We start from the raw sequence: 72,089 nt of genomic DNA on the forward strand, positions 1-72,089 counted from the left end.
TTTTGTGCGTTTTTATTTTTCTACACTTTATTTTTTGTTGGTTTTTCTATTCTGCAGTTACAGAGTCATGTTCTGTAGCTACACTTGTTTCACTATCAAATTTATTATTTTGTATGTATAAATTAATGAAATAATTAATTAGTAAGTATAAAATTTCATATTTTTATTTTCTTATAAATTTTTTCACCTTTCAATTTTGAAGACATTTGTAACTAATTTTTTCTTCTTAAGGTACATCTCAATTACTCATTTAGAAAAATCGTACATTTCAATTAAAAATGATTAGAAAAATAATAGTAGGCCCAAAGAAAGAATTGCTCGAACCCAACTACACTTACCAAAAACACCAAACCTTTTTTATATGCACGCGCCCGCGCGTGGTACTCACTCAATTGAAGAAATTTCCATTTTCAATTTTTTTTAAATAAAAATAAAAAAAGTTTATCTCTTTCTACCACAATTTCAGTAAAAATCACAAATTATAATTATTTAATTTAATTAAAATAAAAAAAGAATGGGCCAAAGGCATTGTAGACCACAATAGTAGATCTAAGAAAGTAGAGAGAGAAAAGAGAGGCAAGTGATGTTTTTCGGGCTATAAATAAGCATTACACCACCATTTCTCAACTCGTGCCGTTCTCTTCTTACTAAGAACACAATCCACCGTAAGAGAAGAGAACCTTAAACCAAACCCAAATTTCATTTCTTTCTTTCTACCTCATCTAAGGTACGAAGGAACAACACTCCACTCTTCTTCTTCTTCTTTCTCATTATCTTCATTCTTTTTGTTGTTATTGTATTCAATTCAGATTTTGAACTGAGATCTGCTTGTTTAGTGAGTGTTTTGTGATACCCTTTTGGTTGAATCGAACTGGGAATTGCCCATTTTCTTGTTTTGTGTTATATAGATCTGTAGATCTGTAGCTAAGATGTCAGATCTGTAATTTAAAGAATAAAGATCCAAACTTTATGGTTTTTAGTTAGTGGTGTTCATTTGAATCTGAATAATGTGTTAAAAGAGTGTTAAGATCCAAACTTTTTATTTATTCTTTTCTCAAAAACCAATTACCAATGAGTTATAGTAATTAAGATCCAAACTTTATGGTTTTAGTTAGTAGTGTTCATTTGGTTTCTTTAGAATCTGAAAGTAATGTGTTTTAAAGACTGTTAAAGATCCAAACTTTATTGTTTCTTATCTCAAAAACCAATTACCAATGAGTTAATAGCAATTAAGATCCAATACCAACTAATGTTATGATTCTTTGTTTTGAATAGGTTTTTGTTTAGATTTGAAATTTAGATCTTGTGTGTTGATGGAAATTGACTGTGTTGTTTTTATGTTCAAACTGAAACAGAAAGATGGCTTCCCATATTGTTGGATACCCTCGTATGGGTCCCAAGAGAGAGCTCAAGTTTGCTTTGGAATCATTCTGGGATGGTAAGAGCAGTGCTGAGGATTTGAAAAAGGTTGCTGCTGATCTCAGAGCATCAATCTGGAAGCAAATGTCTGCTGAGGGTATCAAGTACATTCCCAGCAACACTTTCAGTTGTTACGATCAAGTTCTTGACACCACCGCTCTCCTTGGTGCTGTTCCATCTAGATATGGCTGGAATGGTGGAGAGATTGAGTTTGATACTTATTTCTCCATGGCCAGAGGAAATGCCTCTGTCCCAGCTATGGAAATGACCAAGTGGTTTGACACCAACTAGTAAGTAGTACTACTCACTTTCATCTCACTGTGTTGCTAATGGTTTTGTTTTGTTTGTGTATTGATATGATTTTGGTTAATTGATTTGTTCCCACAGCCATTTCATTGTCCCTGAATTGGGCCCTGATGTCAAATTCTCTTACTCTTCTCACAAGGCTGTGAACGAGTACAAGGAAGCTAAGGCGGTATGTTATTTTGTTCATTTGTTTGTTTTATGAAACATTCTATGACATGTTTGAACTTTTTCATATGTATAGTTATTCATGATACAAATACTTTAGATTCATATGAACATGTTGTTTAATTGGTTGAACATAGTTTAGATTGGAAAGGAGTATGTAACTTGTAGTTTAATATTATCTTCGAACCTATTGCAGCTCGGTGTTGACACCGTTCCCGTCCTTGTTGGCCCCGTGTCATACTTGTTGTTGTCCAAGCCTGCAAAGGGTGTTGAGAAGAACTTCTCAACTCTCTCCCTTCTCAGCAAAATCCTTCCAATCTACAAGTAATAATTCGTGACCTGAGATAAAATCATGTGCTTACTCTCTGTTATTATATCGATCCATTGTCTCTAATTTGCTCTTTTGTTAATGCTTTTTTCAGGGAAGTTATTTCTGAGCTTAAGGCAGCTGGTGCTACCACTATTCAGTTTGATGAGCCCACACTTGTGAAGGATCTTGAAGCTCACAAGTTGAATGCATTCACTGAAGCCTATGCTGAACTTGAATCAGCTGTTTCTGGTTTGAATGTTATTGTTGTGAGTTACTTTGCTGATCTTCCAGCTGAGGCATACAAGACCCTTACCTCATTGAAGGGAGTTACCGGATTTGGATTTGATTTGGTTCGTGGAGCTAAGACCATTGACTTGATTAAGGCTGATTTCCCCAAGGGCAAATACCTTTTTGCTGGAGTTGTTGATGGAAGGAACATCTGGGCTAATGATTTGGCCTCTTCTCTTGCCACATTGGAATCTCTTGAGAGCATTGTTGGCAAAGGTGTTTAATTTATGGCTCTTTTGTCATGTTATGGTGTTGCATAGTTTAAATTTGTTATGATGTGGTGCTAATGATTCTTTTGTTTGATACAGATAAACTTGTTGTCTCCACCTCTTGCTCGCTTCTTCACACCGCTGTTGACCTAGTCAACGAGACCAAGCTAGATGCTGAAATTAAGTCTTGGTTGGCTTTTGCTGCTCAAAAGGTTGTTGAGGTTAATGCCTTGGCCAAGGCTTTGGCTGGTCAGAAGGATGAGGCGTTTTTCTCCGCCAATGCTGCTGCTCAGGCTTCACGAAAATCCTCCCCAAGAGTCAACAATGAGGCTGTCCAAAAGGCTGTGAGTGCTTCATTGTCTAGTCTTTACTTGTATCAAAGTTGTCATAGTGTGTGGGGGTTCGTTTTGTTCACTTCGGTGAAATTTTGTTGTTTCTCAGGCTGCTGCTTTGAAGACCTCTGACCACCGCCGTGCAACTAATGTGAGTGCCAGACTTGATGCTCAACAGAAGAAGCTCAACCTTCCAATCCTCCCAACCACCACCATTGGATCATTCCCCCAAACCGTTGAACTTAGAAGGGTGCGTCGTGAGTACAAGGCCAAGAAGTGAGTGAAGCTCTATATCTCTTTTATTTTCTTATAAAAAGTGAGTTGGTTGTGAAACACTTGTTAACATTGCTGTGTTGTTTATAGGATTTCCGAGGAAGAATATGTTACCGCCATCAAGGCTGAAATCAAGAAGGTTGTCGACCTCCAAGAGGATCTTGACATCGATGTCTTGGTTCACGGTGAACCAGAGGTGAGTTTGATATATTTTCATTTGCATTAGTAGTATTTTTGTTTTGGAAATCCCGCTAACCTGTTGAATATTAATCAGAGGAACGATATGGTTGAGTACTTCGGAGAACAATTGTCAGGATTTGCCTTCACCGTCAATGGATGGGTGCAATCCTATGGATCTCGTTGTGTGAAGCCCCCAATCATCTACGGTGATGTCAGCCGCCCCAACCCAATGACCGTCTTCTGGTCTTCCACCGCACAGAGCATGACTAAGCGCCCAATGAAGGGTATGCTTACCGGTCCAGTCACCATTCTTAACTGGTCCTTTGTCCGTAATGACCAACCACGGTATAACCTTTTCTCAAAATCAAATCTTGATAATCAAATTGTTCTATATGAACATGTATCTAACACAATTTATTACCTTTTCCAGATTTGAAACTTGCTACCAGATTGCTTTGGCTATCAAGGATGAAGTCGAGGATCTCGAGAAGGCTGGAGTCACTGTCATCCAAATTGATGAGGCTGCTTTGAGAGAAGGTTTGCCACTAAGGAAATCAGAGGAAGCTTTCTACTTGGACTGGGCTGTCCACTCCTTCAGAATCACCAACAGCGGTGTCCAGGACACTACACAGGTAAAAATCAAACCGAAAACTTTATGTCTTATAACTCAACATTTTCATTTGGATCAAGCATTTGACATGACATTATTTTATCAACACTCAGATCCACACTCACATGTGTTACTCCAACTTCAACGACATCATCCACTCCATCATCGACATGGATGCTGATGTGATCACCATTGAGAACTCGCGTTCTGATGAGAAGCTTCTGTCTGTCTTCCGTGAGGGAGTTAAGTACGGTGCTGGCATTGGCCCCGGTGTGTATGACATCCACTCTCCAAGAATTCCATCAACCGAGGAGATTGCTGACAGGATCAACAAGATGCTTGCTGTCCTCGAAACCAACATCTTGTGGGTTAACCCCGACTGTGGTCTTAAGACTCGTAAGTACACCGAGGTTAAGCCCGCTCTCAAGAACATGGTTGACGCCGCCAAGCTCCTCCGTACCCAGCTTGCCAGCACCAAGTGAGTGGTTTGAAAATGGTTGGTTGTTGAATTGGAAGAAGAAGAAGAAAAAAGAAAAAGTTTTTTTTTTTATTTGTTCCAAAATAATTGTGTGACTCAAAATACTTAGTAGGGTTAAAATGCTCTGTGAGCAAATTTCTTTTCATTATTTTTTTTGTGTTTTTTTTTTTAATATTTTGGCATTTTTGAGGCCCTGTCTTCTATCCTTTTTTCTAAGGCATCAAACTGCTTAATGTATTTGAGAAGAAATATCATTGTGAGTTTGTGCAAATTTTTATTATTGTCTAATATTTGGTTTTAATCATTTTATGCAAAAAGATATTGATAAATAAAGACATATTATCTTAAAAAGAAAAAGAGCAAATTGAACAATACATATACCATTTACTAACGATAATAATAAAAAAAAATATATATTACTAATAATAATAAAAATATTATACTATATTAACTAAATTATATACTACAATTAAAATATATATAACATATAACAGCAACAAAATTATATAATAAAATAGAAATCTATTAAATATTATTTAAAATAAAAAATATATCATACAATTAAAATATATAAAAATAATAATTAAATATATATAGCATGTTAATTAAATTAGAGTAAATACCATTTTGGACCCTGTATTTTGCAAAAGTTACAGATTGGACCTTATGTTTTGTTAAATGACAAAATAGACCCTATATTTTCTAAAATGGTAAAAATAGGACCCTGAGCTTAATTTTAGACAACTTTTTTTTTTAATACAACCAACTTGAAGATAATTCCTAATACGAACAGATACAAAAGATATAAAAAGTTTTATCATAGCACTTTTAGATCGAATTATAATTAAACTTTAAAAATCAATTCAGTGTCCTATTTGTACTCTTTTAGAAAATACAGGGTCTATTTTGTCATTTAACAAAACACAGGGTCCAATTGTTAACTTTTACAAAACACAGGGTCTAAAATGGTATTTACCCATTAAATTATATACATATATTAAAATATTTGTATTATGTTAAAAAATTATATACTATTATTATACATGGCAAAATAAAAAATAAATATCATCAAAAAACAATAATATAACCTACAACAAAATAAAAATATACTATACAACAAAATCTATATACTAATAAGTAATAACTCACAACAACTCATAAAAAATGAAAAAATCGACATAACTGTCAAATAAAAAAGATTTTAACAAAACTAATATAGATATAATTTTTTATAAAAAAAAAAAATATAAATATACCATAATTTTTTAGTAATTCATTTTTAATTCTTAAAAAAAATATAAAAATTAATTTTTTTTAGATGGTAAAAGATAATATAAATAATAAATAGTATAAAAAAAAACCATTTCTCTATAAATTTTAAAATAAAAATATTTACTAACATAGTTATGTTAAATTATAAATTTGAGGCATTTGCTAGCATTTGCTATAACATAGTTATATAAGTTAGTGATGTTTTGACGATGAGAAAGAAACCGGATGGAAATTTACGAGAAGCCCAAGCCCAAGCCCAAGCCCAATATTAGAAGCCCAACCCAACCAAAGTCAGCACAATAAATTCTACTCACTTTCCTTTTTCTTTTCTTCTTCTTCTTCTTCTTCTTCAGGCGGGTACTCTGACCGAGGAATTCCGTTTGGCTTCATTACCACCAATTATTCCCCTCACAGGTACGCCCTTTCATTTATTTTTACAGAGCTTTTTCTTTCTTTGATTTCTCTGTGTTTATGTTTGCTTCTATGGTTTGTGTACAGTGTTAAAAGCAATTAAATCAACCTGTGTTTTGTTCTGTAAAATAGTTTATAAGTTAGTGGTTTCGAAATATGCTAATATTCTGATTTGATTCTGTTATGCTGTAATCCAAATTGAGTTCTCAACTTTATATGGTTGTTTGATTTTTCTCAGGTGATTCCCTCTGTTCTACATTTGCATTTTAGGTCTTTTTGTGAAAAATAGCTCAGAAGAAGAGCGTTTGTTTGTGGTTATGTCATTTTGAAACTAATATAACTGATTTGATCGTTTTTTGCTGTATGTAGTCATATTTTAAATGCCTTTTTGGGCATTGTGAAATTTGAAGTGATGAACACTGTTTGCTTGGTTTATAAGTATGATAATTTTGTACTAATTTTAACGGTGAAAGTGAGAATTACTTAAAGGATTTGTGATTTTGGGGAAGGAAAGGTCCGAGTGCTATACCATGAAAAATGCTTATAGGTTAATTCAAGGTGCTAAGACGGATCAAACTGTGCTAAATAATTCTGGATGTGGTGTGGAGAGCAATCTCAGAGTGTTTGCTAACAAAATTTCAGCTTCATATAAAGCATGTGCTAGTTGGTACGATGTGTTCATGACCATATTACATTCTTTGTGACAATGTATTTTTGCTTATTTGAAAGCTAGAATGGAGTCTTTTTTAGTGGTTAGTTGGAGAATAGTTAGGGTTGCTATGTTTTGTTGGGCTCCTAATTCATTAATTTGTTAGTAAAAACAATTATCACCTCAACATGTTATCATGACAACAACGATTACTCTTGAATAATAGATATGTGCTCAAAATTGCTATGTTAATAAACCAATTTTGGTAGCTTCTTCAAGAAAAACTTTAGGAAAAATAACAATATTTGATACATGAAAATAACAAAAGCAGAATCTCACTCAAACAAGATCATATTAAATTTAACCACGTCTTCCTCAACAGAAAAAAATCAGAGAGAAGAGAGAGAGACAATGTACAAGTCGAAACTACAGGAATTATGCCAGAAGAACCATTGGACTCTTCCAACGTACACATCCACCAAGCAAGGCCTTGATCACAACCCAAGCTTCTCCGCTACTGTCGTTGTCAATGGCCAATCATTCCACACCTCCGCTTCTTCCAAATCCTCCAAAGAAGCCCAAAACGACGCTGCTAGGGTTGCCTTCAACCATTTCTCTCCCACCGATGATCCTCTGCTTCCTCCTATTCCCAACGCTTCCTCTTTCCCTCAACCCTACTTCCTCTCCTCCTCCATCGGTAAGTAACCTCTTTTTTTCTTTTCCCGAATTTCGCCGATTAACTCATTATGATTATATGTTTTGAATGGATTTTTGAGTTTGATGGCTGATTACATATGGAATTGGGAAATCATGGGTGTATAAGCACATTTACCTATCTATAATAGGGTTTTGATGTACGTAAAGTTGTGTTTTTTACATGATTTTTGTTTAAACTAATTATCATGTTGTTCAGGTGCAATTACTGATGTAGAAACTATACATGGAGTTGGGCTAGGGCAGACCTTTCAGCAAACACCTCAGGAAGATGACAAAACATCATCGAGTGTCAATCCTCAAACCATTGGAAGTACAACATTTCTTGTCAGTCAAAATAAATTTAGAGGTCAGAAATTCTCTCTAGTATTCTCCTTTTTCTACTTGAGCTGGGGTGTTGTTAAAAGAAAATTTATATTCATACTGTCATCAGTGGGTTGTTGTTGTTGATGATTTTAATTTTTACTTACTAAATGATGATCAAATTAGTTATGGCTTTCCTAAATTCTAGAAATCTTTTATGTTACACTTATGATTAATCATGGTAGGTTGGAGTTCTTTTTGGTAGATCCATGTCCAGGATGATATCTCATCATCTTTTGGTTCTTCTTGTATTGATTAAATATTTCTCGATTATTATAAAATGTTATAATTTTTGCAAGGAATCATTAATTTCTTATGTTTTGATTCATAGATGTGCAACATGTGTACAAGAGTCATCTGCAAATGTACACTCAGAAAAATAAGCTTATTGCTCCTTCATACACTTCTGAGCGGGAAGGTCCGCCACATGCTAGTCGATTTAAGTGTAGAGTAACAGTTGATGGAAAAATATTCGAGTCACCGGAATTTCACTCTACCTTAAAAGAGGCTGAACATGCAGCTGCAAAAGTTGCTTTGATGTCATTGTCTCCTGATGTGGTTCAAAAGGTTAGTTTTTTCATAACAAGTGAGCATATACATGCTTACATATGTACTGTTATACATCATTAGGACACAACTTATGTGAATTCCATGTCAATAGGATGATGCTACCTTCCACAAGAATCTCTTGCAAGAACTGGTTCAGAGAAAAGGTCTCCATCTACCAACATATAGCACGGAAAGATTTGGTGAACCTCATTGCCCGGTTTTTGTTTCAACCGTTGAGATAGAAGGAAAGCGTTTCAGTGGAGAAAAAGAGAAAACGAAAAAGTTAGCTGAAACAAGTGCAGCGAAGGCTGCATACATTGCTTTGAAAGAGGGTAAGTTATGTAGTACCAATCACTTGAATTTACTTTATTAAAAGTTATGCAAAACTTTCTATAGTTATTCTTGTTTGGCAGAGTAACATATTTTATTAGAGATGGAAATTGGGCAGTTAATGTGCGGGGAATGCAACCCCCACCCATGACCATTACTTGTTTATGCCCTCATTCCTGTCTTGTAGGGCAGATTCGGGGTAGGGGAATACCCATCGATTATGGGGAATCCATCGAGTATCCATTACTAGATATTATAAAATGTTTAACACTAGTATATATTTTAACACAAATGCTAGGCAACATTCTATAAAGAAAAAAGATAAATTAACAATAATATTACATCTTGTTTTGGCAGATCAATAGTCAACAATAGGCATAATACTTGGTAATCAATAATTTTAATTCTGGATATATACGTTAAAGATAAAAAAGGAAACTCTATACATCTATATTGGGGTCGGATATGGTGCAGATAGTATCACCCTAACCCCACTTTGGGTATTGAAATTGTCCCCGACCACTGCCCCATTAACTGCCAACTCGGGGAATCTCCACCCCATTAGGGGCGGGTCCTTACGAATACCCATTCCCGTAGTTTAAATTTCCATCTCTACATTTAATATTTCTTAAAGTTTGAGTAGATGTTTTCTCGGTTGTTCTTGGTATAGATAGATTTGTGGAAGAAAACTTGGCATAAAAAATGAAAGAAGCCATTACTATAGTAATTGTGAGAAGAAAAAAGGCAATATGAGAGTTTTCCAGCAAGAACAATAACAATACGTCTTCAATGGAGTCCTTTATTGGAACCAAAAGAACTTAGTACATCAAGGAGGGAAATTGAAATGACCGAAATGACTACAAACAATAAATGAATAACAAGAATGGAAATTTGAGGATCCCTCAGGCTCTTCATCCTCTAACAACCTATCTTGTCCCCATCTCACCATGCTGCCTTTTTGCCACAAACTTCAATCCTATGAGCAGCCTTGTGTTGGATGACTATTATGTTATTGTAAAACAATGGAGTATGTTTTGAAAAACTGAATAATTGATAAAAGAAGTACATAGGCTTTTGAAGGAGTAAGGGTTACATGCATAATTTTCATGCACCTTTCCTAACATGTATTTCATCTTGATTTTATGTTATTGTTAAATAATTTAAATCTGATAATCTGTGTCCTTTTGTTGCTCAATTATACATATTTTTTCCTTTTCTGGGCTTCATATTCATACAAATAAAATATTAATATTATTACACTCTCATGGACAGGTAAATCGAGTGTGGGTCTTCCCATTCTGTCTTCTTCCCAACAAGTACATGAAGCTCAAAATCTATTATCTCCCTGCTCAAAATCTAATGTTTCAGTTAATGTCACGACTGATATGCGGACGAACTTAAGTTCCACTACAATCCCTGTGCAAGCTGAAGATCAGACAGGTGAGATTTTGAAGTTCTATATTTCTTCATGTTTTTTTTTTGCTTTGATAAATTACTTCATTTTTTTCAAGATCTTTGCATTGCCTACTTAACTACTCTAACTGAGCTAAAATAAGTTTAAGAAGCTGCTAAATTGTTACATTTTCTCGGCTGCGTTGTCTTAATTTAGGTGACGTTTGGTTGGGAGGAATGAAAACATAAAAATAGAATGCAAATGAGAATATGAATAGGAATGGAATAAAATTAAATTTAAAATGTATAAAAGAATTGATAAAAAAAATTATTAACATTTTTCTTATTTTGTATTGGAATAGTCATTCATTTTATTTGAAAATAGAATAATCATTCTACCAAATTGATATTAGAATGACATTCCAATATATTAATGCAACCTAACAAAGGAATGTAATAAAATTTAATTCTATTCAATTTCATTACCTCCAACCAAATGTGATCTCTTCTTGAATTGGAAAGCTGATCTGGATAACTAAAAATTTAATATTAGAAATTAACTTAACAACAACTATTAATAAATTATAAAACAACGAGAAAATCAACTTCATGACAATTATAAATTAAATATAAATAAATTATAAAACAATAAAAAAAAATATCAAACAATTTTTAGAAATCTGTATTTTTGTAAATAAAAAAGTTTAATCCATAAAAATGAAAATTTTCTGTATTAATGTATTTGTGTAATTTATTTTTTTGTCAAATTTTTAGTAAAAGTTTATAAATTTATTATGCTATTAATGAAGTAAATTTATTCTCATACATATTTAAATGTTAACAAAATTGTAATAATACCCCATTATTGTGACAGATACCAAGGAACAAAGAATACAAAAAAGAAGAAACATGGAGGAGAATGAAACTCGAAAGAAAAGGAGTGTGATATCATAGATTGAAATTAATAACAATGTTAAAATTAGTGCATTAGGTGTTATATTTTTTAGTATTTCTTAGAATATCTTGATTTTATTTGGCATGGCTTAGTTTTGTAAATATAGATTGTCATCTCTAGCAGAAGTAAATTAATACTAATACAACTAATTTTATCTTGACAGAAAGTGAAAAAATGTACATTTTTCTTATGCCTTAAAATTAAAAACAACTTCTTTTCTGTACCTGATATCCCCAATGGCAGGTAGAGAAGGAGGTTTGTCTTTGTCCGACATAAATGGTGGCACACAGGATACGATCTCGTCTGATTCTTCTGAATCGAAAACGAAAACTGAATCATCTTCATCTTCATCTTCATCTTCACCTTCTGTTTCTAATAATCATACTAAGTTTGTTGTGGATTTAAGCGTTGAGCCAAATGACACGTGCATTAAGCCCTCGCCCGACCGGATTATCTTATCCTGTAAAAAGGTCACCATTTATCCTGCAACAAAACCAATTCCTGCTGGAAGCACTCTGTTTAATCTTAGTGATGAGAATTGGGTTGCTTTCTCTGCTCCAGAATCAACGAGTTAAGATAAACCAGTTTCCGAAACTCTTTAAGGCTATGTTTGAAGGTTAGATTTTGGTAAGGAAAATATAAAGAAAAGAAAGTGTGGAGAATAAGAAAAAGAAAATCAAAGTTTTATGTTTGGTATGAAAAATTTTATTGAGTCAAATATTTTTTCATTATCTTTTTCTTTTCTCATCGAAATTCAACTTTGGAAGATAGGATAAAGCGGGAAGAATATGCAATTGTAACATTGATATTCTGTGTATTTTGATAGGTTGAATGACACAATGCTCATTGTAACTCAAAATTATGTTCTTTCTGTTTTTCTTCTCAATATTATGCTGGAAGCAGATTTTTGTATATACATACAAAAATACTTCTTTGTATAAAAAACGGTTTAAGCAATATTTTAATGGAAATTTCAACTAAATGTCTGGTAAGGTTTAAGCAATCATTCTTCCAATGAGTGTGAAGTCTCTTTTCACACGAGAAAATCAAAAGAAAGCTGGAACAAACAACTCTATTATTCAAACTAAAAATAAGAGAAATAAAATAACGATCGATTATGTTTATGAACTTTGACATTAGAGATTGAGATACCACGAAACAAAGGGCTATTGGGGCTGCCCCGAAATCTCATAGCTGAGGAGAAGAACATCGACACCCTAACAAAGGTCAACCGAGCCTTTGGTGTACCACCAAACTCTCCATTTTCCCTTTAGAAACTCCATCTCCATAGGAAAAATGGAGAGTTTATCTCATTCCATTAGTTTTGTTATATTAATCTTTATCGGTTATCATCAAAATATTTTTAAAAAGTTATAAGTGAAAATAAGAATATCTTCATTTCATTGGAGATGTAAAACTAAAATAAATTAGTAACTCAATTATCATTTTGAAACCTTTAAAATAATAAAATTAGAATAATTATAATTAACTGTTAAGAGGGAAGTATGTAGGATATTTACTAATATATTTAAAATGTTTTATTGGTGATCATATTTTCAAAATTTCATCCTAATTTTTAAATATTAATTTAATGAAGCTTAAAATGTGTGAATTATAAAGGTTTGCATGTTTATTCCCATTTTGCAGGACAATACAACAAAATTCAAATCTTTTATGTATACATTCCAGGTAAATAATAAATTCCTAAAAAATTTAATATTAAAATTAAAAAAAAATATTACTTTTATTTATTTTTTAATTATTAAATTAATTATATTTTTGATTGTACGTATAGTATGTATACCATTGGAAGCAAGGCATGAAATAGGTGTGTTTTTAAAGAAGATTGGAAGAGAAGTGAGAGGTGAATTTTACATGGTTAATAACAATGGTATGTTTGATCATGTTAATAACAATATTAATCAACAATTAGAAGTAATGGAATTGGGATTAGGAAGAGAATTCCACATAAGCTTGGGAAGAACTGTGTTCTTTAATCATAATGACAGTAACCACTTTCATTCACTTCTTCCTATGCTGCAACACAAGCTTAATCATCAAACGAGGTACCTCACTCTTTATTTTTTTTCATTAATTTGCATACATAATAATGTTTTATAAAAAATTCTATTGACACACTACTTTTGCACCTACAGTAGGAAAATCTCTATTTTTAGCACTTAAGTTTTTTTATAATACTACTCATTTTAGTTATAACATTATATTTTTTTTAAAAAATTTAGAAAAATTTATTATGTTAAAAATAAGGTTTAAACATGTTGCATGATATATATATATATTTTTCTATACACATGTATTTTGAATTCTGTTTTTGGCAAAATAATTTTTTAAAAAGAGGAAAATGTTGTCAACTATAATTATAGTGTAAAACTTTATTAAGAAAATTTATAATTTCTCTAAATATAGTTAAAATAATTACTCTTCTTATCTGACAAGTAACGATAAAAGTGATATTACTACTATAATTTGGTACGTTGTATTAGATCGTATTTTATTGTATTATACTGAATTAGATTATATATCATATTTTTATATAATACTATGTTAAATTTTAATTTATATTAAAATATTATATATTTAGGTACCCATAAAAGTCATTACCACATATAGTTTTACATAAAAATATTACACGAAATGTAATTTAATATAATACTATACAATACAATATGATATAGTACGGCGTACGAAACGAGTATACATATATTTACATTTTTACATTTGTAAATAGTAAAATTTGAATGTTTGTTATGAAACAGGTATTGGATTGATTTTAGTAAGTGGGAGGTTTTTGTTAATGACCAACGTACTCGTACTTTCTTGTCCTTAGAAGTTACTTCTACTGGTTTGGCAGAGGTATACATTAATTAGATAATTGTTGAAAGATACTATTAGTCCCTAACACTTTTCTCGATATCATATTACTATTAGTGTAATTAAGTATCGGACTCCATATAATTTAAGAGAATAACTTTTAAAGAATATTGTTAACCAATCGTGAGATGCCACCTATATCCTCGAATTAAGCATCTGTTTTAAACCTGGTTTTTGATATGTTGTGACCAAATCTTTTAATAATTATGTGAAAAATGATAAGTCTTTTCATATGATCTTATATGTGTTGTTGTTAGTGATTTTGTTATAATAATCCTCAAGAATTGATTGCAGATAAAAAAGCAAATTGAAGCAGTCAATGAAGTTTATAAGTTTCATGGTCTTCCTGAATATTATGAGGTATTGTTGATTTTTAATTAAAAGACAAAAATATGACAAAACTAATGTTTTCTTTTTTTAATGTATAAACAAAAATATGTATTAATGGTTATTTAAATTCATAATTTGCAGGATCCACAGCCTCATATATCCTTAGCTTGGATAATGGGTGACTATAGCAACTTCTTAAAGAAAGTGATTCAAAAGGAATGGAGATTATTTAATGGAGGGTCAAATAAAAATTGCATATTTACAAGTAGATTTAATGGTATTGCTTGCAAAATTGGTAATAAAACCTACCAAATATGTAAATATGAAGACATGTAAAAAATGGGAAGAATCCAAAAAATGGTATGAAAGAATTTTCAAAACAGATCAAATGTGTATTATAACTATAATGTAGATTGTGATATAGAAAAATTGTACCAACAAAAATAGTGTCCCTACTATAGTCTTTGTCCTATATATTGTGTATTGAAGTGTGATATTATCACCAATAATCTCCACAAGAGCAAATGCCATCTTCAAACTTGTGAAACCTATTTGCATCTCTTACCAAAAACACCACCTTCAAAACCTTTGACAACCCCTTAATGAACACATGACAATCCCCACATACTCTCAAGTTCTTGAAAATTCGAATCGTTTTCTTCTTCTTCTTCTCATCCTCATCCTCTTCCAATCCACCACGAACCAATGCTAACCCGATTGCCAGCTTCTCGCTGTGCATTCGCAAGCTCTCTTCCTTAGACTCGTCTTCTACATCATGTAATGCAAATCTCAATCCGGGGATGTATCCCATTTCAGCTCTCATTCTCTTCTCCATTTCCTTCAAAGCTTCATGAATCTGTTCTATAAGTGGGTGAGAATCATCTCCATTGTAGAAAAAGTGAACCTCTTTTTCGATCTCCACCCAACTACGCCCCGCCTCTTTCTTCAATCCCTTTCTCTTCACCACTTGTCTTAATCTCTCACATTCTTTCCAGCAGCCTGCGTCGGCTAAGATGTTCGATAACATAACATAGTTGACTGTGTTATCACCATCCAATCTCATTAGTATCTCACCAACCTCTCTACCTAACTCCACATCTCCATGAACTCTGCAAGTACTAAGCAATGTTTGCCATATCCCTGTGTTTGGTTTTAAAGGCATGTTCTCGATGAGATTCTTCGCTTCTTTCAATTGTCCAGCCCGGCCAAGGAGATCAACTATGCAAGCATAATGCTCTACTCTTGGTTTAACTCTTCTGTCACGACGCATTCTTGAAAATAACTCTTGGCCTTGTTCGATAAGTCCCGAGTGGCTGCAAGCTGAGAGCACAGCCAAGTAAGCTACCCCATCAGGCTCTACATTTTCGAGTTGCATTTTGTTGAACAAACTTACTGCTTCCATTCCAAGACCATGTTTTCCGAAGCCTGTGATCATAACAGTCCACGAAACAACATTCTTCGTAACCATTTCATCGAAAAATCTTTTTGATTCATCTATAGAACCACACTTGAGATACATATCTAGAATCGAATTGGCTACTGATACGTCTAAACCAGATGGGATTTTAGTAGCAAGAGCATGGATTTGCTTGCCTTGTTCCACAAGTGCAAAATCAGCGAAAACTCCCATAAGACTTGAGAGAACAAATCCATCTATTTCATGGTTTATGCTTCCTCTTAACTGCCTAAACAACTCCATTGCCTCTTCTACATTTCCTTCTTGAGCATAACCAAGAATCAATGAACTCCATGATATAATGTTCTTCTCTTCAATTTGCTCAAACACTTTCCGAGCATCGAATAATCGTCCACATTTTACATAGAGATCAACTAAAGCACCAGCAATGGTGGCCTGAATTTGACATGGGAAAGTTAAACCTCTTGTGATTAAGCTACCATGAATTTGATTTCCTTGCTGAATTGCCCCAAGACCACTACAAGCCTTAAGTGTACTAGTATAGGTATGCTCATCAGGAACTTCACTCTCCTGCATTTCCCTAAACAAAACCAAAGCCTTTTCACCATTCCCTTCAAGTGTGTAGCCACTAATCATTGCATTCCATGTTATAAGATTCCGAAAAGGCATTTCATCAAACACCTTCGCTGCATCTTTAACTCTTCCACATTTAGCATACATATCCATTACAGAATTCCCCACCACAATAGCCAAATCAAAACCAGATTTGACACACAACTCATGAATCTGCATACCATACTCAGCAACACCCAAAATCCCCGACGCCTTAAGACTCGTCGAGAAAGTGAACTCGTTCGGTTTAGAATTCGAAACTCCCAACATTTGATTAAAGACAGATAAACATTTCTGGGCATTTCCATTTTGTAAGTAAACACACATTAGAGAAGTCCAAGACACTTCATTTCTTTCAGACATTTTCTCAAACACTTTATAGGCCAAACCAGTTCTACTACATTTTCCGTACATATCTATGAGATCATTGCTCAGCATTAAGTCAGACCCAAATCCCATCTTCATCAACGCCGCGTGAGCCTGAAACCCTTTATCGAGTAACTTTCTCTTCGAACAATTCCTAAGAAAGTTAGCCAAAATCTGCCTTTGATTCATTTCGTAAAAGAAAATTAAAAATCCAAGCTTTATCCAATATCCATCGAATTCGATAATGTCAACGAGAATATTGGAAAATTCATTCGTGCCCGCGTTGACAAACTGTACGAACTTGAAGGAATTGAAGAAAATCCATGCCCATGTAGTCAAATTCTCGCTATCGCAGAGCAATTTCTTGGTTACAAAAATGGTAGATTTTTGTGAAAAAATTTCAGAAGTTGAGTACGCGAGTTTGTTATTCGGAAAAGTGATTCAACGAAACGTTTTTTTGTTTAACGCAATGATCAAAGTCTATACACATAGCTACAAGTACGATCTAGCTTTGGTTCTCTACAAGGAAATGGTCAGAGATATAAACCCTAAAAATCCCATTTTTCCTGACAGGTTCACTTTCCCATTTGTGATCAAATCTTGTGGAGGATTGCTCTGTATCAATTTGGGTAGACAAATTCATTGCCAAGTTTGTAAATTTGGGCCAAATTCCCATTCAATCATTTGCAATGGTTTAATGGATATGTATATAAAGTTTGATACTTTAAGAGATGCACAAAAGGTGTTTGATGAAATGTGTGAAAGAGATTTAATCACTTGGAATAGTTTAATTTCAGGTTATGCTAGAATGGGAAAGATGAAAAGGGCAAGAGAGTTGTTCAATGAAATGGGTCCCAACAAGAGTATTGTCTCTTGGACTGCATTGATTTCTGGGTACACAAAGATTGGATGTTACTCTGATGCATTGGGTGTTTTCATGGAAATGCAGAAATTGGGTATTAATTTTGATGAGATTTGTGTTGTTTCTGTTTTGCCAGTTTGTGCTCAGCTTGGTGCTTTTGAGATTGGGAAATGGATTCATATTTATTCAGAGAAAAAGGGATTTTTGAAGAGTTCAATTTGTGTTTGTAATGCCATAATTGAAATGTATGCAAAATGTGGTTGTATTGATATTGCATTGAAGTTATTTCATCAAATGACTGAAAAAGATGTCATTTCATGGAGTACTATGATAGGTGGTTTGGCACATAATGGTGAGGCTTGTAAAGCAATTGAACTCTTTAGAGACATGGAAAGGTCAAAAGTTAAGCCTAATGGTATCACACTTCTAGGACTTCTTTCGGCTTGTGTTCATGGTGGGTTTTGGAGTGAAGGATTGAGCTTTTTCGAATCAATGACTAGAGATTATCATTTAGACATCGAAATCGAGCATTATGGTTGTGTTGTTGATCTTTTAGGTCGCTCGGGGCGCCTCGATCAAGCACTTGAAACGATAAGGAAAATGCCAATGAAGCCGAATTCTAAGATTTGGGGTTCTTTGTTAAGTTGTTGCAAGGTTCATGGTAATCTTGAGGTTGCTTATGTTGCCATGGAACATCTTTTGGAGCTTGAACCAAGTGATGTAGGGAATTATGTGTTGATTTCGAATGTTTTTGCAGATAATGGAAGGTGGGAAAGTGTTTCAAATGTTAGGAAGCTAATAACAAATAGTAATATGAAGAAAATTCCAGGTTGTAGTTTGGTTGAAGAGTCTTCTTGAGTCTCTTTGTAGTGATGTCAATTTCTCGTGTAATTTTTATTTGTTTCTTACAATTTTCAATTTATTTCAATCCATTGTCTGGAATCCATTGGTATTTTTGCAAAACCAAAATCAAAAGGTCATTTTGCAATGTGTTTTAGTTTTTTGCTGACATTACACAAATATTGTTTTAAATAATTTATAAAAATATCATTTTTTGTTGTGTGTAGCGTAATGGTGATTATAATCACTTAATAACTTAAAGGTCTTGGGTAGGAACCCATGATTTTTCTATTTTTCTCATCTCTTCCTCACCAATAAGCTAACTTTAGTGACTTATAAAGGGAAATTTCACTATTTGACCCTAATAAAATACCCCATATCAAAATTTATACCCTCCATTAATTTGTACAAAACAATTCTACTATTACTCATTTCTACCCAAAATACCCCTCAAATTTAATTTTCCTATTCTCTCTCTCTCTCTTTCCGTCTTTCCCTCTCTTTCCCTCTCTCTTTCTCTCTCTGTCGTTTGCTATTCGAACGCTGCCCCACGACGACGACCCAACGACCCAACAACACAGTCCACGACCACGACCCCACTCCGGCCACCCACCCACGACCCTGACCCAACCCTCTCTCTATCTACTGTTCTCTTTCTCTCTTTCTCTCTTTCTCTCTGTCTATTGCTCTCGACATTGGAACCCAACCCACCCACACCCACGGCTGACATTGGAACCCAACAAATTTTCAGATAAACCACCACGAACTGTCGCCACCACCAAGGTCCGTGTTCGTCGAAACAGAACAGAGGTCGTAGCCACCAAAACCACGAACAGTCAAAGGTAAGTTTTTTTCTTATTAAAAAATAGAATTTTCATAGATTTGGATGGGAATTTGTGTATGTTATTCTGATTAGATTGTTTTAGGTTGTGTATACGAACTTGTGCTTGTTTTTCTGCATGTTAATCAGTAGTGTTTTATTGTTCAAACAAGTTATCGATGACATATCGATAGGTTATCGATATAATGTCGACAAGATTGAAAGTTGTTTGACCATTAGAATTGTCTGTGTTGTTAGTGTATGTCGATAGGATATCGTTGGTGTATCGATAGGATGTCGACCTTTTTTGGAATAAAAGTGCAGGTCTATAATGTCGATAGCATATCGACCTTATGTCGATATCTTGTCGACCAGTTGATTGAATTGTTATGTAGTTGATATATGTTTGATAATGTCGATCGCATGTCGACATGATGTCGACCTTATGTCGACGATTTTTGTTTACTGCAAATATAGTCCAGGTTTCTTTGTATGTCGACAGTTTGTCGATATGCTGTCGACAAAGTTATTTTGTTACTGCTTTTGTGATAATGTCGACAACATGTCGACATTATATCGACAGTTTGTCGACCAAATTATTTGTTTACTAACTGTTTGATAATGTCGACTGAATATCGACATGATGTCGATGTTATGTCGACCATTTTTTAATTTTTTTGGCAGTTATATTGATTTGTTTTTTGTTTTTTCAGATGGCTTCCAGACTCATAATTCCAGCACCCGAGCATTTTACTGGCCGCATGACATATAGAGGCACCGGAATTTTTGCAAAAATCAAAGCTCGGTTTGAGGAGTTCAATCTGAATAACACGGCGAAGGAAAGCCGTTTCGGCAGCTTTTGGAATGCCGTACCCTTGACATTCTCCTCGGTGTTATTTCACCAGCTGATGCTCCACAAAATGAAAGTGGATGCTCAGGAGGAGTTGAGGATGCGGTTTTACGTTGGTCGGAAGGAGGTCAGATTCGGAGTGCTGGAGTTTGCACTCATTACAGGCCTGGACTTCTCCTCGGGGCCAACAGAAGAGGAGAAGGCTGCGCAGGTCGCACGCTCAGGGTCAGACCAATTGATCAACAAATATTTCAATCGGTCTGATAGTGTGAAGACAGAAGCACTCCAAGATAGGTTCACAAACTGTCAGAACCCGGAAGACTTGTACAAGCTCGGCTTGTGCTTGTTTGTGGAGTCAGTGCTTCTGGGCCGCGAGGCAAACGCGCTGATTACGCCTCACATACTTAGATATGTGGAAGACCTCGAGTTCTTCTTCCGGATTCCTTGGGGGAAGCACTCATTCGCCAGACTCATGCACTCGCTTAAAAAAGACATGTTGAAACAGAAGGCCAACTACGAGAAGAAGCTGAGTTCGGATGTTCAGCACGAGTGCAAATACACAGCATATGGCTTCGCACCTGCAGTACAATATTGGGCGTACGAGGCCATTTTGGAGGTTGGGAAGAGGTATGGCACGAATCACGGGATTCGGTTCCCCAGGATGCTTAGCTGGACGAGCAAAGGCGATATTGGGAAGAAAGACGTCAGCGCATTATTTTCTAGACGGGTATGATTTTCACTTATGTTCAGAATAATTATTTAACATAAATGCTTGTAATAAATGCTAAATGGTTTTATTTTGATATTTTTTGAACCATAAACAGAATCTTGAAGTGGTGAAGGGGCTACTTCCACGGACAGAGGAGGAGGCATTTGTGAGGACCATATCTTACGATGGTGTGGAGAACCTGGTTGATGATGGTGTGGATGACACAGAGGCTGAGGCAGGTAGTCAGGTACCAGAGACTCAGGTCCTAGACACTCAGGAAACAGACACTCAGGTACCAATTTTTGGAACTTTTTTTTTATGTCTTTATTTTTTATTGTTTTTGTTTTGTGATATTTGTTACATTGTGGAATTATCGTATGCTTACCGTATTTTTTTTGATATATATTTTTTCAGGCCACTGGTTCAGAACCTCAGCCCAGTGCACCATCTTCATCAGGCGTTCGGGGTGCCGAGTACACTGATTTAGTGGCGAGGTTGGATAGGATCGAGGCTGACACTCAGGGTCTGTATGCTGCTCATGTCGAGCTGAAGAAGGCATACGAGACCAGCCATGTAGAAATCGAAGGGTGGTCAGAACGTAATTATGGAGCAGCTCAGAGACATATTGGCCATGTTGAATCGTCCGCCAACGACAGCTTCAGCACCGGAGGCCCCAGCAGATCCATCTACCCCACCACCAGCTGCTTCACCCCCAGTAGAAGAGGAGGAGGTCTTCCCCGACGATTACGATCCTTATGAGGGAGCTCCAGCGACTCCGATCGAGGCACAACCTGTTATCCATGTACATGACACCGAGTCGTAGGGTGAGTTTCTGTCGATAGAGGCACAACCTGCAGTGGTTAAGAGTCGAAAGAGGAAGAGAAAGCCTCCTGTATGGTTCAGTGACTATACGGAGATGAAGAGGAGACATAGGCCATCTTCGACTTTTGATCCCCTGGAGCCACCGGATGAGAAATTGTTAACCACTTTCCGAAAGTGGTGTGTTGGACTCATTCCGAACCACCGACTTCGGGATTTGAGAAGTGGTGATTACGGTCCAGGATTCTTTTGGATAATGCTCACACCAAAGGAATGGCTTACAGATGACGTAAGTAAAGTATTTTATAATATTACTTCACTTTACAACTTTATGTGCAATTAATATATTTTTTTGTCTAACTGACATTTCCCTTTATATGCAGCATATAGATGCAGCAATGCATATGCTGAGGAGGCGACGCACCGACTATCCACTGACATTTCCTCAGAAGGGTGTCATTCTCTCCACATTCGTGACCAGCATGATCAGCAGTGCATGGACGAGCCACAAGGGTCCGAGGAGAAACTTTGTGTGGGAGGATTATATCCTGGACTACTGCAGAGGGGTTCATAAGGTATTGTTTTAGTAAGATTTTAAATGTTAATTGTTTGGGAGGATTATTATGGTTTGTTAATTGTTTCGTTGTTCTCTGTAATTACAGTCCCAAGTCTTTGAGAGATGGAGGGGTAACGAGTTTATTTACTTCGTTCTGAACCTTCCCGAGGCAAGGCACTGGGTCACACTTGAAGTCGACATAGAGCTGTGGAAAATTAATGTCTACGACTGTGATTCCAGCGTCTGTCATTGGACCGCCATGGAACCCATCCTGAAGACTTGGGGAGAACTGCTGCCCTCACTAATCCTTGCAACCGGGGAATTTCCACATAACAACCAGATTATGGCGTTAATTAACAAGGACATCCCGGTGCTTCCAAAAATGCACTCGACTCGAGCCACTCACGACTTAGTTCTGAAGTCAACAACCAGGTACATAGCGATAAAAAAGTACTATAGTATTAAAATATGTTTTACGTTAGACTGACTTTACATTTTATTTTGCATTTAGTGGTGATTGTGGCGTCTATTGCATTGAGTATGTGGAGCATCTCATGATGCAACGTGGATTGACCGATGTGACGCCAGGCCGGATAGCTATGTTTCGTCAACAGTGGTGTGTTGATTTATTTTACCAAAATGTCGGCTGATTATATGTGTAATTATTGGGACATTGTATATTTTGTGTAATTAACATTACAGTTATGTATATATAGACTTTCTCTTCGTTCAAATTTTGATAATTATTCGTGGTTTCAAATATAAAATATCGATATTATTCAACAAAAATAACTATTAAACCTAAAAATAATTAAAATATTTAAAAAATATTCAACCTCAACAAAAATAACTATGACAAAATATGCATCATTACAATATATCAAATTTCCCAATAGAAAAAATGTTATTACAACGAATAAGTACAGGACGCCTCAAATGCGGGCTTTGCATGTTGCTCTGTTGTGGCCTGAACTGCCACAGCGGCTGCAGTTTCGTGGTACAGAACCTTTTTTATCACCAGACGGGAAACGGTTCTACCGTCTTCTTCAAGCGTTGCTTTTTCTTGGACGACCTACAGACTTCTTTTCCACAGGTACCCCAACTTTCATATTCTTGATGTGTTCTGGGAGAACCCAATCATCCTCGTCACTAGCAAGATTGATGGTATCATCGTAAATCTTCCTCCACGTTTCTTTTGAATAATAAGGTGAGCAAAGCGTGTACACACTTGTGTTCGTTTTCAATGCCGCGGCACATGCATGAATGCAAGGGAGTTTCAATAACGTGAACACGCCGCAGGTGCATGTTCTTTCAACTAGATTCACATCACCACCTCTTTCACCGTTAGGTCCCCTACCAACGTTATACAAATTGGCTCCATTTCGTTGGACGCGCCTGTACCTTGCATTTTCATGAATTTTTGCCAAGTTTTTTTCAAAGAGCGTGGCCAAAGGGGTGGTACATTTGTCAGCATTTTCGAGGCGATCAGCGAACCACGATTGGAGTGTGAACCTGATAAATTCAACCAAAGTAGTTATTGGATATTTCCTGAACTCTTCTGTGACACTATTAAAGCTTTCAGCAGCGTTGCTCGTCATGATGTTGTATCTATCGCCCAAACAATAAGGGTGAGCCCACTTCTCAAACCCTATACTCTCCACATATGCAGCAATGGCCGGATTCATCTTTTTAAGCTTCTCGAACTCTCTATCGCATTCAGTCTTCGACCATGCGTAAGCAACATTATATATTTGGTTGTGAAAAGCATCAGTCTTGAATTTGGCGTTCACGTTCATAACAATGTGGTGATAGCATGCACAGTGGACTGCTTCGGGAAAAACGAGTTCAACAGTATGATCAATGCTTTGATGCCTATCTGACACAAACACTAAGTTCTCAACCACGCCAATTGCTACCCTCAACTTCTGTAAGAAATACGTCCAAGAGTCGTTATTCTCACTGTCAACGATACCATAAGCAACCGGCAACAATTGGTTGTTCGCATCGTATGCCACAGCAGCTAACATTATACCGCCGTACTTCGTCTTCAAGAAGGTGCCATCGATACTCAAAACAGGACGACAAAAAGAAAAGCCCCTTCTACATGCACCGAGTGATATAAAACAGTACTTGAACCGCTCATCCTCTAAGTACAAGTCAGTAATGGTACCTGGATTCTTCTGTTCCAACATGTACATGTACCCAGGAAGCTTCATGTATGAAAACTCAGGCTTACCCCTAGCATACGTAAGTCCCATCTCCCTGCACCTTCACGCCTTCACATAACTCATACTGATACCATAGTTGTCAAACATGTCCCTCTGTATGTCTTTAGCCTTGTACTTAGTTCCATCTTGGGTGTACTTCCCCTTAATAAGGTGGCCAACTACCCATGGTGCTGCTTGACGGTGATCTGAACGTCTCGCATTCAAGTTACATGTGTGTTCATTGTGAAATACAGTGACCTCAAAGTTGTCAGAATGCATCTTCTTCCTCCCCCTCAATCTCCATTTACAATCTGGAGCCTTGCATGTAACGTACAACACATCAGGGGATGACTTCTTCACCATCCACTCGAAATTGTTATTAAGTGCAAACCTACCCACTACTTGTCTCAGTTCTTCCTTGTTTTCATAAAAATTACCAAGCTCTATCACCCCTGCTTCCTTACTTTGTAAACAAGTAGTTAGCTCATGATTTTCCATTATATTTTCCTTTGTCCACATGGGAGCTTTGAACTTGGTACAAACTTCAAAAGAGGAGAACGTTGAGAAGGTTGCATGACGAGCATGTTCTTCAGTTCTGCCTTGTCGACTACTGCTAGTTCCAGGTGTAGTGCGATTTTCACTACGAGGTTGTCGTTCTCGCTGTGTACCTTGGTTACTCGGTACACACTCTAACCTCAACGATGGTCCCGCTACGGCTTCATCGACTGCCAAATCATGTTCATCGTCCATATTCAAATCTACAATAGGATCGTTATTGTAGAAGGGTGTATCAAACTCTTCAAACTGATGAAATCCTGTCGCTTCTTGTTCTTGCCCTACATTGGTCGGAACCTCTAAATTAGTCGGAACCTCTAAATTGGTCGGAACCTCCTCATTCACACCAATCCCAACATCTGTTTCGGGAACGCAAGACCCTACCACACTTCGAGGGAGAGGATTAGTAGGCGGCGTAGGCTCCGAATTCCCAACTTTTCTCACCTTGGTCACGAATAATGGCATAAACTCTGTATTTGACATTGTTGCCCTCATCTCTAAGAACGTTCTCAGTTGGCGTTCTCTCTTAATAACCTCTGGCGCAACCATTTTTCCCTTCATTTACAAGGAACAAATCTCCAACTTTAAATCATACGCTACCGGATCAACTTCCAACTCTTCATATAAAATTTGTCGCAGTTCTTGTAGGGTTGTCTCAGTTGTAACTGTCAACGTCAAGCTGCTATTTGCTTTGTAGATCCAATTATAATTCTCACATAACCAAACACCATCGTACGATACAACAAGGAACACTTTCTCTCCTGCAATTGCAAACCAAAAAAACAAGGTGAGTAAAGAAAAAAACACCAAAAAAAAATAAAAATCAACATCCCATCGATATCAATCGACATAATGTCGATAATCACAACAGCAGAAATTATGGCACTAATTGTCGATATTGTGTCGACATAATATCGACATAACGTCGACAACCACACCAAGCATGCTCGCCATCGATATAACATCGACATACCATCGACAAACACACAGTGCATGCGTTTCGTGTTTTACGGTTACACATTTAATGTTAATAAATTTTACCTACGTTCCCAACAACCCTTCCCAACTGACACGTTGCATGTCAGACACGTGTCCTATCGACAAGCTATCGACATGACGTCGACATGGTATCGACAAATAAGTTAGCAGTGTCACTAAATTGGCATGTTGTCGACATCATATCGACATAATATCGACATTCAGTCGACAAATACACCATTTCATGCGTTTTACCTGTACAGTTACACATTTAATGACCATTAAATTTTCCTACATTCCCAACATGTTTACTGCTCTATAAAAGCAAATCCCTTTCTTATTCATAAGTGCTCTTGTCTTCTACTTCTCTCTTACTCTTAAAAATTTCTCTTATTCTTAAGTTCTAAATATGGCCCCAAGAAAGAACAAAGGCAAATTCCCCATCTTAACTCCTGAAGAGCTGAAGCAGGAGCCTGATGTTGGCATAATTACTCTTGAAATGCAGAAAGTTTTTGACGCCCAAAGAGCTTTCGAAAGAGAACGATGTGGGAACGAGTTCGAAGTTCGAGCAACTTGAAGCACATTTTTGCAAACCGGTGTATGGCCTGGCTCCACCACTGTGGTTCCCCGAAGGATGCCGTCGTTGCAAACTAGGCATCTTTAATGGTAAACTGGTGAAGCCTGGAACATTATGCAAGTATTGCAAGGCTCACCCACAAGCCAAAGAATTTAAAAAAAATAATTTGTTATGTTATGGCTTGTGGTGAGTTTTATTTAATGTTTGTTTTTTTTTTTTTTGTGAACTTTATTTTCTGTTTTTTTTAATGTTTTTTTATGTTATGTTTTTTTTCTTATTTTAATGAAATTTCCCTTTTATTTTATGTTATTTTAATGTTATGTTATGTTATGTTATTTACGGCTTTTTTTCATTTGCATCGATATTTTGTCGACATGGTGTCGACAAAATATCGACAACTTCTAAAAAAGATAAAGGCTTGTTGTCGACATGCTGTCGACAACTATCGACAAAATGTCGACAAATTGTAAATAATATGTTTGTTGCTTAATGTCGACATAACGTCGACATTATGTCGACATAACGTCGACAATGGTCGTCACTGACCTTTCCTTTTGTAATCATCGACAAACCATCGACAAATTATCGATATATCATCGATAACACTGGATGTTGGAAATTATTTTACCAGGATCTTAGATCTACTCACAAGTATGTTTATTAACATCCTAAATAAGAACTTTCTAAAACGATAAATTAAACACATATAAAGTTTAAGAAACCTTACATTGGGTGCAGCGGAATTAAATGACTCATTCCGTTCAGATCTCTAACCCTTGAATCCTTTCTGTAGCAGAGTATTATGAAAATCTGAACCTGGATCTTCTTTCTCTGAATCCTTGATGCTGAATCTCCTTTGCTGATGATCTTTCTTCACGATCTTCCTCACTATGATTGAGGTATTGCTTGATGTGTGTGGGCACTACTCTAATCACTAAGGTAATTTCGAAATTCAAAGGAAGAAGAAAGAGAGAGAGTGGCGGCTAGAGAAGAGAGAGAGGAGGCTCAGGTTTTTCTGATTCAGAAAGTGTGTTTTTCCTGAAGCCTTCACTATCTATTTATAGCATTCCACTAGGGTTAGATTTGAATCATATGGCATTAAAATAATGAAAAAATCAACTTAAAATACCTACAATAGGTGGCCGGCCATGGCTTAGTGGATTGGGCCTTGCTTTTTGCAATTTTGCAATTTTAACACCTTTTGTATATGATTTTCTCAAAAATGCCAATTTCCTAATTCAACCATTTAAATGCCAATTCTTACTATTTAATAACTATAAATAATTATTAAATAATATTGTCATTTATCATATTTATTAATTGAACCATACAAAGTATCATAATTAACAAATATGCCCCTATTAACTCTTTCTTTACAATTTCGCCCTTACTTAGTGAAAATTTCACAAATAGACATAGTCTAATTTGTGAATTATAATTCATTAATCAGAACCAATTACATGAGTCTTACAAATAATATTATCTCAACTAGTGGGGGGACCATGGGTCTATATAACTGAGCTTCCAATAAGTAGATCAAGAATTTAGCACTAAAATTCACTAACTTATTAATTCTTCGTTGAATCCACGCATAGAACTTAGAATTGCACTCTCAGTATATAGAATGCTCTATATGTTCCACCATATAGACACATCATTAGTTATCCATTGTTATAATCATAATGTGATCAATGATCCTCTATATGAATGATCTACACAGTAAAGGGATTAGATTACCGTAACACCCTACTATGTATTTTATCCTTAAAACACTTGACCCCGTATAAATGATATTTCAGCTTATGTGAAATGAGATCTCCACCATTTATTTTCGTTTGGTCAAGCTCGAAGGAGATCATCCTTTGCTTACTATTCGCCAGATAGAAGCTATAGATTCCATGTTTATGCTAGCGCTCCCACTCAATTGCACTACCGTGTTCCCAAAATGTACGTATCACCCTGACCTAAAAGTAGGCTTAACTAACAAATCAAAGAACACGAATAGCCTTTCAAGATTGAGCCTAAACATAACAGGATTAAGATCATTTGATCTAGGATCAACTTGGCGATATTGACTTGAATAGATTCTACGGTAAGTTTAATTAAATCTAAGTCAAAGTTCAATATCGGTCCCTTCCGATGCATACTCCATGCATCTAACCTGAGCTTTACTTTAACCAATGTTCTGGAAAGAACATAGTATTTCTCCAAATACAAGTAAACTCTTGTTGTAGATTATCATATCAGTAAAACCCTGTGTCTGATAAATCTAGGAAACTTTATTCACATAGTCATGTTTACTTTCCAATGTGATGACAACACAATAAACATGATCAAGTATGTGAAAAGGGTTTAAGATGAATTTATAAATCTAATAGACAAGCAATTGATAAAGTGAGCCAAAACATACACAAATGAATGAAAAATACTTCTGTTTCTTTATTGATGTTGAATAAAATAGATTACATTGAAATGGAGTTTTATTTAGGGCATAAAACCTAACAAACTCCCACTTGCACTAATATAAAACTAATTAGTACATATCAATTAATCCTAAATTCTGACGGTGCTTTTCAAAGGCTGTCACGGCCAGGACTTTGGTGAATGGATCAGCTAGGTTGTCCTTTGTGTCAACTTTCTCAACTAGTACATCCCCTCTTGCCATGTATTCTCTGATAATGTGATACTTCCTTTCAATGTGTTTGCTTCTCTTGTGGCTTCGAGGTTCTTTACTGTTTGCTATTGCTCCATTGTTATCACAGAGTAGTACCAGAGGCTTTTCCATTCCAGGAACAACTCCTATGCTGGTGAAAAACTTTCTTAGCCAGACAAGTTCTTTAGCAGCTTCGGCTGCTGCTATGTATTCAGCTTCCATAGTTGAGTCTGATATCGCGGTTTGTTTAGCACTTCTCCAAACCACTGCTCCACCCCTAAAAGTAAACACCATCCCAGATGTAGATTTCCTGTCTTCAAGACTTGCCTGGAAATCTGAATCAGTGTAGCCTATTGGATTTAAAGCACCACCCTCGTAGACTAACACAAGATTCCTTGTACTCTTTAAGTATTTCAGAATATACTTAACTGCATTCCAATGTTCTTGTCCTGGATTAGACTGATACCTGCTCACAATTCCAACAGCATAACAGATGTCAGGTATAGTGCATAACATTGCATACATTAGACTTCCAACTGCAGAGGCATAGGGAATATTCGCCATGTCCTCTATCTCTTGAGGATCAGTCGGAGACTGTTCCTTAGATAGACGAATACCATATCTAGAAGGCATGTTTGCCCCATTGGTGTTGCTCATGGAGAATCTCTCTAAGACTTTGTCTATGTAGGTTGTTTGAGAGAGAGCAAGAGATCTGTTCTTCCGGTAGTGCAATCATTTACAATTAAAAACAAAGAAGAAATCATTTCCTAAAATACTGAAATATAAATTAAAAACAAAACTAGTTCCACAATGAAATAGTTCATAATACATAATACCTTATAAAACCGGTTATAATTTTTTTTTAAAAAAATGTGGGGATCAAATGTCTCGGATATAATAAAAATAGAACCGGTTCTATAACATAATGAATAAAAATAAATAACAAACAATAACTCAAACCGGTTATAATTAAAATATAACCGGTTCTGTAACACGGTGAATAAAAACAAAAAATATAAAATAACTCAAACTAGTTATAATTAAAATAGAACCGGTTCTATAATAGTGTTATAATAATAAAATCAATAACACGAAATAACTCAAAACCGATTATAACTACAATAGAACCGGTTATAAAATATAATGGATACAAACAAGTAACACACAATAATTTAAACCGATTACAATTAAAAAATAAAGGGGAAATTAGTTCCTAGAACACTGAAACATAAATTAAAAACAAAACTAGTTCTACAATAAAAAACCTCTTAACACATAATACCTCATAAAACTGATTATAATTTTTTTTTTAAAAAGGTGAGGATCAATTTGAAAAAATACTGAGGCATAAATATTAAAGAACCAACTCCATAACAAAATAAATAACACAAATAATAACACACAATAACTAAAAATATAACTGGTTATATGAATAAAAACTAATAACTCAAACCTGTTATAATTGAAATATAATCGGTTCTGTATTATAATAAATACATATAAATAACATAAAATAACTTAAACCAGTTATAATTAAAATAGAACTAGTTCTATAACAGTGTTATAATGAATAAAAACAAATAACACGAAATAACTCAAACCGGTTATAACTAAAATAGAACCGGTTCTATAACATAATGAATAAAAATAAATAACACAAAATAACTCAAACTGGTTATAATTAAAATATAACCGGTTTTGTAACATAATTAATAAAAACAAATAACACAAAATAACTCAAACCAGTTATAATTAAAATAGAACCGGTTTTATAACAGTATTATAATGAATAAAAAAAAATTACACGAAATAACTCAAATCGGTTATAACTAAAATAGAACCATTTATATAGAATAATGAATACAAACAAGTAACACGCAATAACTCAAACCGATTACAATTAAAAAAAACAAAGAAGAAATCAGCTCTTAAAACACTTAAACATAAATTAAAAACAAAACTAGTTTAACAATAAAATACCTTATAACACATGATACCTCATAAAACCGGTTATAATTTTTTTTTTTTTAAAAAAAGTGGGGATCAATTGTCTTAGATATAAATAAAAATAGAACCGGTTTTATAATATAATGAATAAAAATAAATAACACACAATAACTCAAACCGGTTATAATTAAAATATAACCGGTTCTATAACATAATGAATAAAAACAAATAAGACAAAATAACTCAAACCAGTTATAATTAAAAAAAAAACCGGTTCTATAACAGTGTTATAATGAATTAAAAAAATAACACGAAATAACTCAAACTGATTATAATTTAAAATAGAACCCAGTTATTTCACATAATGAATACAAACAATAAAGATAAGATTCCAAAGTGAACTAAAGATCTGAAACCAAAAGAGATAAGTCGAAAACATGTAAAATTCTAATCCAAACTAGATGAGCACGGACACTCGTAGTGAAGATGCGATCAATGAAAACTCTAGGATTTGTTAAATTTAAAAATGATAAGACTATTAATATTAATCAATTTCATACAGAAATCTTCATAAATAACCAATAACATAATAGACAAACTTATATGTCATAATTAATTAATTTCCAAACTCAAAAAGAAACAAAACATATTATATATACATTCCATCATTGAACATTCATTCAGCGCATAGTTCTTTCCAATGCCCACTCCAGTGTCTCTAATGTGACCAGTCCCAGGGAAGAAATCCCCAAACTTATGAAAAGACACAGTCATCACTCTGTAAATGTCCACATAAAGTACACGACAACAATGGTGTCACATAAATTATTGTTTATGAACAAATATTAAAAGAAAATGAGTTGAAACGAAATGGCTTTAATAATCCCATAAAAACTAAAGCTAAAATGTAAAGTAAAATATGATCCTTAACTTGTAGCAAAACAATCCCAATTCAATAAGAAAACAAAGACTGCCAAGCAATCTTAATTTATTTTTAACAAAATACCCTATTCAATTCTAAACTAATAATAATCAAAACAACCAACAACATCAGTCAATGAAGCATCAAAATAATCCTAGAAACAAAACCCAGAGAATGAAGAGACATAGTTTAAACAATGCTACTAATTAAATAGAAAAATTAGTCTACTCTACGACCGTAATTGCTCCAAAAAAAAATCTAAAGGTTAATTGTATACAAATGAAAGCAGGGGAACAATATTAAAAATAACATTAAAATTATATTAAAAAGAAAAAGCATTACCCTGTGAACTTTGAGCAACTCAAGAATACCTAACACAATATCAATGACGTAACAGAAACCAGAAGCCTCAGACTTCTTAGCGTGGTGCAAACCACCAGCCCAGTTGAGAGCAATATCAGGATCGCCACGGTCTGGTCTTCCACGAATCTTGTCGTAGATTAGGTGGCTCAGGTGGAACTCGTGGTTGGTTTGGGTCTCAGGGGAGGCAGAGCGAACAATGGTTGAAAACTATAAAATATGGTATTTAGAAACTTAATTACAAAAATATAGCATAAAAAATTTTAAAAAAATCCCATAAAAAATTAAAAAGAACAAAAAATCATAACCTCAATGCATTAAAAAAATATGTCATAAAAAAGTAAATTCTTCAATTTTTCCCGTACTCTATGTAATTTCTACTTTATTTTTTCTAATGCACAACAAAATCAAAATATTATCGTATTTTATTTAAGAAAAGTTGAAAAGTACTTCTTTTTTGTATTCATTAATTAAAAATATTATCGTATTTTATTTCATTAAAATTTACTTATTTTTATGAGTAGATTGTCTATTATATCCTTACCCTCTATTTAAGTGTAGCACATGATTTAAGAAGTATAATAGAGACATCATCTATTTAAGTAGGTATATCTTAAAGAATATGAAAATAAAAATAAATAAAATAAAATAAGTATACAATGCAATTTTCTTTAAACATTTTGTAAAGAAATTATCAAATATATATATTTATATATTGAAAACTAGTATTATAAAACAATTCCTCTATGCAATAAAGTCAAAATTAGTCATTCGACATAATTTACATAATAGAAAATAGTGAATCGAATTATGTGTATATTTCATAGAATAGTACATATTTATATACAAAACTAGGAGACTAAATGAGAAACTACCAATAAAATAGGAAACTATAAAATATCAATTAACTACTAAATATCAGTTACCCTAATTCTTCCCCCTCAAGCTGGAGCATAGATGTTAATCATGCCCAATTTGTTACAAAGATAGTCAACCCGCACCCCATTCAAAGCTTTTGTAAAAATATCTCCTAGTTGTTCTCCGATTTTCACATATCTTGTGGAGATCATACCTTGTTGAATTTTCTCACGAACAAAATGACAATCAATCTCAATGTGCTTAGTTCGCTCGTGGAATACGGGATTTGAGGCAATATGAAGAGCAGCTTGATTATCACACCACAATTTTGCTGGAATAAAAGTCTTAAATCCGAATTCAGTCAAAAGCTGATAAATCCATATTACCTCACACACAGACTGTGCCATAGGTCTATATTCTGATTCAGTACTGGATCTAGATACAACATTTTGTTTCTTACTCTTCCAAAAGACCAAATTGCCCCCAAAAAATACACAATATCCTGAAGTGGATCGTCTATCTACCTTGGAGCTTGCCCAATCTGCATCAGAGAAACACTCAATCTGAGTATGTCCATGATCCTTGTAATTATACCTCATCCTGGTGCTCCTTTCAAGTAACATAAAATTTATTCTAATGCTGCCCAATGATCAATTGTTGGAGAAGACATGAACTGACTAATGACACTAACCGGGAATGCAATATCTGGACGAGTCACAGTTAGATCATTCAACTTTCCAACTAACCTGCGATATTTCTCAAGATCTTCAAATGGTTTCCCATCACGTGTAAGATGCACAGCTGGATTCATTGGAGCATTACAAGGTTTTGCTCCCAATTTTCCTGTCTCAGTTAGCAAATCAAGTACATACTTTCTTTGAGACAGAAAGTACATACATTAAATGATCCGTATTAGTTTGTATTATAAAATTTACAAAGGATTTAGAGTCAATCTAAATCTCTGATTTGGATCTCGCACCCGAATCCCGGACTCGAACTGGACCCTGGACCTAAATCGGACCTGAAATTGGTATTGGGGCCGAGTTTATTAAAAATATATTATCTTTACACAATTTATTAATACAAGTCAATACCAAACATATTATTGTATTAAATAATACTAATACAATACAATACAACACATTATAACATAATACAATACAATATAATACAACATACCAAACAAACTCATATAATATAATACAATCCACATAATATTTCACAAACATACCCAACAAAACACACTAAAGGAAAAGATAATGCACACAACAATATCCAAATCAAAGCCAAATAACAATACTACGAATCATAAAGTGTAGAAACCATACATGTTTTCACTTTTTTGGATTGACAGCTGTTGCTCCTAAAATCGCCCAATATACGTGGACCAGTCAGGAAGGGACACGTGGATCAAATTACTTGAGAAAGAACTGCTAAGTCCTTGTATGACACCAGGAAGCGTTATTCAAATGGGTCCCGGAAGATGCACCCGGAGTACAAGGTACTCCCGGAAGCGAACATAGCTCAAAGGCATTCCGGGATGTGTCAGGTCTCTCCCGAGACATCAAGTCGCATTTAATGCTGCATGGGAGGAAGCGTGTTGGGACTGTACACGCAATAAAGTCTGACGGCACATCCCCCAACAACAAGCCGCTACACAAGAATGATCATTTAAGTCTAGCGACGGCTACTCTGCGAAGAGTCACGTCAATCATAAGACAAAAAGGACATTCTCCATAAAAACCCTACAGCACCTAGGGATTTGACCATGCATCACCCATGGTATATTCATCGGAAATGCCCAACTTTATGGATACTTACAGACACATGTGTAAGTTCAATTCTAGGGATTGCCCCACTAAAACACTATAAATACCCCCTCAAAGCTCATTTAAGGGGGTCGGAGAATCTTGGCTGCTTAAGAGCAAACAGAGAAAAAACTCACCAAGAACATTCTTTGTATTAAAGAGAGAAACATTCTCCCAAGTGTAAGATCTGTATTAAAGACATCCATAAATATCAGTGGCTCGTGGACTAAGGCTCATTAACGCCCCAACCACGTAAAAAGTCTTCATCTCGCTTTCTTATAGCTCATTATTATATTCATATTTTATTAGTTGCCGAAAACCTCGGTCAACATTTTGGTGCTTTCATTGAGAGCTGAGGAAAGCTGCTTCACAACAAGCATTAAACTTCATAACAATGGTGGAGACAAGAGCTACACGTCACCCTCGCCCTCTAGAAGACGCTCAAGATCCCAACGAAGAGGATGTAGCCTCAAGGGCAGCAGAGGAGTCCGAGGAAGAAGTTCCAGATGAAAACCACGAGGAACACCTCGACGAATACGCTTACGATGATGGAAGCTACCAAGAGCTGGTGCTCCTCAGACAAAAAGCCATCGATCACGAAGCTGAGATCGAAGCTCAGAAAGTGCAAAATCAAAAGATGCATGAGGTGATGCTAGCCATGCAAAAAGCCATGGAGGCAGCTGGCATTCACGTGCATCCCAAGGCAATGGCCGCTGGACTCGATGGGGAGCCAGCTACGTCTTCGCCCAATTCCCAGCAGCCAAGGCCTAGGGAACCTAGCCCTATAAGGCACCCTGCTGAGGAAAACCCAACAAAGAACCCTACTTCTGCCCCTGGTCGGAAGAAAAAGGCGCAGGATCCGCGCAAGGTCCGCTCAGATTTCCCTAAAGGGAAAGGTCCGCAGAGGGGCAAGCCCCAAAGAGGGAGTCTTGGCCCTCAGGATCGAGGGGACCGAAAGAGCGTTTCCGTGCACCAGGAACCGGGGGGTAGAGGAAGAGGAGGACAGAGATGTCCACCCGTTGATTTGAGAAATCAAATCAATGGGAATCAAGGTGACCTCCGGGATCACCTTGATCAAAAAAGATACAGACCCGAAGTCTCCTCGGGTACTGTAAACGAAGGGATTATGGCAGAGCTTGCCAGCCTTCGAAAAGATATTGCCCGAGTCTCCGAAGGCAGAAGGGAGATGACTCCGACTCGGACGGTGAGGACGGGAGCCTGCGCCAAGCATATCCCGGAGGCGGAGCTCCCTAAAAACTTCAAAATGCCCGAAATGGCGGCATATGCGGGAACTCCGACCCCGGTGATCTGTCACGATTCAACCGAGTCATGCCCAGCGATCATGCGGGTCAGCAGTGACGCCAAGTGCCTATGCTTCCCCCTCACTCTGAGCGGTTCGGCGGAGGAGTGGTTCAAGAAACTAGAACCAGGATCGGTGGGATGTTGGAACAAACTCCAAACCAACTTCCGGAGGCAATTTGTCGCCGCCAGGAAGGTCAATTTGGAAGTTAGTGCCTTGACTAACATCAAGCAACTACCCACCGAGACTCTGAAAAATTACATCAAGAGGTTCCGAGAGGAAGCCTCGAAGACCAAGAAGGTTGACGACGGACAACAGCTTGCGCTTCTCCAAGCAGGAATCCGTACGGGGACTCCCTTCTGGAACGAATTACAGCAAGAAGGCGCTGCTAGCCTTCAGGACTTCCAGAAGCGAGTCCAAAAATACATTAACCTCGAAGAAGCCCAGATCGTGGCTTACGGAGGCTATTACCCAACCGGGATAGCAGGATACATGCCAGGAGTATCGCCCTCGGGTACTGTCCCGACCGCGACCCCTCCGGTTAGTGTCATACAGTTTTCTGCCACTCCCGGGTACAACCAAGGGCAAGCTCTGCCCCCGGCATCTTCCCACTACGGCAATCCGTCCGGGGTGAATGGACGGGCTCCTTCACAGGCTGCCCCAACCGCTAGCTTAACAGGCCCCACTCAAGGGTCTAGAAGCAAGAGGTCTTCCAAGGGCAGCACCCGAACGGGAGAGAAGCGCCAAAAGAAGGGGTATACACCCCAATACACCCAGTACACAGAGCTCACGGACTCTCAGGAACGTGTCTATTTTGCCACAAGGCAGAATACGCACTACCGGAGACCCCAGCCATTGTACAGGGACAGCTCCCGGAGAGATCCGAGCAAAAGGTGCGAATATCACAATGACATCGGTCACAGCACCAACGAGTGTAAAAATCTCAAGGATGAGATTGAGAATCTGATCCGGTTGGGCCACCTCTATGAGTGGATCAAAAATAGGTTACCCCACCTTAACCCAGGGCAGGTGGCCGGGGGCATGCCTTCGGGGACACCAGGGGGTACAGCAGGAGTATTGCCTCCAGCTGCTCCCGCAGGTGACACCCAGCATATACCCGGACTACCGCCTCGGCCTAATGGACGGGTAGCCATGATCTCCGGAGGTCCCCATATCGGAGGAAACACTCGAAAGGAGCGAAAGAGATATGCCGAGGCCGCAAGACACAGTGAAGTGTGGGAGGTCACTCAACTCCCAGCTCAAAGGCCTCGGCTAATGGACCAACCCATAACGTTCACGGAAGAAGACGCCAAGACGGTGCGCTTTCCTCATCACGACCCGCTGGTCATAGAGACCCCCATTGCAAATAAAGTGGTGGCCAGGGTCCTGATTGATAATGGAAGCTCCGTGAACTTGCTCTTCAAAGAGGCCTTCTCTGCGATAGGATTGACCGACCGGGACCTCTCTCCTAGCGGATCGCAGCTCACAGGGTTTAACGGGACAACTCTGATCCCGATGGGAAAAGTCAGGCTCCCAGTTACCCTGTGCCCGGACACTCCACAGAGCACGTTTAAGTATTGCACCTTCGTGGTGGTAGGTAGATCGTCCAACAAACCCCTACAATGCAATCTTAGGCCGACCAGCCCTCGTCGACTTTGGTGCAATAACTTCTATCCGACACCTATGCCTAAAATTTCCTACTCAGGAAGCCGGGGTCGGAACGGTGAGGGGAAACCAAGGAGAGGCCAGGCAATGTTACAACGTTGCCACCCACTTGCCAGTGCTCATGGTCCGGGGGCCTCCTGAAGTAGAGAAGGCTGAAGAAGACGAGTTGGATCCTCGTATAGGATCCGAAAGGGTCGTAGAACCAATGGAGGACGTCGAAGAGATACCAGTGTGCGACGACGACTCCACCAAAGTACTCCGGATAGGGAGAGGCCTAGATCCGGAGGAAAAGGATAAAATAATAAAAACACTGAAGGGCGCCATTGATGTTTTTGCATGGCGCCAAGAGGACATGACCGGCATCAGCCCTCATGTCATCACCCATGTCCTCAACGTCAACCCGGACATGCCTCCTATACAACAAAAGAGACGCCCGCTCGACTCGGCGAAAGCCGAGGCTTTAGAGAAAGAGGTGGATAAACTTTTGTCCAACAGCATGATCCGCGACGTATACTATCCGGAATGGCTGGCCAATCCGGTCCTGGTGCCCAAGCCGAACGGAACTTGGCGGGTTTGCATAGATTTCACAGATCTAAACAAAGCCTGCCCAAAGGACTGCTTTCCGCTGCCCAGGATTGACCAGATGGTGGACGCCACCTCCGGATTTAAACTGCTATCTTTCATGGATGCCTATGCTGGGTACAATCAAATAAAGATGCATACGGCAGACCAGGAGTGCACTAGCTTCAGGACCGATAAGGGGGTATACTGTTACCTAGTCATGCCTTTCGGACTGAAAAACGCCGGAGCAACCTATCAAAGAATGGTTAACCGGATGTTTAAAAGCCTCCTGGGTAGACGACATGCTCGTCAAATCCAAAGCATGCAATAGCCATGCAGACGACTTAGAAGAATGTTTCGAAGTCGTCCGGAGATACGGCATGAAGCTCAATCCGAAGAAGTGTACCTTCGGAGTCAAGTCGGGAAAATTCCTGGGCTTCATAGTCAGCCAGAGAGGGATTGAGGCGAACCCGGAGAAAATTCAAGCTCTCTTGGACATGCCATCCCCCAGGAAACATAAGGACGTGCAAAGTTTGACCGGAAAGGTGGCCGCGTTGAGCCGTTTTATCTCGCGATCCACGGACAAGTGCATACCCTTCTTCAACATTCTGAAGAAATGCCAAAAGTTCGAATGGACGGACGAATGCGAGGAGGCATTCAAAAGGTTAAAAGACCATATGGCCAAGCCTCCTATCCTATCAAAGCCCGTCCTTGGAGAAGACTTGTTCCTTTACTTGGCGGTCTCCGAACATGCGGTCAGTGCTGCATTGGTCCGGGAGGAAGAAAAGATCCAGCATCCCGTGTACTATGTTAGTAAACGCATGATAGGGGCCGAGACAAGGTACCCGGTCATTGAAAAGCTAGTATTCTGCCTCCTGATGGCATCACGGAAGTTGAGACCATACTTCCAAGCCCATCCAATCAGAGTTCTGACCAATCATCCACTCCGGCAAGTTCTTCAGAAACCTGAAGCCTCCGGAAGACTCCTCAAATGGGCAATGGAACTGAGTCAATTTGACTTGCATTACGTGCCCCGGATTTCTGTAAAAGGCCAAGCCTTGGCAGACTTCATCACCGAATGTAATGAAGCCGAGGCAACAGCCAATACTCCGGAGCCACCCATCCCCACTTGGAGAGTATTCGTGGATGGAGCTTCAAATGAAAACGGTTCGGGAGCCGGAGTGGCTATGATATCACCCACTGGGTTGCGGCTCCAGGCAGCACTCCGATTCGACTTCACAGCTTCGAATAATGAAGCCGAGTATGAGGCCCTGATAGCGGGACTAAAATTGGCTAAAGCTGTAGGAGCCAAGAGGGTGGAAGTCTATAGTGATTCCCAGCTGGTCGTAAACCAAGTATCCGGAGAATACCAAACCCGCGGCGAAAGGATGGCCGCGTATGTGACAATAGTCCGAGAACTACTCCACGAGTTCACGGACTATAAAATAGAAAGAATCCCCCGAGAAAAGAACGCTCATGCGGACTGTCTGGCTAAGTTAGCCTCGGATAGTGAAATCGAAGAGCTGGGGGTAGTACCCGTGGAACGCTTGGCAGAGCCAAGCATCAAAATAAAAGAGACCACACAAACGGTTGGGCAAGAACCCAAATTGGATGGTCCCCATCATAAAATACATAACCACAGGTGAGTTGCCCCAAGAGAGGGCACTGTCTCGAAAGATTCAGTATCAGGCTCATCGTTATGTAATGATGGATCAAATTCTCTACCGAAGGGGACTCAGCATGCCTTATTTAAGGTGTGTATCGGACCATGAAGCTAGACAAATCATGCTGGAGGTCCACGAAGGGTTCTGTGGAGATCATACGGGAGGACCCAGCCTCTCAAAGAAAATATTGAGGCAGGGATACTTCTGGCCAACAATGAAAAAAGATTGTATAGACTATGTCCAAAAGTGTGACTCGTGCCAAAGGTACGCGAACATACCGAGAGCTCCTCCAAATGAGATCACGCTGATGACAAGCCCCTGGCCCTTCGCGGTCTGGGGCATAGATCTCATCGGGTCTCTACCTACGGGGAAAGGAGGAGTAAAGTATGCAATAGTAGCAGTAGACTACTTCACCAAATGGACAGAGGCTGAGCCTATGAAGACAATAACCGCTAAGAAGGCGTTGGACTTTGTTGTCAAAAACATAGTGTGTCGATACGGCTTACCTCACAAAATAGTCTCAGACAATGGGAAGCAATTTGATTGCGAGGAATTTACTGACTTCTGCAACCGACACGGAGTAGTGAAAAGCTTCTCCGCGGTAGCCCGGCCTCAAACAAACGGCCAGGCGGAGGCAGTCAATAAAATCCTAAAGGTCACCTTGAAAAAGAAGCTGCTGGCTTGTAAAAATAACTGGCCTGAAGAATTGCCAAGGGTATTGTGGGCCTACCGGACGACCCCCAGAACCACAACCGGTCACTCGCCGTTTTCAATGGCATACGGTTGTGAAGCAATGGTCCCGGTGGAAACATTATTCCCATCCCACAGGAGGACGACTTACGATCCGGCCACCAATCAGGCCCTGCTCCAAGAAGCTCTGGATCAAGTCGAAGAACTCCGGGATGAGTCCCAAATACGGATGGCCGCTTATCAAAAGAAGGTGACCAAGTATTTTAAATCCAAGGTTAAAAACAGAAAATTCGCTATCGGTGACATGGTCCTAAGAAGGGTCTTCCCAGCCACCCAAGAACCCGGAGTGGGGGTACTTGGACCAAATTGGGAGGGACCATATGAAATCGAGGACGAAATCGGCTCTGGCACTTACAAACTGAAAAGAATGGACGGAGCTACTGTCCCAAGAGCCTGGAATGCTGATCACCTCAGAAAATACTACCAGTAGCGAATTAAACTTAGCTTTTGTTCAAAGGGTTTGTACCGTCCAAATGTATGCCTCCTCTATATTAAATAAAACTGAGTGCCTTAAAAACAAAGTTTTTATGCCACTCAGGGGGGTACTAGGGTATACCGCACGGACAAACAAAAACAAGCTAAGTTAAACATCCTGACCCAAAGGGCAGGTCAAGCTAAGTAAAACATCCTGACCCAAAGGGCAGGTTAAGCTAAGTAAAACATCCTGACCCAAAGGGCAGGTCAAGCTAAGTAAAACGTCCTGACCCAAAGGGCAGGTTAAGCTAAGTAAAATATCCTGACCCAAAGGGCAGGTCAAAAACATGCGCGAAAATAAAAGGCGTAAGTATGAAATCCTGAGCCGAAGGACAGGTTGAAATATATAAAGTGTGGAAAAAAGAGCGCACATATATAAAAAAAAAATAATATAATAAAATATCCTAACCCGAAGGTTAGGTCATACACATATAAATGGCCCGGGGACAGGCCTTAAATTGTCTCCCCTTTAAATAAAGGCTGCCGCCTGTAAGTAAACTGTTCTAAGGCAGCAGCAAGTATGTACAAAAAAAAGAGTTATGAAAAGAACGGGTACAATCTGGGTCAATAATAGGGCAGCTCAGTCAGCCCGCGGCGGAAGACGAGGTCCGATCCGTGCCTCAAGCTCGGCATCAAGTCTCTTCTTCTTCTCCCGAAATTTGGCAATCATGTCCTCGGGTTTGGGATAGAAAGAAAGCTTGATACTCTGATCATTGGTGGCCCAAGCCATGTAGACACCATCATCAAAGCGCTTCGGGCACCGGGCACAGGAGACGGGAGAAAGGAGCTCGGCCCTCTTGGCCTTCCTAATAGACTGATCTTTATAGTCCCGAAGCTCCTTCAACTCCGCAGCCAGAGCGGCCTTGGATTCAATATCCGACTGGTGAGTCTCCTCCAGAGACCTCACCTTAGCGGCCATTTCGTCCAAAGCCTCCCTGGCCTCCCGAAGGTCCCGCCTAGCCTTCTCGGCAGCCTCGGTTTGAGCCCTTAACTCCTCCTGATGATGGGCCTCCATCCTGCCTCTCCGCTGGGCCTCGGCCTGGATCATGTCCTCCGCCTGAGCCTCCCTCCGGGTGGCCTCTTCCTCCCTGGCCTTGGCCCTCTCTTCCTTAGCCTTGGCCGCAGCCTCCTGGCGCTCAGCGGCCTCCTGGTAGATCTGCCTCTCGCAAAGAAGGTCTTGAAGGACCTTCTTGACATCGTTCATGTCCCCAAAATCGGACAGAGCGAAGCCATGGCTTATGATGTTCTTGGAGAGGCGACCAGCCTCAGCTGCAAGCTGAACCATAACGGGACGTAAGGAGAAATTTCTCAAAGGAAGGAAACAAAATGCAAACACCATAAAGGAAACGCAAGAAATTGCAAAGTACTTACCACTGTAAGGGAATGGCTGAGGTCCTGGACTTGGAAGATAGAGTTCAGGGAAGCGCAAGTGGCAAACCGCTTGGGCGCACAGCGTGTAAGCTGAGAGGCGAACTCCCCGGTCATTTCCGCAAAGAAAAGGAGCCGAGTGGGCCCTAGGAGGGGACGGAACCGGTCGCCAAAGGATCCAGGTTGAGGTTCCACGGATCATGATAGTCCGGATGGTTAATGCTCGCCTCAACCTCCGCTCGCAGAATTCTCCTAAGGGCCTCCACATCGGCATATCCCCGGGAGTACTCGTCCATAGCGTAGTTGTGCTTGGCTATGCGAAGCTCCTGCCTTGCCTCATCCCCCGGAATCGGGGTAAGCTCAATGCGAGGAGGAGCAGGATTTTCCTCCATCGGAGACACCCCGCCGTCTAGGCCATGAGCGGGAGTATCGGCCCTCCGAGGCCTCTTCGGTTCGTCTTGGGCGATCATCTTGCCCTTGCGCTTGCGGATCAGAGCCACTTCAGACTCCTCCTCGTCCTCCTCTGCTACCACTGGGAGAGCTTGAGGGTCTCCAGCACCCTCGGCGGCTTCCTCCGAGAAGTCCCACCCTTTCCCCTGGCCTTCTCCCGGAAGCACCTCCTCGTCATCCACCAAGTCGATGGTTTCGGGAGGAGCGCCGGAAGAAACCTTCAAGGAAGGGGCCGGGGGAGAGGGGGTGAAGGCCGGAGGAGCCACCGGAGTATGGACCCCAGCCAGCCGTTCCAGGATGGCATCCATGGAGGTACCTGTTCCATTAAAACAAGCAAGTGTTAAAAGTCCGTGAGAAACTACTTACAAAGAGGTGCAGCAAATAAACTACTCCTACCCGGACTCCCTAGTTCGGCCCTAGCAAAGTCCTGAACTTTAATGCTGGCAGCATCATCTCCAAGATAACTGTCCGAGGGCCGAAACCAGCTGGATGCTACGTAAGCCGACGGACCTAAGGGAATAGGTTCCGGAGGGCCGGGGCCCATCCGGGACCGACCTAGGTAATCTCCTAAGTTTGTAAAATAAAACTCCTTCAAATGATCCCCCCACCGGGTCGACGGCATCTTAAACCTACGGAGACGCTCGTCGAACCCTATGGGCCTACGACTGGTATATTCATCAACTGAAGGGACATATTGAATTATCAGAGGAGACTTACCACCGGCACCAGAGGTGCTAGCACCGGGAGCGCCCAAGTTTGGTTCGGGGACTGAAGGCTGAGGCCGGGAAGTCTGGTTCTCAGAAGAACCTTCAAGACGAAGAGGTCCCCCGGCGGAAGGACCTCCAATCTCTTCTTGAAGTATCTTATCAAAAAATTTAGCTTCGGACTTCCCGCCAATGGCTTGGCTCCTCCGCACCACCGGGCTCCCCACACGGAGCCCTCTCCCGCAGCGACACCGGGCACTTTGGAATACGCCTTCTCTGGGCCTTCGGTAGAGGTAATCTTGGTACTTCTTCTCCGCCGTAGCAATCGGCTCATCCGGAAGGCCTTCTCCGCGACTGGCGCCCTCACGTTAGGGCAGATAACCTTGGAAAGGTTGGAGTCATCCACGGATTGGTGAGAAAGGATAAGTTTGGCCTTTCTGCAATTCTCCGTGGTGACCAAGCCCCCGACGTCAAGATCGGCATGGTCGTAAGAGGCGAAGGCTTGGGCCCTTCGAAGGAACGCCTGAGTGGTGAGCGTCCGCTGGTAAGGTGGGATCCGCACCCACTCTGTGAGCAGCTCCGGATGGTCCACGGCCCTAAAACCGGAGGAGAAGAAAAATCGGTGGCGGTACTCCTTAACATGAGTCTGCCTATTATACGGAACCACCCCTTCGTTAGCAGGGTGGATCCGGAACCCATAAAAACCGTCCTTGAGTTTGTCCCCTTTCTTGGGGACGGATACAAGTTCGTAAAAATACAAAATCTCCGCCGGCCGGGAGACCCCGGCCGCGTGCGGCATAAAAAATAAATAAGCACCGAGAGCGGGCGGTATGCTTCGAGGAATAAGTTGGTATGGCGCAAGGCCGACAAAAACAAGAAAATCAACAAAATAGTCCTGGAGCGGGAGCATTGCGCCGGCCATCAGATGGGTCTGACTCCAAGCCCCGAAGCCATCATAGTTGAGGTTGGGTGTCTCCGAGTCACGAGGAGGCCGGTGGAAAGTCCCTGAGGTAGAGGGTTTGATTCCAGCCACGTTAATGATGTTCTCCAGCTGGTGAGGGCAGGTCAGGGTTGATCGAAGCTCGGCCGCCTCCCAGCCCGTGGCGCGGGACTTGTACCCTTCCTGGGCAACAGGTCCCAGAGAAACCTCCTCCAGGGTGGCAATACTCTTCCCCTTCTTCTTCGAAGACTTTGAGCCAGAAGCAGACATGTTATGTTCTGAGAAAAACGAAAAGAAAAAACCCAGCAGTTAGGCCCCATATCAAACCCTAAACCAGAAAAAAGGGAGTGGGGGTCCCCTAACCGCTGGAAAGAGGCCCCCTCCGGACACGTGTCACCTGGGAAACTCGAAAGAGAATCCCTGAACAAGTGTCGGGTGCAGTAAAATCACAGTAAAGGTGGTTTTGCAAAAAGGACAGAAAAAGTCTTCCTATGCCCTAAGCAAATGCTAGACGAAGGATACACGGCCTTCTTCAAACAAAACTGTACAACTACAACTAATACAGTGAAACGTAAGAGCAGAACTCAAAGAGCTCAAACACTCACACTCCAGAAATCTCTGAGTACGAACCCAGAAAACAAACAAAATAAATGTAAGCATGCTAGTGTCTAAAGATGCGAAAAACTTACAGATGATTGTTGAACTGGGGGTACTGGGTAAGGTTGAGCGAGAGTTGAGAAGCACTGGCGAAATCAAACACTGGAAGATTACAGAAAATGTTCAAGTGTTAAGAAGGTTTGTGCTACTTTGAGGAAATTTTCTCTCTGAGAAATTCAAGCAAAAATGGTAAGGAATGGAAAGTAACCGAAATGAAGGAAAGGTGGTGGCTTTTATAGGCAAAAATGCATGAGGAACAGGCGTCTTCACCTACCGATCGTACGGTTGGGGAAACGCACGATTCGAATTCCCAAGAAATCAACGGGCTAGATCAATCTACCATTAAGGCGGTGCAAACGTTTGAGTATCCGCCTGACACCATCAATGCGCCGCATCAATCATGGGGCGTGAAACGAATCGGCCTCTGCAAAAGTGAATCACTGCATTTAATGCCATTATTAGACACACCTTCACGCGCCCCACGTCGTATCATAAGACCGAGGAGGCGGCTGGAAACATTCCTACGAACAAACGTATTATCGCATTAAATAACCTCATTTAATGTGCCCCCCACGCGCACGAGACTCGAGCTGGGGAAACGAGGAGTCAACTGGAGACACTTGGACAAGCCTTGGTTTATTTTTACTAATTAAACAAGGCTTGGGGGGTAAATGTTGCTCCTAAAATCGCCCAATATACGTGGACCAGTCAGGAAGGGACACGTGGATCAAATTACTTGAGAAAGAACTGCTAAGTCCTTGTATGACACCAGGAAGCGTTATTCAAATGGGTCCCGGAAGATGCACCCGGAGTACAAGGTACTCCCGGAAGCGAACATAGCTCAAAGGCATTCGGGATGTGTCGAGTCTCTCCCAGAGACATCAAGTCGCATTTAATGCCGCATGGGAGGAAGCGTGTTGGGGCTGTACACGCAATAAAGTCCGACGGCACATCCCCCAAACGGACGGCGCTACAGTAATGATCATTTAAGTCTAGCGACGGCTACTCTGCGAAGAGTCACGTCAATCATAAGACAAAAAGGACATTCTCCATAAAAACCCTACAGCACCTAGGGATTTGACCATGCATCACCCATGGTATATTCATCGGAAATGCCCAACTTTATGGATACTTACAGACACATGTGTAAGTTCAATTCTAGGGATTGCCCCACTAAAACACTATAAATACCCCCTCAAAGCTCATTTAAGGGGGTCGGAGAATCTTGGCTGCTTAAGAGCAAACAGAGAAAAAACTCACCAAGAACATTCTTTGTATTAAAGAGAGAAACATTCTCCCAAGTGTAAGATCTGTATTAAAGACATCCATAAATATCAGTGGCTCGTGGACTAAGGCTCATTAACGCCCCAACCACGTAAAAAGTCTTCATCTCGCTTTCTTATAGCTTATTATTATATTCATATTTTATTAGTTGCCGAAAACCTCGGTCAACAACAGCATACCAAGCTTGAACAGCAGCTAAAGAAAGCACTATCACAGCAACCAGAAGACCTATGATAGCCCATGGGTTACTAAAATATTTCTGATAGAATTGAGTCATCCAAATTGCACACTTTCTCTCGCAATGTTTTTGTATCTTAATCTTCACATCCCTATAAAAGTCATCTTTTGGCTCACTGAATTTAGAGCCTAATTTATTAAAGAGATTGGCCACATCTGCATCACTGCTGAGTCTGTTTTGAAGTACTCGCGATGCTCTTAACTGCCTAACATCTTGTTCTATATCGATGAGAATATCCATAAATTTAATATAAGAAATAAGCTTGTTTTCTTTGATGAACTTCTCATAGCGAAGAAGATTATTGAGCTTTTCCTCTGTCCATTCATCCACAATTAATGGAGGGAGTTTAAGATGGCCTTTGAGGTTAAAACATTTGCCACTGAATGATATGGTTGCCAGGCCAGAACTGCTAGGCTCTAACTCTATCCCTGTTGATGTAAGTTCCTCAACATTGCGAAAAAACTCTTTGGGGTCGTTGAAATTCGGTCTTTGCCTGGGAAAACAAGAGCAGAGCATAGTATTACACCCAAGAGTACTGTCTTCATTTCTTTTGTTGTTGTTGGTAGAGACAATATTGGCATCAGTAGATGTGATACACAAGTAGAGAAGGTGAAGTAGGTGAACATGTTTATGACATTTGGTACCTTCAATAATGGCATCCCACTGTTTTAGGAGGCTGTTGTTGGAGCTTGGAATTGCCAAATCCTTTGTGATATTGTTGTTGTGAATGAATTTGACAATATCTTTCTTCAGTTGGTTTGGGTCCTTGGTCATGTTCACCAACACTTCAACCACTCTAAAAGGGATTTGATTATCAAAATTAAACAAGTATTCTTGAATACTTCTTGCTTCAGCATTACCAATTCCAAATAATACTTCTAATGAATTACCAGCATAGCATCTTATGAACATTAAAATAGTGCACCCACTCAAAAAAAGCTGCCTGATAATCTCATCTTCCATCCCATATTCATTGCGCCTATTCTCGAGATATCTTAAGTTTAGTAGGTGATTGCTTGTGCTAGTTAAGACTCCCAATAAACTCTTCCCTGTCTCGTCCGTGCTCAAGTCTTTCATGAACCATGTAGTCATTTTTTCTGGCAGGTCAGGATGACCTTCAATTTCCAAGCGACACCTATAAAAGTAATCACTTACTTCTGGTGGGTTAGTGCCATTGTTTTGGCTAATAAGATTTGTCAACCATATAATATTAAATTCAGAAGAAATGACTTCATCATCACTTGAGCTTTCTTGATAATCATCATCAACAACCTGTTGGATCTCATTATTCATCCTCCAACTCGACCTACACCAATTATATCAAAGATGAATAAAAAAAAGTAACCAAAAAAAAATCCTTATTGTATAATGCATCGGTTGAACTCAAATCCTTAATATTGTACTCTATGGTGCTAAAACCAGTATAATGCTTAAAATGGGTATCAAGATTTGAGTTTTATGAAAGATTAAAATTTATAATTAAAAATTAAATTTCAAAAAAGAAAAAAAAAAACAAATCAAAACAGGAAAAGAGTAAACAAACTTGCTAATAGGACTGAACATCCGGGGAATTTAGCGGGTTTCAGTTTAAAAAATTGTACCCGAACCCGATCCTTGAAATGATTGAGTTGGCCGGGTTCACGGGTCATGAGTTTGCAGGTCGCGAATTGGCTGGGTTGACCAAATCAACGGTCAACGGTCAAATCATAATGTTTCCAAATTAAATTTTTCAACATAATAAATGTATATAAAAAAGGGTTATTTGCGGCAAAACTTCTTAAAGTGAACAGGTTTTTACAACTAACCCCCTAATCTAAAATTTTGGTGGTAAAACTACCTAAACTACTAGTCCGTTAGCAGTTAGCCCTTTCCATCAATTTTTGGCTGTTAAGTGCCAGGTTGGAATGTCCACGTGGCACAATTTTATTGGTCCACGTAAATAAATATTTAAAAAAATAAAAAAATAATTATTTTAAAAATAAAAAATAGAAAAAATTTCTTTTTCTTTAAAAATTAAAAAAACAATTTTAAAAAAATAAATTTTTTTAAAAAAACCCTAATCCCTCATTGTCTTGTTCTCTCTCTCTCTCGTTGCCCTACTGCCGCCCCCTCCTCCTACTCCTTCTTCTTCTTCTTCATGCTCAGTTGGGGGGACCTTTATGGCCGGTATCATTGGGAAGAAGAGACTCAACAACCGCCAACCAAAGCGACGCCAACCGAGACCTCCTTAGTCCAAGCTCCGACCTGGCCACTCTCATTAGCCGATTCGCCAACATTGACGCAACCTTCGCCACCACACGCCAGGCCAACTGCCCTTTCTCCGGTGGCGATACCAACCTTGCTCCCTTCGATGCCACACAGAGGTGGAGGCTGTGTTGGCATTTTCTTCCAACTCCCCACCCACCTGCAACGAAACGAACCTTTTGTTCTCTAAAATATAAAATTAAATACACTCATTGAACAAAAAGCGTTTTTTTTTTATTTATTTTTTTTTTCAAATTTTTTTAGGGTTCCGATTTCTGTGTGCCTCTAAAATTTAGTAGTAGATCCACTAAATATAGAGACAGAGAGGATTATAATTAGGGCTTTTGGGCGGGATTCGTACGAATTTTGATTCCGAGCTTGAAGAAGAAGAAGAAGAGCGAGTGAGAATTTCGTTATTTGGTCAAGCAAGATGATGATCTCGAGGGCTTGTTGTCTTTCTCGGTTGCCATGGGTGGTGGTGAGTTTCCATGGGTGGTGGTGGTGGTCTTGTCTGCAAATGAAGATAGAGGAAGAAGAAGAAGAAAGAGGGTGAAAGAGAAAGAGGAATTAGGGTATTTAGGTTTTTTTAATTTTTTTTTTAAATTGTTTTCTAATTTTTTAATTTTTAAAGAAAAAGATTTTTTTTTTTAATTTTTAAAATAATTAATTTTTTTTTAATTTTAAATAATTAATTTTTTTATTTTAATTTTAAATTATAATTACGTGGATCAATAAAATTGTGCCACGTGTACACTGTGTACACGTGGACATTCCAACCTGGCACTTAACAGCCAAAAATGGATGGAAAGGGCTAACTGCTAACGGACTAGTGGTTTAGGTAATTTTACCACCAAAATTTTAGATTAGGGGGTTAGTTGCAAAAACCTGTCCACTTTAGGAGGTTTTGCCGCAAATAACCCTATAAAAAATGTAACATTAAATTTTGGAGTTAACAAAAAAAAAAAATAAAATAATCCACACAATTATAAAATGAGTAATTTTCGGCAAAACCCCCCAACTATCAATTTACTTTCAAAAGACCATCCAACCTCATATTTTGGTGGGAAAATACTCCAAAGTATTGTTTCGTTTACATTTTTAAGGTGTCGTATGTTCAGTCTCGTTAAATCCTAATTTTCACGTGGAGTAATTTGCAGCAAAATCCCCCTAACTATTAATTTACTTGCAAAAAACCATCCAACCTCATATTTTGGTGGGAAAACCCTCTAAAGTACTGTTCCGCGCGTTTACATTTTTAAGGTGCCGTTTCTCCAACCTCGTTAAGTCCTAATATTGCCCACGTGGCAATGACAAGTCACTAAAAAAATTATCCTATGTGGCCATATTTTACAAAATAAAAATAAAACTTTAAGAGTAATTTGCGGCAAAACTCCCCCAACTATCAATTTACTTGCAAAAAACCATCCAAAAAACTTTAAATTTTTGCAAGTAAATTGATAGTTGGGGGAGTTTTGCCGCAAATTACTCTTAAATTTTTTATTTTTATTTTTATTTTTTATTTTGTAAAATATGTCCACGCAGGATAATTTTTTAGTGACCTGTGATTGCCACGTGGGTAAAATTAGGACTTAATGAGGCTGAATAGACGGCACCTTAAAAATATAAACGAAATAGTACTTTGGAGGGTTTTCCCACCAAAATATGAGGTTGGATGATTTTTTGCAAGTAAATTGACAGTTGAGGGGGTTTTACCGCAAATTACTTTTTTCACGTGGCAATGACAGGTTATTAAAAAATTATCCTACGTGGCCATATTTTACAAAATAAAATTTAAAATAAAAATAAAAAATTTAAGAGTAATTTGCGGCAAAACTCCCCCAACTATCAATTTACTTACGAAAAACCATCCAACCTTAAAGTTTTTTGGATGGTTTTTTGCAAGTAAATTGATAATTGGGAGGTTTTGCCGCAAATTACTCTTAAAGTTTTTATTTTTATTTTGTAAAATATGGCCACATAAGATAATTTTTTAGTGACCTGTCATTGCCACGTGGGCAAAATTAAGACTTTAACGAGGCTGGACAGACATCACCTTAAAAATGTAAACGGAACAGTACTTTGAAGGGTTTTCGCGGCGGCAAAATATAAGATTAGATAGTTTTTTACAAGTAAATTGATAGTTGAGAATGTTTTACCGCAAATTACTCTTATAAAATTTAATAACCTCATTTGCATATACAAAATATTAAAAACATAATTATGTAAAAAATAAATTAAAATTAATATATTATAGTATATAATTATATATTATATTTTAAATAAAAATAAACTAAAATTAATTATTATCTATATAAAAGAAAATACTAAACTGCTCTCTCAAAGTCTAAAAAAAAATCTCACCTGCCTCGGCTCCGCCCGTCGGTGTACTGTGGTGGTGTTGGGCTTAGGCTCGGGTCGACGACGAACGATGAAGATGAGGAGAGGATCAGAGGTGCGTGGCTTGCTGCGTGCGGCTGGGAGGTCGGTCGGGGACTCGGGCAAGTCGACGGCGGTCTGGGACTCCGATGAGTGCGGTGGTGGTTTGAGACTTTGAGACTTTAGCATTTGTGTTGGTTGGACCTTAGTGGTGTCTCTGGTTAATAAGGTTTAGTTTTTAGGGTTTTTTTTTTTTTTATTTATTTATTTATTTTTTGACGTGCAGGGTTTTTTATTTTTTAATGTATATATTTTTTATGCTGGTTTTTTAACTGTATTTTTTTTTTAATAAAAACGGTACCTTATAAAATCTTCTACAATAATATAACACACTTCAGCAAAATAATACGACCAAGATATATACTGATTTGAGCAGGGCCGGCCCTGAAAATTTATGGGCCCAAGACGAATTAAATTTTGGGGCCCTCAAAAATATATCAAAAAAAAAGTGTCATGGGATTTGAACCCATGACCTTGGACATTATGTCCTCCACCTCAACCAACTAAGCTATAAATATTTGTTGTTTATATTACACTTAAATTTTACTTAAATAAAAGCCTAATAATTTTTTTTTTTTTTTAATTTTGGGCCCCCGGAAAGTGTGGGCCCTAGGCACGGGCCTAGCCCGCCTATGCCTAGGGCCGGCCCTGGGTTTGAGTTTGGTAGATCAATGTGATTTATGGTGGCGTTTGGTTGGAGCTAATAAAATAAAATAGAATGGAAAATAAAAATAATTTTTATTATATTTTTTTGTTTGGTTACATATTAAAGTATTGGAATGTTATTCTAATAGAATAGTCTTTCCACTATTTTGGTGGAATGATTATTCTATTTTAAAATAGAAGAAAAGATTATTCTAACGCATGATAAGTAAAAATTTAATAATTTTTTTTTATCAATTTTTTTGTATGCATTTTAAATTTTATTCTATTCCTATTCTCATCTCTATTCTTATATTTTCATTCCTCCCGACCAAACGCCACCTAAGGGTGCACCCACACGATAGAGCTGGGCCGACCAACCCACCCGAAATTGAGTCGAAAAGAGTGTAAAAATAATGGACCAAAGCATCTTGGGTTGAAAAATCATTGGCGCGAAATTATTGGGTTGGAATTGGGTTGGGCTATTTGTGGGCCGTGCAACCCAACCCATATATATACTAAGGTGGCATTTGGTTGGAGTTAATAAAATAAAATGGAATGTAAAGGAAATAATTTTCATTCCATTCCTTTGTTTGTTTGGTGGAATGAGTATTTCATTTTGAAATACAAGGAAAAAGCATTTAAGATTTGAAAAAAAATTAATAATTTTTTTTTTTATAGATTTTAAATTTATTCTTATTTCAATTCCTATATCTATTCCTAATTCTATTCATATATTTTCATTCATGCTAACAAAATACAACCTTAATAATAATAATAATAATAATAATAATAATAATAATAATATAAAGTGAATGATACACCATTTAAAAAAAAAGTGAATGATACAATATACATTACCATTCTATTTCCATACATGGTACTAATACACCACGTGAGAAATTAAGAAAAAAAACTTCACCTACCTCATAACCACCCCTAACACATGCTTATTACAATTTATCACATTCTCTCTCTATCTATATCAATGAAACCCTATAAAAACCCTATTAAAGTGGAAACCACAACACCCATTAATGGATTATGAATCTCTCTTCTACTCTAGAGCTATTATCGCCAGCCAGTGCCAAACGGAACCACCAGCCGGAGCCATTCTCAGGTAGTCTCTTATTGTTTCTTTTTTTAGAGAGGTTTTTTTTTTTTTTTTTTTTTTTTTTTTTCTTTTGTTATGTATAATAATTTGTAAAATGTATGCATTATATTTTCTTTTAATTTCAGATATGATTATGTTAAGAATGTATATTTTGAGTATGTTTGAATGTATATATATAATATATGAATATATGAGTGTATGAATATATATATATAAACTAGGTAATTGTTACGTGCCAAACCACGTAGTGTTAGTTTTATTTAATATTTTAGTTTTTTATTTTAATTAATAATTAAAATAGTATAATTATTTGAACGATTTGTTTTATAAAAATAAAATATGTGTCAGTATATTTAGTAAGTAAAACATAGTTGTGTTATAATAATGTATGTTATTAATTAAAAAATGTACATTAATTTTCTAATTGAAAAAAGTTCTATTATCTCATTTCATATATAATAATAGCTACACAACTATATATTTATAGACTTTCACATTCTTTGCAAATTACTAATAAGCACCAATAATATTTTCATATTCTAATATTTTTCAACCTTCTCCTCTTGGTGGTAAAATTAAAAATAAAACTAAAAATAAGCACAAACATATAAGGTAAATACTAATTACAGCCCATTTCATCTTTTCTTTTTATTATTTTTTTAAGCCCAAGCCCAAAAATCTCTAAGCCAACACAATCAATCTTCTTTTATATTATCTTTTCTAGATATTTTATCTATATTTTTCTTTTTTAAAAAATAAATAAAAAAATTATTAATATTCTCCCAAGATAGGTTTGTTAGAGAGATATGTGGCTAAGATGATTTTTTTAATTTAAAAAGAGATTATTAATATTTAAAAGATTGTTTATTTAAAAGATTGTTTAATTTTTTGGGTTTAATTATTGGGTTTATTTTTTAACGGGAGATCAAACCTAATCGTTAAATTTAACAGAATATTCTTTTATTTTTAAGTATATTCTGTTAAACCAAGAATGTTAAACCAAGAAATGCCGTTAGATAGGCACTTTTAATATATAAAGATATATAATGTATGTAAGTATAGTGTATATTCTATGATCATAAATGTATTTTATGATTTTTTAAGTGATTTTGCTGTTTTATTATGTTATATATATAGTGTATAGTTATAAATGTATTTATTTTAATTTTTTAAGTGATTTTGCTACTGTTGTATGTTATATGTATAATATATAAATTTTTGGTCACATCCAAAAGATTAAAATCAAACTTACTATATAAATATAAAATAATTAATTTTGTATTTATTTATTTTTTATGCTCTATATATATATGACATTTATAGTTGTTGCATGTCCATTTATAGTTTTTGTTCATTACAAGTGGATGCATTTTAGGCTCTTCTAAGAGTTATTTGAGTCCTAAAATAGTGGAGGCACTAGTTTTCATTTAAAATGGGTTGAAAGGGAATCGTAAAAGGATTCAAATTAAGGAGAATTTAGATGAAGTTTCTTGAAGAAGGTAACATAAATATGTAGTTTTTTATATTATTATGGTTATTAATTTATATTTCTTTTTTATTTGTAGATAATTAATCTAATGTGAAAGGATCCTCACCAAAATAGAAGATGGACTTATTATTGATTGATGGTTTATGAAAATTTTCAATTTTATTTTAAGTTTGTAAATGACTTTCAAGACTTATATTTTGGATGACTATAATATTTGGACTTTGGAGTTTGGATCACTGTAATATTTGAATTTTGGGTAATGTGGCTTATGTTTGAACTTTGAACTTCATATTTTCTCTATTATAAGTATGAATTTGATTATGTTAAGATTTGATTTTCTTAATGTGAAATAAGGGTTACAACCTAACCCATAATATATGAGTTGGGTTGGGTTGTACAAAAATAATAATGTTATTGTTAATGGGCTAAAATTTTATAACCGATCTAATTGGGTTGACCTATTAAAATAGCATCAACTTACCCAATCCAATTCATGTGCAACCCTACTCTACTCCAGTTTTAGAACACCTTCAAAAACTTTCTTTATTGATTGAACAAGAATATGTATAATATAGTCGAGATGAGATTTCTCTGTTGAGTCCTCACAAAGTATTTCAACTCTTACACTTACATTTAAGAATCTTTTTCACTTACACAAGATTCTTCTTACAAAACTCAAACCCAATGTCTCTCTTTTCTCTGCACCTCTCTCTCTACCTCTCAATTTTTCTTTCTCAAACTCACAATCTCAATAGAACTGAGTTCTCAATCTCATCTCTAGGATCAAGATCTTAAAGGCAGTGGTTGCAAGAAGCGAGGTTGTTAAGTTAGTTAGAAATAACTAACTTAACTTAACAAACTCCTCTTTGAGCGAAGTCTCCATGCCAACTAAGTATTAGAGCCTCTGGGAGCATATATGAGCTTCCGGACTCATGGACCAATGACACTCGCTGATGATGCTTCCGAATAGGATTGAGCTTGCTAGAGTCGACTATCTGGAACTACCATTCTAGGAGGGACAACTCGCTAACTAGAACTCCATCCTAGAGTGAGACTAACTTTCCTGAAGACATGGAGTGGACATGATGGTTATCTAGGAACTCCCTTCCGTACTGAATTATCCTTTTACAAGACTCCTTTGAGGATGGACAAATTAGTTATCCGAGAACAACATTCGGGACACACCTAACTTCTTAAGAACAACTTTCTAAGAATGATATTGGAGATTTTTTTTATTTGAAAAAACTATACCACAACTACCTTAACAGAAATAAACTTTGATATAGAAGGCATATTACAAATGCATGCATTATATTTTTTAGGAAAATTTGATACACATTAATTCCTAACTTTTAATAACGTTTCGACACGTAATAATTTTGAATTAGTTAATGGACTAGTTAAAATAATGACTAACAAAATTTCAAAAAATGTGAGCTTAGGATGTTTTTAGACATTGGGGACTAATCTAAACTTTTTAAGAATTTTTGCCACAAATTTTTCTATTATTTATTTGGAAATTATTTTATTTATTTTTTTTTTTAAAACACACCATTATTTTACTTTCATTGCAATTGGGAGGGAAATGAATATTGTTATTGTGCACCAGTGGTACCCAGTACTTTTTATAGATGACGCTCCATGATTGATTAATAATATTTCCTGAAAGCTATTTTTTTATGTGATACTTAATTACACTAATAACAATATGATATTAAGAACGATACTAAATACTAATATTATCTTTTAACAATTATGGAAGAGAATATATTCTTTTGAAACGAATTAATTAAAACATGATATCATTAAATACAATTTTCTTTTTCTTTTTTGATATTTCCCTAAAAATAATCTTGATTCACTTTTCACATAAATATATGTGTTTTAATTATTGCTATACCCTGTAGAAATATAATTGTTAAATACAATATCAAAATATTTTGAATTATATAGGAAAGTCAGACATGTATAATTAATATAATATATATATATATATATATATATATATATAGAATATCATTAGTCAGCTATTTTTTTTTACTTTCTAAAATGTAAAATATTGTATTAAATCGTGAAAAATTCTTAATTATTGGTATTAATTAATACAATATAATTCCACATTTCTAGTTAAACGGAAAACAATAAATTGTATAATTTAGTACAAAACAATTATTGGTATTATATTATGATATTTAAATGGCTTGGGATTTATTAGGAACCTAGCTCCAAACCTTGACCCAAGACTCGAATTTGACTCAAGACCCAGGCTCTAGACCTTGACCCTCAATTTCAAACTAGGATTGGACCGGGATTGAGCCCATTCCTAGACTTAGACCAAGATTGTTATGTGCATATTCAACAAAACACCCTAAAGAAAAAGATATGCACATAACAATATCCAAATCAAAGCCAAATAACAATACTACATAATAAAGTGTAGAAGCCATACATGTTTTCACTTTTTTGGATTGATAGCATACCAAGCTTGAACAGCAGCTAAAGAAAGCACTATCACAGCAGCCATAAGACCTATCATAGCCCATGGGGTACTAAAATATTTGTGATAGACTTGAGTCATCCAAATTGCACACTTTCTCTCGCAATGTTTTTGTATCTTCTTCTTCACATCCCTATAAAAGTCATCTTGTGGCTCACTGAATTTAGAGCCTAATCCATTAAAGAGATTGGCCACATCTGCATCACTGCTGAGTCTGTTTTGAAGTACTCGCGATGCTCTTAACTGCTTAACATCTTGTTCTACATCGATGAGAATATCCATAAATTTTATATAAGAAATAAGCTTGTTTTCTTTGATGAACATCTCATAGCGAAGAAGATTTTTGAGCTTTTCCTCAGTCCATTCATCCACAATTAATGAAGGGAGTTTAAGATGGCCTTTGAGGTTAAAACATTTGGCACTGAATGATATGGTTGCCAGGCCAGAACTACTAGGCTCTAACTCTATCCCTGTTGATGTAAGTTCCTCAACATTGCGAAAAAACTCTTTAGGATCCTTCTCCGTTCCTTCCAAGCAAACCCCCCAACCATAATATGGACGATCGTTATTGGTATTGATAATATTGCCATCACTAGATGTGATTAACAAGTAGAGAAGGTGAAGGAGGAAAGGATGTTTATCATATCTGGAACCATTAATAGCATCAATGATGTTATTATCCAATGTCATCCCACTGTTTTTGTTCGTGCTTGGAATTGGCAAATCCTTTATGATACTGTTGGTGTGAATAAATTTCACAATTTTTTCTTTTAGATGATGTGGGTGCTTGGTCATGTTCACCAACAACTGAACCACTCTAAAAGGGATTTGGTTCTCAAAATTAAACAAATATTCTTGGATCTTTCTTGCTTCACCATGACTAATTCCATATAATTTTTCTAATGAATGATAAGTATAGCTTTCTATGAGCATTAAAATTGTGCACCCACTCAAAAAAAGATACTTCATCACATCTTCGTCCCCATATCCATCGTACTCACGCTCATGATATCTGAACTTTAGTAGGTCATTACTTTCACTGATCAAGACTTGGAATAAATCTTCTCCTGTCTCTTCGCTCAAGTGTTTGATGAAGCATGCAGTCATTTTTTTTGGCAAGCCATCAAGATGACCTTCAAATTTCAAGTGACACCTATACAAGTAACCACTTTCTTCTTCTGATGGGTTATTGTCATTGTTTCCGTGAATAAGATCTGTCAACCATTCAGGATTATTAGATTCAGAAGGAATGACTCCATCATCATCAGTTGAGATTTCTTGAGCAGTGGTTACTTGATCATCATCAACAACAGTCAGTTGGATCTCATTATCCACATTCACACCATGTTCTTCAGCCATCCTCCAACTCTACACCAATCAATCAATCAAAGATAAAAATTAAGAAAAGAAAATCTATTATATTGTATAATGCTTCGGTTGAACTCAAATCTTTATGAAACAACTAATGAGATATAATTACTTGAAGAGATACTTGAAGAGAAATAATACCATAATCATAATTATTAATCTTGTGGTAAATATCAACAACTATAATGGGATGCTTACTAACTTGGTCCATTAAGTTAGAGTCCACCATCAATATTTAACATATTAGCCCAATAAGATACATAACCCTTTTAGGGTTAGATGGGTGCTTATATATTTATATATATGGAAGAGGTTTCAATGGTTACATTTTTATTGTAACCATCATGGTTACATTTTTTTAAGCCATTGGATTACTATTAAATGGTTGTGATTAATTTGGAAATTAAATAAAAATAAATAATAAATAACTTGTAACCTGAAAGTAACCTAATAATTTATTTCCTTATAAAACTTTAATTAAGATTAATTATATTTTAAAATTAAATTAATTATAATTATTAATTAATTTTTTGCAATTTATTACTATATAAGGATCTTTTAGCAATTTATTTTTTTATACTTAAATTATTTAAAATTTTATAGCAAAACTTTTTATAATTTAAAATTATACACATGTAATTTCATAATTTAAATTTTATTATACTTGTAATCTTAATTTTAAATTATTACACTTAACTATTTAATTTTTTTATTTAAATATTTAAAAAGTAAAAAATGAAATAAGTTGAAGGATTTTTTAGAAAAAAAATGGCTGCACTTGTTATCGATTGATTAGCTTGAGGTCTCATACTTAGTTCATATAATTGTAACAAAATAATTAAATATCATTTAAAAATAATTAATTATTTGAAAATTTATTATAAGAAGAGAATTTTAATTTATGTCAAAAGAAGTTTATTTTTTGTAAAAAAAATATAAATTTTATTGTAAATATTATAATTAAATGACTTAATTATTAAAATAATTCAAGTAAGGATTTAAATATAAATATTAATTGCTAAAAGTCTTGTTAAATATTTAAATAATTATTTTAAGAAAATAGTTAATTATAATTAAATAATTCTAAAAAAGGAATATCTATTTAATTAATTATTTTAAGAAAATAGTTAATTATAATTAATTAAATCTAAAAAAGGAAAGTCTACCTATTAGTAACCTGTTATTACAGGTTAAAGAAAAATGTAACCATATGGGTACAATAAAAATGTAACCATTGAATAGTCACCCATATCAATATATATATATATATATATATATATATATATATTTATATATTAAGGATGCATAGGTATCAACTATTGGATGGTTAGACACTAAGTGGGTTGCTCCAAAATTATCTCTTCTTTACTCTCTAGCATATTGCACTCAAACTTCATCTTGTTAGTTTGTTTGGATTTAAATATTTTGTAATGGCTCAATGTGATGGATAAACAATATGAAAGGTATGTTTGCTTAATTATTAATACTCTAAATAAATGTTTGGATCTTGGATAGTTTTACGAGCATTATGAATAATTATTGATTGTAGTGATTACATGCTCGTACTTGTATAAATATTTTAACAATTCACATTTAGAGCGAAAGTTATTGATTTTAGAGCTTAACATTTTTGAACTTAACCCATTTATTCAAATCTATTTTCTTTTAATTATTTTTGGATTAATATGTTGTTAATGGGTAATGTGAGATTAAATGTTTTAGAATTTGAGTTTTTCTTATTTTTTAGGACAGTTGTTGTATGGTTTTATTGTGAAATATTAAGTTTTTATAGAGTTCATCAATGGTACAAAACCCATTTTGAGTTCACCATTTTTGGCAATTATTTTGGATTTTTTTTGAAATAAACGGAGATTAATTGGAAATTGATAGAGGATTGAGAATGGAACAAAACTCCTCAAATGACATTAGATTTGATGGTCGGGAATGGTCTATCCAGTCGGGTCACGAACCAGGTTGTACCAATCTGAATAGCAGACCCGCACGAGATGGGTTTTATGGGTGACAGGGGCGATAAAAATAACTTTTTGTTTTGCCTTTATTGGGCCAACGACATGTCGTTTCGTACCAATGTTGAAGCCCCCTTTAGCCGCAAATGATAGGCCATTTTTGACCTAGGTGGAAATCGTCAAGGTCGAACGAAATGTCGTACAAATATTTAAAAATAATAATAATAAAAAAAGGGCGCGTGCAAGGTCATTTTTGGGCCATTTTCACTAATTTATTCTATTTTTAACATTCTATCATTTTTACATCTTGCTTTTATGCACAATATTAATTCATAAATGTATTCATATATAATCTTAGTAATTAATATTATCTTATTATAGCATAAGTTAATGTTTATTTAAACAATTAGTGCTTATTTTCTTACCTATCGTAAAATTAAGCATGGAAAATTTTTTGATAATAAGGAACATTTAAATATTAATTTATTTAAATTTTGTATTTTCCTCCAAAATTTTATTAAGATTCTTTTAAGTAATTAATTATCCTATCAATAGTAATTGCTTACTAAGGATGCTTAATATGGTGAAGAAAAATTATTAAATATTATGAATCACAATTTATCTATTCATTCGATAGAAAATTAATGTATTTGATTATAATATTTAGTAGATTGTTCCTACCTGTGTATGAGTTCTATATTATTTTGTCTAAGAACTCTAGCATACATGATGATCATTTATTATTTTGCGATTATTCTTTTATGAGGAAAGAGCACAAATGACATGAATTTTTTATAACATGCATTTAATGGTTATTGCTCTTGTTTCTCATTCAGCTTTAAACATTTCAAGAACCTCTGCCATGTTAACGCTAAATAGAACTAACCACAAGCAGTGGGTTGAATCTCTCATGCTAAATTTGACTCTTATGAGAGTAGATTTGGCCTTGAGAATGGATGCATTGCCTAAACCCATTGATGATGCCACTGAAAAGGACAAGAAATCCTATGAGGATTGGGAGCATTCCAATCATTATTGTTTGATGCTTATGAGGTATCACATGGATGAATCTATTTGTGATAATATTCCTCAAAGTGAAAATACAAAGGATTTTCTTGCTGCCATTAAGGAAAAGTACAAGAAGCTTTCAAATAGTGAGAAAAATGAGTGCTTAACTTTGTTCCATCGCACTAATTATGCTGATACGAGTGTTATTAGAGCTCACATCGACAACTCATGGGTTGTTACCAGAAGCTTAAGGGTGTGAGATTGGATCTTGGTGAGGATTACATGGTGTGATTTGTGATGGAAACAATCTCTTCTTAGTTTGATTCGATCAGATTAAGCTACAATGCTCAAAAAGGGCAGGGGACCATGCAGAAGATAACTACTATTCTTGCCAAAGAAGAAGAGAACATGAAAAGGGAAGAGCAAGATGTATCTCCATGGTGACGAACCCAAACAATTCTCACAGGAGAAAGTTCACTTCCAACAACTCTAGTGACCAAGGTAACATAAGAGAAAGCCACAAATCCAAAGGGAAATGGACAAGCGAGTTCATCTTCAAGTGGTCATAAGAATGAGTTTTTCAAAGGGAAATGTAACTTTTGTCAATATTTTGGGGTTAAGAAAGTTGATTGTCGAAAGCTCAAAGCTCACTTAGAGAAAACATGTAATTGTCTTGTGATGGTTTGTTTAGAATCTAATATTATTGATGTGCCCTTAATCACTTGGTGGTTTGATACTGGAGCTACAATTCATGTTACAAATTTCTTGTAGGTAGTGACAAGCCGAAGAAGGCCGTGTAGGTTGGAGGAGTATGTATACATGAAAGATGATAATAAAGTCAGAGTTGAATTTTTGGGACTGTTAAATTGCAGCTCAATACTGGGCATTTTTTGGAATTGCGCGATATTGTTATTTACCCTCCATTAGGAGGAATTTGATCTTTATATATTTATTTTGGATAGACTAGGTTATAGTCTTTTTTTTTTTTTTTTGAAACTGGGAAACTGACTTTGTACCATGTCTCTATGTTGATTGAAAATAGAACTTTGTGTGAAAACTTAAATGAACTTGATTTGCATGATGTTGTTCCAGTTACTTCTTCCTATTTTCCCTGTTATTCTCTTAATGTTGTTGGTGGTTCTAAACGTGCAAGATCATATTTAAAATCTTCCAGGATTTGGCACAAACATTTAGGACATATTTCTAGAGATATAATGGAAAGATTGGTGAAAGATGGTGTACTTCAGGATCTTGACTTTTTTTTTATTTCACTGCCTGTGTTGATTGTATAAAAGAAAACTTGACTGCTAAGGTTAGAAAGAGTAAGTCAGAAAGAGTAGGGTCAATCATCATTCAATGAAGCAGCCAGAGTGACGTACTCGTGTATAAGAGCCATAATTTTGTGGGTGAAGGCCCAATAGAAGCTTGGAGCAGGAATGTTACATTAGTGGGAGCAGAAGCGGAAGTAATGGGTAACAGGGACATAAATATGTTCTTCCCTGAATATAATTTCTCTTGACCCTTGACTTGAACCAAATTCATCTTCAAAATAGACAACTCTATCTGGTTTTATCACCCTGGTGGTGTAAGTTAGACTGCCAAGGTTAGAAAGAGTAAGTCAGAGATTGTATTTATGGGCCTTTTGTTCTACCTGTTACGGGTGGTTATAAATACTTTATCACCTTCATTGATGATTTTTCCCAATATGGCCATATTGAGCTCAGTTGTGAAAAATCTGAATCTTTGGATGCTTTTAAGATTTTCAAGACGAATGTTGAGCTTCAAAAGGGAAAGAAGATTAAAGCTGTCAATTCCGATAAAGGTGGAGAGTATTATGGGTATTATGATAAAACTGGAAAGAACTCCGAGCCTTTTGCCAAATACTTACAGGAATGTGGTATTGATGCAAGATATACAATGCCAAGAGCACCCCCAGTAAAACGAAATTGCTGAAAGAAGGAATCACACACTTCTTGACATGGTACGTTGTATGTTAATGATTGTGATTATGATATTATGTACGATTTATTTGGGTACCTTATGTGTGATAGATAATGTTGTGGTGGTTGATCATATTGACCAAGTGGCAGAATGTTAGAATTATTTATTTGTGGACTAATATAATATCATAATCACAATCATTAACCATGTGTCCAATTTTTATTAATAACCATATTGGGATGATTACTAACTATTAATTATTTTAGAGGCACATGAGAGCACCTATATGACTATAATTGGTCCATTGAGTTATAATCTACCATCAATTGATCCTTATTAGCCCAATAAGATACATAACCCTTTTAGGGTTAGATGTGTATTTTATATACATATATACATATATATATATATATTAAGGATGCATATGTATCAACTATTGGAAGACACTAAGTGGGTTGCTCCACAATTATCTCTTCTCTACTCTCTAGCATATTGCACTCAAACTTCATCTTGTTAGTGTGTTTGGATTTAGATATTTTGTAATGGCTCAATGTAATGGGATAACAGTATGGGAGGTATGTTTGCTTAACTTATTAATGCTCTAAATAAATGCTTGAATCTTGGATAGTTTTATGAGCATTATTGGATAATTATTTGATTGTAGTGATTACAATGCTCATACTTGTATAAATATTTTAACATTTTCTTCCTGCTAACAAATGAAAATTAATTTCATAATAGAAAAAAAGAAAAAAATATTTTGTGGTATAGTTCCTTCAAATAAAAAGACCTCTAAAAATTGTTCTGATTATGGAAAGTTAAATGACATCCGGAAGGGCGTTCTTGGAAGTTTAACTTCTCCATCCGAAAGGATATTCTCAGATGTCTATTGTGTCCACTGAGAAAGAGTCTTTAGGAAAGCTAGTCTTCCTCTGGCAATGAGTTTTAGATGACTAGTTATTCCCTCATGGAATGGAGTTATGGATATTTTTCCAATAAGCGTATGTTTCATTCAGAATCTCTTTAACTTAAGCTGACATGGAGATTCTGTTACGAGGAGTTTGTTAAGTTTGTTATGTTGTAACTATTTTAACAACTTAGCACTTACAACCATTGAATTTAGGATCTACATCCTAAACCTATAGATACCAACAACACTTATCTTTTTAGTACAAGAAGTTCAGACGAGTTTTGAGAGGCAATTTTTTAGATTGAGTAGGAAAAGATTGGGAGGTAAAGAGAGTTACTGAGAAAAGAGAGAGATTGGGTTTGGGTTTTGTATAAAAAATCTTCTGTAGATGAAGAAGATTCTTGGGTAAGAGTGTGAGAGATAAACACTTTGAGAGAATCCAACACAGAATCGATCTCAACTGTATTGTACCCTGCCTTGTTCAATCAATAAATAAGTTTTGTTGGTGTTCCAAAAATAGAGTAGAGTCATAAATCACATCAATCTATAAGACTCAAATTAGCATATTTCTTAGTGTTGATTTTATTATTTTATTGCTTCTATTATTTCTGATTTTAATTACTCCGTTCATTCTTATTTTTTATCTTCGATTATTGTTTGTGGATTATTAATCTTGTCATTATTAATTATTTGTTAATTAAATTTTAGTTGATTTAATTCTGCACATTAATTATAATTAATTTTTCCACATATTCATGTACTTCTCTCCCAGATGATCTCTTAGTCTTAACCCTAGCGAGTCTTTTTTTTCACTCTTTCAAAATAAGATTGTGCTTGACTAGTGTTAATTTTATTTTTCTTTGACCTTTGTTTTTTCTTTTTGCATTCTCACATGTACTTTAACATTAATTAAAGTCCTATTATAATTATTAATTAATTAATTAAAGACTCCATCCCGGCTCCTTATGCCAAAATTTCAAGTGTGTTAGGATTACATCTAAATAAAGGCCAAAATTTCCAATGTGTCACAATTAGATCTAAATTAAGGTGTATTATTGATGCAATTTAATATATTTAATCTCATACATTAATTAATTAAATAAATAATATAAAAAATTGTTAAGTGGTTAATGAGAGTGTTGGAGCACTCTCAACAACTATTCTACTCACTATAGATCAGTTTCTTTAAATATATCATCAACTTTTTTTTTTTTATTTTAATATATTTTATTCATTTCAAATATATAATATTAATATATTCATATATTCATGTACAAAATATTTATGAAAATAAATTATTAAAAAAGTATTTATGTTTCTTAAAGAATAACGTTGTTACCTGTTGCAATTACTAAAAAAATAGTTTTTCTTTATTATTATTTTTTAAAAGAATAAAAAAAGTGTATGATTTTTCTAAAAAACATGAAAAGTATTATAAAAACAAGGATCTTCAGTTATGCTTGTTTGTCATTCTCTTTACTGCTGGATTAAAATCTTCAATATGAGCTATTGAGCTTATATGTATTGATGTATTGCTATTTGAAGTTTGACCTAAATAAATTGGTCATTTTAGTAATTATGGATCATTGGGTATTAAAGTATTATGGGCTAAATGTGTTACTACAAAAAATTGCTACTTTTAGCGACAACTTTTTAGTCACCATATAATTTTTTTGTGACTAAATGTGACTTTTGATCACAATAAAAACTTAATTGTGACTAAAACAAAGTATTTAGCTACAAGTTGTCACTAATTTAGTTTTAGTCACAATAAATATTGTGACTAAAAACACATTTAGTCACAACAAATTGTAATTTTTGTAACTAATACTTTTAGTCACGGACCTTTTAGTCACAACATAGAAATGATAATTTATAATTAGTCACAACTTTCTTACTTTTAGTCTCAAATTTTTGTTGTGACTAAAAGTAAATTTTTTTGTAGTGTGTAGATACCTTAAAAGATATTTTTAATTTATTGAAGGGCTCAATTAAAAATACTAAAATTAATAACCTATTAAATTATAATAGTAGTTGTCTCCAAGAAACAAGAGTATTATGTTCACATCTTCCCCCATCAAGAGAGAAAATTAAAAAATCCTAAGTCATGTTTTCTAGGAAGATCATTACTCAAAATGACCACAAAGTTCAACTCTAGAAAATGAATTAAGATCATCACTATCTATGTATTAAGGTACACTTTCGTTATTTATGTTATTCTCTTTGAATCAACAAAAATATTCTTTCAATCTATATTTTTCATACTTATACAAAGGAGCCCATATTAATAATTTTAATCCAATATTTACACCCTCTCGGTAGGTTCTCTTACATTTTCTATATTATCAAAACATTAGAAAGTATGAACTCTTAGGGTTTGTTTTGTACAGTAATAGTAATATAGAATTACCCTTGGTCTGTCTCTTCTGTAGTGTATTTATTTATTTATTTGTTTGTCTTTTTGCTTCTCAAATACATCAACACTAGTCTTCCATCCAAAAGAAAAAAAAAAGAATAAATCTACTCAATTATACTTTCACTACTTATATTTTTAATTAGCATTATTATGTTTTTTTTTTTTTGAGAAGAATAATTATTATGTTATTATTTTGAGTACTTGGTAAAAAAAATTATTTAATGTATACAATAATGTTAATTGCCTTATTGATGTGAATTTTATGGCAAAAAACCAATTATGACTGAAATCTCAAACAATAACCTATATGTCTAAAATAACATATAAGAAAGAACCCATAAAAAATAACTATTTGAAGACATACTTTAAGAGAGTTGAGTTTTATGAAAGATTTTATAATTAAAAATTCAATTTCATAATTATCAGAAAAAAAAAATGGTAAACAAACCTGCGGATATAATCTTCAAAGTGTATATATTCTACTGTGTTTCTCTCAACTCAACCCTAGCTAGTTTCTTTCACTGCCTTTCTTCTCTTACAACTTTGTGCTTGAGTTGAGTGGCCTTAATTGTGTTTCATGATTCTTTGAATCTTTGTTTGTTCTTTTCCCAACAATTTGGCTTCTCATTTATTCCTTTATTATGGAGTTTGGTGTGGTGTTATGGAGACTAACAACTACCGTCCCACAACATGTGGTCCCTAACATTAACTAAAGTCCAATTATATAATTAAAAATTTTGAGCATTAGTGGTGCCTATTACTTTCTTGACATGTCGCGTTGCGATTGACTAGCGATACTCCCTAAAAGTTATTATATTAAACTATATGAGACCCAATACGTAGTTGGACCAATAACGATACTCACACATAGGAGGGTGCTAGATACCACTGATGTCTTTTAGCATTTCTCAAAAATTTTAGTGGTGTCCAACATTTTTTTTAGGTAGCGTCCTATGATTAGTTAGTGATATTTTTTAAAAGTTATTTTCTTAAACTATATTAGACCTGATACTTAACTATACTAATAACGATATACCACCGAAAAAAATACTAAATACTATAATAGTATCTTTGAGCGATTCTCCACTGCTAGCTCCAGATGCCAAATTTTTCATTGTGTTAGAATATCTAAATATATATGTATATCTTAAATTCATGCTAGATTTTTAAGATTATACATAGATGGGACATAATGATATGTGAAGGGATGCATATAGGCGCTTCGCGGTAGGGCCGGTTCTAGATTGAGGCGGGCTAAGCTCATGCTTAGGATCCACTTCTATTAAGGGCCCAAATAAAAAAAAAAACTTTTAATAAATATACATAATTTTTTTAATAATTTTGAAAAATTCCATTTATTGTTATAAAAAGGACTCGCAAAAAATTATTTTTTCTAATGCCCAAATTAATTCAAGGTTGGCCCTGCTCCACGGGGACCTACCTCTAATGGGGCGGGAATTCCTAGTCTAAATGAAACAAGCACTACAAAAAATCTTACTTTTAGTCACAATAAAACTTATGACTAAAAGTTAAAAAATTGTGACTAATTATAAACTGATATTCCTATATTGTGATTAAAAGGTCTGTGACTAAAGAAGGTATTAGTCATAAAAATTATAATTTGTTATGACTAAATGTGTTTTTAGTCACAATACTTGTTGTGACTAAAACTAAATTAATGACAATTTGTATCTAAATACTATGTTTTAGTCACAAGTAACTTTTAGTTGTTACTAAAAGTCACATTTAGTTCGTTGTGATTAAAAGATTGTCAGTAAATGTATCTTTTTCTTTTGTAGTAAGGCAGGAATGAATATTATTTTTTGTCCCTGAATATTCAATAGGACAGTGACAAAGATGACATTTCCCGCCTTAATGGGAATCCGCTTAATATATAAGTTATCTTTTTATTAACATTTTATATTTTATAATATGTGTTTGTATTATTTTTAGTATATTAATGTTATTTTTATAATTATTTAAATTGTTTTTTTTTGTATAATAAGTAGTATATTATTACTAGTGAATCTAAATAATATGTTTAATAATATGGTAACTTTTTGATGTGAATAAAATAGTTTTTTATTTACAACATTCAACACTGGTGATTAATAATATATTTAACTTAACATTACATAGACAAACAAATTTCAATCACAATATAAAACAACTAAAAGAAAACATAGTGCATTAAATTAAAATACCACATGTGCATTAAATTTAGCAAATTTTCTATTACACTACAAAAAAATAGCTACTTTTAGTGATAATTGTTTTGTTATAACATAAATTTTTTATGATTAAATATGATTTTTATAGTCACAACAAAAAGTTACTTGTGAGTAAAACATAGTATTTAGTTACAAGTTGTCACTAATTTAGTTTTAGTCACAATAAGTATTGTGACTAAAACCACATTTAATTACAAATTGTAATTTTTGTGACTAATACTTTTAGCCATGGACTTTTTAGTCACAATATAAGAATGATGATTTATAATTAGTCACAATAATTTTACTTTTAGTCACAAGTTTTGTTTTTAGTATGATTTTTTATAGTGTTAATTTATAGACTCTAACACCATTGTTAATGCATAAAGGACTTCTTTGCAATTGATTATCTTTTCTCTAATCAAATAGGACAATGTTATCTTTGTAGTCTTTTTTTTTTTTGCAATTAATTATCTCTCTGTAGGATATAAATGTGCATTTAACACCATCTCTCTTTAGTCTCTTTCAAATTACAATGTTAGTTATATATAGATAAATTTTTGTAAACTGTCCAACTTAAATAATCCACGTACCCATAAATTAAATTGAGATAACCTGATGAAAAATATAAACAGAAAAACTCGACGAAAGTATAACTCGACTAATTTTTATATTGGCCGGGTTGAAAATAATACCAACCCATCTAATCAATCCAAACTAATTCGACCAACCCAATTAAGAATAATTTTTTTGAATATATATATATATATATTTTTATTATATATATTTATATATCATATACTTTATATGACTATTTAAAAAATATAATGTTAAAACTAATATGTTTTTTTATGGTGGTTTATTTGAACTTTAAATTCAATTTATAATATTTATCTCATTATTACAATTAATTAAAATATAATAATTGAATGTAAAAATACAAAAATTAAAAAAAAATGTTAGTGGTCGGTTTGGATGGGTTAACCTGACCAAACCGATCAATTTCATTATTATTTTCTTTTTTCTTAATTGGACGGGTTGCATTTAGATTTTTGTAATCCAGTCTTTATATTAGGTTGAATAAAATGTAGCATAAATCGACCAAACTGACTGACCGACGTACACTCCTACAATTAATATATATAAATACTAGACTTTAACTTTAGTCCAGAAAAAATAAATAAATAAATTAAAAACTACTTTAGCTTGTACACTTTTGAGATTATGAACCAACAAAAATCTGTTATATCGAGAGTTCTAAAATTTTATTGAACCAACCTAAAAGGGAGGAGCCTAAAACAAAAGAAAGTTTCAACAAGGATAACAAACACAAAATAAAGAATCTTCTTCGTAGGCAAAGTAAAAAAGTTAATAATCAATAGCTAAACTGACAAAAATATAGAATAATTTATATTAAACAAATACTGGCCAAAATCTTATCAATGAAAACTTTACAAAAGGTTCATAGCCTTAGCAGAATCATAAATCAAAAAGTACTTTTCTAAGATTATTAACATAAAATCTCAAACAATATATCAAAATGTAAAAAAGTTAATCATCACTGAGGTGGGTTTTGAAAATTATTGCCATATTAAATCTTTAAAATCTAGTAAGATTTGATATATAGCTTGAAATAAAAAATTACAGTATTCTATTTAAATCAACCAAGATCCCTATCTCTTTCAGTACAATGGATTGGAATGGGAGATCGTCTATTCTTTTTTAGGCCTATCATTCCCTTTGATGCAGCAAAATCGGTTTCCACTAAAAAATGATGGCCGATGAGGTGGAACTCAAATTTTGTTATTCCCATCTTGATTGCAATCAGTTCTTTGAGCGTTGAATGATAATGGAGTTGGGAATCTTTGAAGTGTCCACTCTTGTGTCCACATATTCGTCTTTTTCCTTGTTCATCTTGCTCTAGAAGGACAGCACCCCAATGTCGGTCACTAGCGTCTGTTTGAAGAACACGTTTTCCGTCAGAAGGAATCTGTAGAGGTGGTAAATTTTGCATGATTTCTTTCAGTTTTTTGACTGCCACCGTTTGGTCATGTGACCATTCTGGACTATTCTTTTTGAGCATATCGCTGAGTGGCCTTGTCAGTACAGATAGTCGGGGAACAAAGTCTCGTAAGTAATTGATGATGCCCAAGAATTGTTGCACCTGAACTTTTGTGAGATTTTCATCTGGGAATTTGAGTAGTTCATGGGCATATGTGGTTGGGCTTCATATTGTCCTTTGGATAATTTCATCCCAAGATATTTGTTTGCGTCTGTCCAATAATCATTTTCTTTTCAGACAACATGATACCATGGGCTCTAGTGATAGAAGCAAACTGGGCCAATAACGCTTGATGGGCTTTTGCATCAGGAGAAAAGAGCAAAATATCGTCAATATAGATGAGAGCCTTTTCCAATATTGGGCCATATATTTTGGTCATAGCCTTTTGGAATAGGGAAGGGGCAGTTTTGAGCCCGAAGGGTAGGACGGTCCACTGGAAATGATTATTTGGAATGCAAAAGGCTGTTTTGGGTCGATCATCTGGTTTGATGCCTAATTGCCAAAATCCTGCTTTTAGGTCAAATTTTGAAAAAATATGGGCTTTGGATAAACTGGCAAACAATGAATTCTTATTTGGTATTGGGAAT

General features: G+C 35.9%; 7 protein-coding genes across 10 annotated transcripts; 5 read left to right on the plus strand and 2 right to left on the minus strand.

The window, feature by feature from the left end:
- The first annotated feature begins 451 nt into the window (after nt 1-451).
- Nucleotides 452-4,841, plus strand: LOC115722523 (5-methyltetrahydropteroyltriglutamate--homocysteine methyltransferase 1). The gene is made up of 11 exons (XM_030651752.2): nt 452-727; nt 1,356-1,709; nt 1,807-1,894; nt 2,087-2,214; nt 2,313-2,704; nt 2,797-3,041; nt 3,139-3,305; nt 3,393-3,498; nt 3,577-3,827; nt 3,913-4,114; nt 4,206-4,841. The coding sequence occupies exons 2-11, from the start codon at nt 1,360-1,362 to the stop codon at nt 4,572-4,574; spliced, it is 2,298 nt and encodes a 765-aa protein (XP_030507612.2). The 5' UTR covers nt 452-727; nt 1,356-1,359; the 3' UTR covers nt 4,575-4,841.
- A 1,276-nt stretch (nt 4,842-6,117) lies between these two features.
- On the plus strand, nt 6,118-17,500 carry LOC115722504 (double-stranded RNA-binding protein 4). 4 transcript variants are annotated; one of them, XM_030651725.2, is made up of 11 exons: nt 6,118-6,256; nt 7,285-7,599; nt 7,816-7,965; nt 8,311-8,546; nt 8,641-8,860; nt 10,131-10,298; nt 12,853-12,894; nt 13,001-13,271; nt 13,983-14,079; nt 14,392-14,457; nt 14,569-17,500. In XM_030651725.2, the coding sequence occupies exons 2-11, from the start codon at nt 7,314-7,316 to the stop codon at nt 14,761-14,763; spliced, it is 1,731 nt and encodes a 576-aa protein (XP_030507585.2). In that variant the 5' UTR covers nt 6,118-6,256; nt 7,285-7,313; the 3' UTR covers nt 14,764-17,500. The 4 variants fall into 4 exon arrangements, with proteins under 4 accessions (XP_030507585.2, XP_060959522.1, XP_060959521.1 ...); XM_061103538.1 differs by lacking the exon at nt 6,118-6,256 and adding an exon at nt 6,793-6,920; XM_061103539.1 differs by lacking the exons at nt 12,853-12,894; nt 13,001-13,271; nt 13,983-14,079; nt 14,392-14,457; nt 14,569-17,500 and adding an exon at nt 11,449-12,208.
- On the minus strand, nt 14,686-17,011 carry LOC115722503 (putative pentatricopeptide repeat-containing protein At3g15130). Its single transcript, XM_030651724.2, has one exon. The coding sequence runs from the start codon at nt 17,009-17,011 to the stop codon at nt 14,927-14,929; it is 2,085 nt and encodes a 694-aa protein (XP_030507584.2). The 3' UTR covers nt 14,686-14,926.
- LOC115722506 (pentatricopeptide repeat-containing protein At2g20540) lies at nt 17,067-18,574 on the plus strand. The gene has a single exon (XM_030651727.2). It carries the CDS (start codon nt 17,067-17,069, stop codon nt 18,540-18,542), a length of 1,476 nt encoding a protein of 491 aa, XP_030507587.2. The 3' UTR covers nt 18,543-18,574.
- A 1,182-nt stretch (nt 18,575-19,756) lies between these two features.
- LOC133031540 (uncharacterized) lies at nt 19,757-21,473 on the plus strand. Its single transcript, XM_061105065.1, has 3 exons — nt 19,757-19,834; nt 20,058-20,921; nt 21,019-21,473. The coding sequence occupies exons 1-3, from the start codon at nt 19,757-19,759 to the stop codon at nt 21,388-21,390; spliced, it is 1,314 nt and encodes a 437-aa protein (XP_060961048.1). The 3' UTR covers nt 21,391-21,473.
- An 18-nt stretch (nt 21,474-21,491) lies between these two features.
- On the plus strand, nt 21,492-26,595 carry LOC133031541 (uncharacterized). Its single transcript, XM_061105066.1, has 5 exons — nt 21,492-22,011; nt 22,106-22,297; nt 22,385-22,710; nt 23,205-23,275; nt 26,420-26,595. The coding sequence occupies exons 1-5, from the start codon at nt 21,820-21,822 to the stop codon at nt 26,593-26,595; spliced, it is 957 nt and encodes a 318-aa protein (XP_060961049.1). The 5' UTR covers nt 21,492-21,819.
- A 30,977-nt stretch (nt 26,596-57,572) lies between these two features.
- LOC133031542 (uncharacterized) lies at nt 57,573-58,979 on the minus strand. Its single transcript, XM_061105067.1, has one exon. The coding sequence runs from the start codon at nt 58,977-58,979 to the stop codon at nt 57,579-57,581; it is 1,401 nt and encodes a 466-aa protein (XP_060961050.1). The 3' UTR covers nt 57,573-57,578.
- Between the last annotated feature and the right edge of the window lie 13,110 nt (nt 58,980-72,089).

This window comes from Cannabis sativa, chromosome 9 (genome assembly GCF_029168945.1).
Source record: "Cannabis sativa cultivar Pink pepper isolate KNU-18-1 chromosome 9, ASM2916894v1, whole genome shotgun sequence".
Lineage (NCBI taxonomy): Eukaryota > Viridiplantae > Streptophyta > Magnoliopsida > Rosales > Cannabaceae > Cannabis > Cannabis sativa.

Bases quoted from the DNA above. Each gene is read 5' to 3' on its own strand.
- LOC115722504 (XM_030651725.2), top strand. From the start codon at position 7,314: ATGTACAAGTCGAAACTACAGGAATTATGCCAGAAGAACCATTGGACT. The intron at 8,547-8,640 runs GTTAGTTTTTTC...CCATGTCAATAG, and splicing joins CTCCTGATGTGGTTCAAAAG to GATGATGCTACCTTCCACAA. The intron at 8,861-10,130 runs GTAAGTTATGTA...TCTCATGGACAG, and splicing joins ATACATTGCTTTGAAAGAGG to GTAAATCGAGTGTGGGTCTT.
- LOC133031540 (XM_061105065.1), top strand. From the start codon at position 19,757: ATGTCGATCGCATGTCGACATGATGTCGACCTTATGTCGACGATTTTT. The intron at 19,835-20,057 runs GTATGTCGACAG...TTGTTTTTTCAG, and splicing joins AATATAGTCCAGGTTTCTTT to ATGGCTTCCAGACTCATAAT. The intron at 20,922-21,018 runs GTATGATTTTCA...AACCATAAACAG, and splicing joins GCGCATTATTTTCTAGACGG to AATCTTGAAGTGGTGAAGGG.
- LOC133031541 (XM_061105066.1), top strand. From the start codon at position 21,820: ATGAAGAGGAGACATAGGCCATCTTCGACTTTTGATCCCCTGGAGCCA. The intron at 22,298-22,384 runs GTATTGTTTTAG...CTGTAATTACAG, and splicing joins ACTGCAGAGGGGTTCATAAG to TCCCAAGTCTTTGAGAGATG. The intron at 22,711-23,204 runs GTACATAGCGAT...GAATAAGTACAG, and splicing joins GTTCTGAAGTCAACAACCAG to GACGCCTCAAATGCGGGCTT.
- LOC115722503 (XM_030651724.2), bottom strand. From the start codon at position 17,011: ATGAATCAAAGGCAGATTTTGGCTAACTTTCTTAGGAATTGTTCGAAG.
- LOC133031542 (XM_061105067.1), bottom strand. From the start codon at position 58,979: ATGGCTGAAGAACATGGTGTGAATGTGGATAATGAGATCCAACTGACT.
- LOC115722523 (XM_030651752.2), top strand. From the start codon at position 1,360: ATGGCTTCCCATATTGTTGGATACCCTCGTATGGGTCCCAAGAGAGAG. The intron at 3,042-3,138 runs GTGAGTGCTTCA...GTTGTTTCTCAG, and splicing joins ATGAGGCTGTCCAAAAGGCT to GCTGCTGCTTTGAAGACCTC. The intron at 3,499-3,576 runs GTGAGTTTGATA...AATATTAATCAG, and splicing joins TGGTTCACGGTGAACCAGAG to AGGAACGATATGGTTGAGTA.
- LOC115722506 (XM_030651727.2), top strand. From the start codon at position 17,067: ATGTCAACGAGAATATTGGAAAATTCATTCGTGCCCGCGTTGACAAAC.